The 72,089-nt window shown below is 41.4% G+C and overlaps 1 protein-coding gene and 3 long non-coding RNA genes across 10 annotated transcripts in view; 2 read left to right on the top strand and 2 right to left on the bottom strand.

The window, feature by feature from the left end:
- LOC137177173 (uncharacterized) overlaps positions 1-11,107 on the bottom strand; it is an 18,371-nt gene extending 7,264 nt beyond the window's left edge. The window contains exon 1 of one of the 3 annotated variants that reach the window (XR_010925997.1): positions 7,621-11,107. This is a non-coding gene — a long non-coding RNA (uncharacterized lncRNA). The other 2 variants (XR_010925996.1, XR_010925995.1) reach the window with 2 other exon arrangements.
- A 5,608-nt stretch (positions 11,108-16,715) lies between these two features.
- LOC137177150 (fidgetin-like) lies at positions 16,716-53,210 on the top strand. 2 transcript variants are annotated; one of them, XM_067583278.1, is made up of 3 exons: positions 17,196-17,332; positions 18,280-18,310; positions 48,089-53,210. In XM_067583278.1, exons 2-3 carry the CDS (start codon positions 18,286-18,288, stop codon positions 50,368-50,370), a joined length of 2,307 nt encoding a protein of 768 aa, XP_067439379.1. In that variant the 5' UTR covers positions 17,196-17,332; positions 18,280-18,285; the 3' UTR covers positions 50,371-53,210. The 2 variants fall into 2 exon arrangements, with proteins under 2 accessions (XP_067439378.1, XP_067439379.1); XM_067583277.1 differs by lacking the exon at positions 18,280-18,310 and having other exon boundaries at positions 16,716-17,332.
- On the bottom strand, positions 25,643-33,626 carry LOC137177109 (uncharacterized). Its single transcript, XR_010925966.1, has 3 exons — positions 32,897-33,626; positions 26,552-26,653; positions 25,643-26,159 (listed from the first exon to the last, which is right to left on the bottom strand). It is a non-coding gene; the product is annotated as an uncharacterized lncRNA (long non-coding RNA).
- A 4,951-nt stretch (positions 53,211-58,161) lies between the features above and the next one.
- LOC137177240 (uncharacterized) lies at positions 58,162-69,102 on the top strand. 4 transcript variants are annotated; one of them, XR_010926023.1, is made up of 4 exons: positions 58,162-58,582; positions 66,219-66,317; positions 66,526-68,343; positions 68,540-68,623. It is a non-coding gene; the product is annotated as an uncharacterized lncRNA (long non-coding RNA). The 4 variants fall into 4 exon arrangements; XR_010926022.1 differs by lacking the exon at positions 58,162-58,582 and adding an exon at positions 61,717-65,533; XR_010926024.1 differs by lacking the exon at positions 58,162-58,582 and adding an exon at positions 68,817-69,102 and having other exon boundaries at positions 66,226-66,317; positions 68,540-68,682.
- Positions 69,103-72,089: the final 2,987 nt, after the last annotated feature.

Below are 72,089 nucleotides of genomic sequence, written 5' to 3'. Positions count from 1 at the left end.
TTAAATCAAGTTGTTTCCACTCCCAAGGTTACCCCTCTAAATAGATTTTGTATCTGCACACCCTCATAGAACACAATGGAGGCAAATAGAAGCGTTATTTTGCCATTCAGCACAATTTTCTGACCATTTCACCATCTTCCACTCTCTTGACAACGTGTCCTTCAGTGCAGTAACCATACTTCATAATCAGCATTCTTAAAAGAGTTTATTTTTTGCTTTTCAAATTGCACAAATGTGACAAGGTCTTAATCTGTGTGAAGCATCCGCTGAAAGCCTATAGCGACTGCTCAAATCTATCAGAGGGTGGCAAAAGTAGCTAAGGCTAAGAGTACCATTTGTCCTGAAAGCAATGGAGAAAGACAGGAGAAAGTAATACTGAAGAAGAGGTTCTTTCTCCTTGAGCAACCTACTCGTTGAATTTTGTCACATTTCAGTAAAACTTTCAAGGCTGCTGCCCCCTGCCCAGCAGCGACAAGTAGCCTTTTTCCACTGGCACTTTTGGCCATGCCAAGTCAAACCATGCCGTGTTGATTTGCCTTTCCATTACCAGCTTAAACGCACAGAGTCGCACCTGAGATGGACCATCTCTGAAGTCAGGTCAAAGCACACCCGACCCTCGTCCAAACGGGTTGCAGAAATGTCAGATGGCCTTTGTCATCATTCAAGGACGAGCCGCTAATTTCCGGTTCAACCCTCCGTTAACTTGAATGGCTAAAATGATTCAATGGTGCAGCTTTGCTAGACTAACTTGAGTAAATCGTGCTAAAGAGGGCGCTGCTTTTAAATGTCATCGACCCTTCAAGCGGGTTGTAACGGAGATGCAAATCCCTGCTGCACTGGGCTGACGCGACGAGTCAAACTGACTCAAGCCAAGCCAGCACATGTACATAAAACCCTCAAAGGAGTTCAGTGTAATATCTGCAAGGGAAATCCTTCAGCAGGCTGCAAAAAGTTGTTAGAGCGAGCGCATGATCTGGTTATTTTTTCTCTTTCTGTGAAATGTATGTTGAACACCTATATAATGCATAGTATCCACTAATGAGCCCTTCCATTGAATGTTGAGTACAACAGAGTCTAGCACATGATTACTGCAGCCTTTCCTCATGTACGAGGAAAATACCAGCCAACGGCTTCTAAGTGCTCATTTTCAATTACCTTCTATTAGGAATTCCAGCATCTACTGCCCCTCACAGAGAACCCACTCCTGCTGCCCACCCACTAACCTACACACACTCAATCCAGCACCCAAATGGGCCAAGAGCCCGCTAAACATGCCAGCCGGTGAAACAATGCATGATGTAAGTTTTGAGAGCGTAGAGAGGCACTTCACGCAGAGAATCAGCCCGCTCCGTCTCTCGAGGTGTAAGGGGTGGTGGGGGGGAAGACGTGGAAACAAAATGACTGTTTTTAGAAGATCCACTTCTTCCTGATGAAGCAAAATCATTATCCCCCTTGGTGAAAATGGCTCTTATGGATACAGAGGATAACTAACACTAGAAATGGGTAGTTATTGTTCAAGAGGACATTCTCTAACTTGCAAATAGCCCCTCAAATCTGTGTGGAGGGCTTCTCTTTAATATAAATGCTGGAGTGCTCCTTCAAAGTAAATGAAGTAAAGAAATTAGACACTATGTTAGACAATAGAAACATTTGCTGTGTGAGAAGTTAATCAAACAGTTGCAGGGAGCATCAACAAAGAGCTTATGATTCATTATGTTTTATGATAACTGAACAAGTCTATATTTTGTTGGCTATGGCTCAAACCAACACTGCAAACAAAGAATAGGAGGCAGATCAGGCAATGAACAGAAATGGATCCCCCCTGTAAGTGACTAATGTGTAACATCAGTCTTCACTAATGCCCGACTGACAGTCAGTCTATTTGGCGTGACAAGAGACAACCACCCTGTTGTTTCACTTCCCGGTTCCGGAGGAGTTGATGGAGGGCGTTGATTGTTGTGTTGTTCCCATGACAAACAGGAGGCAGGGGAACCAATTAGTTGCAATGGCTTTTAACATTCCTCTCAAACCAGGAGGAGACGCAGAGGTTTGCGCTAAGGTTTGCTCGAGTCTGCCAGTGGCTTAATTATAAAGAGGAGATGTTCTCCCAAGGCCAGCACACGCAGACATATTACTAATTCATTGAATACATTGAGTTTTGCATGCATTCTGTTTTGGGTACATACTATATAGCCACGGTTGTTTGTACTGGTGAACACGAATTTTGTGTATGAGGCATTCAGGTCAGGAAAAAGTTTAGTTTTAAGGTGATTACAGTAAGGCGACTACAGAGATCTGGTCATAAAAACTAATAATTGAAAAATATGTCTCGATTATGATAGACTCAACCTCATAAAAGCTTTAAATTGCAGTTCTCTTTCTCTTCATAATCCTCTCCAGCGTCATGAGAGGCTGAGGTCTACCCCAGCATACTGCAGAAGACTCCCTCAGGTTACTAGTCTGTCACAGGGTCAATGACAAGTCTATTAATTTCAGTGATCTATTTAAAATTACCTCAAAGATGTTGAAATGCACCTCACCAGCCCTGCTACTATTTAGAAGTTTGTATGTGATGTTACCATGAACTCGGTGTGCGTGTAATGTTTACACGAGGGAACTCAGAACTCTGCATAACCTCTTCTGATATAAGATATTGTCAGTCAGTGATGTGCATTTCAGAAATTAGTCATTAATTTATGTATTGCTTTTTAGAAAGCCACTCTTCTTTCATTTGGCTGTCTACTTGAACTGTGACTTTTAGCCTGATTCCTACATTTCCCAGAATGCTTTTCTAAAAACCCTATTGAACACATCTGACTGAAAATTAAAAAACTATTATAGTAAAGTATTATAATTTTTGTCAACTAATAAAAATAGTATAATAGTAATAGAATAATAAAAGAGTATATGCCACTTTAAAAAGAAGTTGATTAAGCTTTTTGACCTGTTGCACTAGTTAGCAGCATCTTGCATTTCAGTAAGGTCTCGGCCAGTAACTTTAGCTTATGTTACTGGTCCCAGGAAAGAAAGAATTTAAGAAATTTACGGTCTAAATTAATTCACTATCACCCACAGAAAATCAGACAAGAAGCAGCCACACACATACAGCTGGAACAAAGAGTCCATGCAGGTTAGCATGCCAAAATTAATGAAAAGGTAAGCTAACGCGACATGATCACAGGTTGTGAATTTTATGGTAATGTTACTTTCAGCTATCTTCTGTTTGTAGTTTTTGGGAAGAAATTAGTTCAGGAATAATGTAAGCTGTCAACCATCCAAATTTTTCTTTAAATTTTTACTTGATGAATATTACTGCATTTCTATTTTATCTGCTTATTTCAAGCTAAATCCAGACAGCAAATACTTGTGCCATTTAGTATTGTGTGGCTACACAATTTTAAATGCTCAATAAAGATGAGACTAAAATTTCCCTGAACAAGACTGAAATGTCTTACATTTTTGTTGACTAAAACTAATAATAATCAAAAGATGAAAATGTGAGTACAACTAATATGGATTTTTGTCAAAACTCTAAGACTGACTGACTGGTTTATTGTACATAGTGGGAGAAATTGATTTCTATGTGATTGCTGAATATTGTCGCAATAATAGAGCTTTTAAGAACCCACATGCTCTTTGATTCTGAGCAACTGACAGCTGAAAAATGTCTTTCAAACTCCACTACTGAAAACACATCAACATGACATACTGTAACCTTGTCCATGTTTGGCACCTTTTCCATATCTATAAAAATAAAGACACACCACCGGTTAAGAAAAATGGACCAGAAACATAAAGTCCATCACTATTAGCTATTTTTCAAACAGTGCTGAAGTTTTTCATGGTGGATTTTTGTCTCTAGCAAATGATCTGGCAGGCTTCTGCTGACTTGTTGGACTTCTCTGTGTAAATGGTTCACCACATATGGCAGCTGCAAGTTTTCGGGCCAACTTGTTGAATTTGATGGATAGTGAAAAGGCCTTCGGGCTGCATGTGTTGGCCCTCCCTACCCCATGCTTTATTTCCTTCTTTCTGTCTTTGTTTCTTCCTCTCTAACTTACTCTCTGTGCCTATTGATTATCAAAACTTCTTCTCAACACTCGAATATATATTACCTCCTCTCCTCAGTGTGTCTTCACTGCTCTGACTGTTGGAGGTTCTCCAGCACTCTCCAAACAGGTCTGATCCTTAACAAAGGTGAGGGGCTGCAGCTCATTGTGTTCCAGCACAGCAGAGGTGAACGGAGAGAGGTCTGTGTTCCTGGCACACGATTCCTTCAGCACGCTGTCACGTCTCTTCAACTCTTCCCTTCTCTGATGTTACCTGACAGGTGAGGGTGTGTGTGTAGGTGTGTGTGTGTGTATGTTGTTTCATGCATTCTGCAGTGGGAGGGGGTGAGGAGGAGGAGGAGAGCTGGGGGTGAGGAGGAGGTGAGGGAGGGAGGGAGGACAAACAACAGGATATGGATAGGGTCGAATCAGAGGGGGCGCCAGGGAAAGGATGCTAGGAAGGGAAGAGGTGGGAGGTAAGCAAGTAGGAGATGAGGGGTGTTGGGTGTATATGTGCATTGTGGATCTATGTGTGTCTGTAAGTATGTGGGCATATGTGTGTGTCTATCGATTTGTGTGTGTGTGCCATGGACAGGGAGGGTGTGTGATGGCAGTGCCTTCAGGCTCCTCCAGGCGTAAGAATCAGTGAGCAGGTGGAGCACACCGGCAGCGCTGTCTTCTGACGAGTCCCCGCCGTCTCCTGTTTTGTCAGGACCCCTGGAGCGAAGACCAGGGAGTGTGTGTGTTTATGTGTGTGTGTGTGTGTGTGTGTTTGTTGAGCGGTTGGGATGCACTGTGATCATTAGGATTCACAATGGCTTTGACAGCGGGGCTCTGGAGCAGTGGACACAGCATATGCCTAGGGAGATAACTGGTTGGCTGACTGGTTATCATACTGGCTGGCCAGTACGCTAACAGTGTCCGCTCCACTAATAAATCCAGATCCTTTAATTCAAACAGACGTCGCTCTGGATGTAAGGCCCACTCTTTGTAGCTGACTTGTCTGTATTGCATCAAGCAGGACCACAAGCCTGAATTATTTGTTTACTCTGAAGTTGTGATTAATTTTGCAGCAGTCTTGCCTCCACTCAAGTGAACTCTAAGTTGCAGAGAGGGAACATATTGTTGATTTTGGATATTTGGGACTGCTGCTACAGGATGAGGCTTGTCTGTGGTAATAATTCTGGAGGATAAATAACACGTCTGTTTCCCCACAAGCACCATTTGCTCTTACATGTAAGCTCTTTTGACCGCTGTGTAGTTGAGGAAGAGTTGAATGTAAAAGTGTGTGTGTGTGTGTGTGACTATCCTAAGTGTGTAAGTGGCTCAGGTGGTAAAGAAAGGACGTCCTAATAATAGCCCCCTGTCTCCACACTGGTCCACAGGCTGTAGCCGTATCGATTCTGCCTCTCCATCTTCGGCGTTGCCCGGCATAGACCAGATACCGAGGGTTTAGTTTGGAATCTTGTGCAGCGCAGAGCAGCGATTTCTCCGACCTGAGCTGGATAAAGCCGAACGCCCTGGGGGGAGGCAGCAGTGGTTTTTAATTGTTTGTAGTGTTAGTTGGCCACGCTGGAGGCGAGCTCTCCAGGGACAGGCCTCCAGCCAGGGTCTTGACCCCGCAACTTACACACTTCCCTGCCCTCGCACAAACACCAATGACAAAATGAATGGACTAATGCACACATCTCTGCACAGGTACACTGAAGCAACAGTGACTGAGTACACACAAACACAACTACATACACATACTGTACATGGATCCTGTTTATAATGAGAAACCCAATTAACATTTGTACGAAGAATTCAAATAGTAGAGTGAAAACATTCATATTTGCTATAACTTTCTGTTTGCTACTTTTGCACTCATTACACTAAATATATTAAAGGTTAATACTGTACAAGTCTTTATAATATAGTGCTTTATTTTGTGCCTCAAAACTGTATTTACATGCAACAAAAATCCTATATCCCATAAATTCCCCAGAAGTGTGAAAATAGTTTTTAATAACGCTACAGTAACTGTGTGTGTGTGTGCAAAATACACAGTATTTTTTTTTTGTTTGGGAACTGTATGAGGTAAGATAGAAAATAAATGAGCTTTGATTTTTGCTTAAGTGCCTTTTAATCATTCGTGAGACTATAATCATTCGTAACAGTGAGAACCCAAATGGACTTCTCATAAAGAAAATCTAAAATCTTCCCTGCACTTCAGTTTTTTTCCCCCCTCTATCTGCAGAAGTGGTTGTTTTATCCTTTGATCTGCAGTACATTAAAGTAATACTGTGGGTTTGAAAAACCATTAGGTGGCCTTTTGCAGGGCAGCAGGTCTCTTTTAAAAGCACAATGAACCTCTGTACAGATCAGGTTAGAAACTTAGTTAAAGGCACAATAACACATAGTCTCAAATTAGTCTTAAATGGTGTTAGCCCTCAAATAAGACCATTGACTCCTGACCTGTGCTGCTGCAGTCCAATTACACCTACGGCTTATTCCTGTTTTCACATGTTTTGAGCGAGGCGGTTTGTTCTCGGATTTTGTCGAGAGCTTAAATATTCACATGCTGTGTGTGTCTTTTGTCGTTCTTGCCCGCTCGTCTTTCTGTCCGTCATGCTCTCTGTCCGTCTGTCTGTCAGGGTGGCAGGTCTTGTTGAATAGAGAGTGGGTCATCTCCCTGACAGAGCTCAACTGGTAGTTATGGCAGCCTCGCCACGGCTGGCTGGCTCCACACAGTCACCAGGAGACAGGGGATCATCAAGTCTGTCCTCCTGCTCCACCACACACACATACACATCTGTGTCACACACGATCACGCCCTCGCTCTCATCGTCACAAAACATGCACCTATAATAATAATAGCTGGATAAAGTTGTAAGATCATTAGGACAGATTACTTTTTTTTTTTTTTTTTTTTTTTTTTTACATTTTCTAACATTATTTGCAGCTTATTTCTATACTGTGGAACTGAAATTAAAGTTCATTTTTGCTAAGAAATCAATATATATATTCTTGATGTTTGTTTTGACTTGTACACTTTAGTACACAAATTGTAAAGTAAATAGTAAAAGTACAATATGTGAAATTGTAATTAAAAAGAAGACATGTTTTATGTATTTTTCTGCATTGACAACCCCCCCTACGTCAGTGTTCTCTATGTGGGTGGGATTTTTTGTTATTGGTGCTGTAATTTAATTGGTGCAATAAAATAGTTTGTGCTTCAATTCTAACGGACACACATGCAATTAAAGTTAGCCGCCACCTAGTCGCATCTGTGATTTTAGCACTCCTATCTTACTCCATGGCTGTGGCATGTACATTACTCTGTGTTGTTGTGACTGAAATCACAGGGCGACATACGGAGTGCTGAGGTTACAGAACTACCCTTTGCTGTGAGTTCTGGTCATTTGCCATCACCAGAAATGGACCCATTACAGAGAGGCAGGCAGCTAATGCTAGCAAGCTAAGGCTAGCCCTCTAGCTTCAACTTCCTGAGTGGAATTGAAACTTCACAGATGGACGTTTGATAGCTAAAACTGTGGACTTGTTGAAAAGTAAGAAAAAACTGTCTCACTGTTTGTAGGATGAACAACATCGGCCCTCAGATGTCAGTCAACTGCTACAACGGGAAACACCTACGCAGAGGCTTGACACCTAGATGCCGTTTCCATAAAGATGTCCACAAATAGGTTCATCCTTTTTGAAAAGTGAACACAAATATGCATAATAGCTTCAGTATAATTATAGTTTACATTACCTTACACAAAAAATGATGATAATTCACATTTCAGTTTGACTTTAAGATATGTGGAGTGCTCAGAACACACAGTTATCATTAAAAGAAAAAAAAAAGAAAAAGAGGCATTATACCCCACCAGTGAACGTCCCAGTTATTCCACAAAGCCAACAGTGTTTTAATCTTCTTTGCCACTTAATGTCCCATTTAAATGTTCTGCAGCCTTCAAATATGAATCATGAATATCTGCACCCGGGGGTTGGCCAGCACAGTCTATTAGAATACATCACTATCCTACCAGGGGACCACTTTGTGCATCCCTCTAAAATGTATCATATCTCCACTGTAGAGAGGGAGACATGACTTCATGTGTCTTGTGATGTAAGTATTATTACAATTCATGAAATTCAAACACTTATGGCAGGGCCATTAATTTGAACCATAAGCCGTTGGGGAGAGATTTACAGTGGAGTTAAGGGCGATCACACCATTAAAGGACCTGGGAGGAAGACAGAGAGAGACTGTGAGAGATAACTGGTTAGAGCTGGAGCTCTGCAATAGCAGCTGTTTGAATTTCTTCACGTATAAACGCAGCAATTAATATTTCTGTTTCAGGCTCTCAGGTCAAATCTGCAAACATTTCTGTCAGAATTAGAGCGGGAATAGTCAAGTACTGAAGGTTCACCAGTTAAAACATAACCCCTGCCTTCTGCCTTGGCTGCATCTAAGTCTACATACAAAGTGCTGAATTTTGCATGAGCGCCTGAGCGTATAGCAACTGGAACCCTATAGCGTTGTTTACTGATACTTCCTTGGGGCGTCTCACTCCGCACAGCCCATTCTGATAAGAGTGCGAGCAGCTGAGACCTGTCTCCCGTCGGTGCTGTGTGATGGTCTTGTTATACAGCAGAGCATGAAGAAACAACGGGCAGAGGTCAGGACATGCAGACGTACTTCTCTGCTTCAAAATGACCAATCAGGAAGTCTGCTCCCAGCCAATGTTCATTTCTCAGATAGAACTGCTACAAATTGACGTGACTCACAGCAGAAATAGTCTGGGTGGTTCTTCATGCTGTTAAGTGCAACAAAATGTATTTCCCTACGCCGAGGAAATCGATATTATGATATCAGTGTGATACGGTGTGATAGAGAGAAACTTTTAAAATCATATTTAGTGAGAGCTTACGTCCCCTGATCAAGAATAAAAACCACCCACATGACTTGCCAATTACTCATATGATGAATCTCTTAAAGGAATGGTTTGACGTTACGGATAGTTTGACTCCGTCCATTAAAATGAGGCTACAGCCAGCAGACCGTTAGCTTAGCTTAGCTAAAAGACTGGAAGCAGGGGGAAACACCTGCTTGTCTCTTACCAAAGGAAAAAAAATACAACTTGTCAACTTTACATGTCTTAAACAGATATAATTAGTGAGCTTCAGAGGTGCTGGTAGGTGTTTTTTTTTTAAGCTTCATATTTAACGGACAGATATGAGAGTGATATCAATCTTCTCATGTAACTCTCAGCAAGACAGCTATTTCCCCAAATGTCGAACTATTCCTCTGACAGGTTGTTGCAGAAATACAAATATGTTCTTGTCTTCTTGACTATAATAATGACTCCACAAATATAACATGAACATTGAAAGCTCCCGGAAAAAAAAAAAAAGCACCATTCTTTTTTTTTTTTTTTTTAGTTTTAGTTTCAACTCAGCTGACTATAATAATCTTCTCGGAGTGGCTCAGGCGCCGTGTTTGCTATCATTTGTCACATGGCCATAGTGTTATGGGTTCAAACTGAAATTTGCAATGGCTCAGTGCACTCCAACAGCACAATTTTCCATCTCTGCTCTCCCCTGGCCCAGTTTCATTATCCTCAAGGTATTCGAGGAGTAATGGCTTCTAAGGCCAGAAACCTATTGGCCATTTCAAGTTCTTTGGCCAGCCCTGCGTAGGTATTGTTCAGGAACTGCACCTAAGTGTTTTGGAAAGACGAGACAGAATCCTGAAAAGATTTGTCCACCTATCTGCAGCTGTGTCTGCTGAAATCCCTCCAGTCCTTTTAAGCTGTACATCTGTTCTAAATCTGATTTTAGGATAAGTAAATGATGTGATCTCTGAGCTGTGCCTTTGATGATTTAAATACACATTTGAATCTTCTGCTTTAAAATTGGTTTGACAGTAGAAAAATAAAAAAAATAAGGCAAAGAGGATTTATTTTAATTGTAGCATTGACTCTAACAAACCATCAGAAAACTACACAAGTAGAAAACTGCATATTCCCAAGTATGTTGTTTGTCCCCAAACATAAAGTACGTTTCCATGCCAGTGACGACAATTAAGCAATTTAGCAGTGCTGCTCCATGTCAACACGTCAAAATGATGTTTACGTACTTAAAATTCAGGTTTTCCGTGGTTTCCACCGTGGTAAGTAGTGTCTTTACATGTAAACATCGTCTGAGAACCAGGCCGTCTTTTCTCTGAGGAGCTGCTGCAGTGTAACTTCAGCTCCATTGAACATCACCCTTCACTGGGTTTGAGGTATCTGATTGAGTCCATCCATGTGGAGCGCTATTGAATCAAAAGAGTAAACCTCAAGGACATGGTCCACCACACACACATCTACTGTGCGGAAGCTACAAAAAAAAAAAAAAAAAAAAAAAAAAGAGAGAAAGAAAGCTCACATACAAACGTGAGCACACACTAAAACTGTGTTTCCTGCATGAAATACAAAAGAAATAATGATTTTAGTAATAAAAGGTGCAGATGTGGCTTTAAAATATCCTTAGTCTGTTAAATTATTTGAATCCAGAAATGTATATGTGTAAATCTGTAGAATATAAAGTTAAATAAACATTATATTGTCACAAATTGATTGCATTTGACTCAGAAGCTGTAATGGACTAGAGCAGCCAGTGATTTATCATTTAATCCCAGCATGTGTAATCTGTTCCTCCACAACCCTGGTGAGATGTTTTTCTCATAATTATATTGTTCCTGATTGTCAGGCGTTGATTCACATTAGTGGTAGAAAGGCAAATTCTTGCTCGGAGGGAGACTTGTCTCATTTCAAAGAGCCAACAGAGAGAGCTGCTGAGAGATGGACTGGTCAGCAACAATAACCCCGCACTCACCACTGCAGGAGACAACGCTTGGACTGTAGGCTCGGCTACACCTCTCAAGTGGTTAATTAAATGAGTCCAAGCACAGAGCTACCACACGACGCTTGGTTTATCATAAACAATGTGATTAAAGCAGCCATGGGCCAGCCAGAATGCAGAGTTGAAAAAAAAATAATTCAGATCACCATGGAGATGCGAGAGAAAAAGAGGTATGAATGCAGATAGGGATGTCATTATTACTTTTTATTCATTATTTTCATAATGACTGTCATTATGCGCAGGCTCTGATTGAATTCCATTTTGTTAGTCAGGTTTATGGCGAGCAGAATAATTATCACTTAAGTGATATTAAGATTAATGCTGAACATTTTCATGGTCAGAGTTTCTACATGTTGGGGGGGAAAAAGGACGTGTTCATCTTTGATTATAAAAGAAAAGATGACAAAGAGAGAGGATGTTTTTTAGCTGTAGAAATGAGTTCTGTCTGGCTGATTAGAAAAGAGACAGTAATATTGCAGACCATTTTAAATACTGTTAAGCAGCCATTATTTCCATTTGCATGGCCAATCTCAGCAACTCGGAGTGTGAATGTTACACATAAATATCCACATTTAAATGCGTGATTGTTTTGTCACGATCACTTTTTTTAAAACATCGGATTTATGAACATAAGCTTCATTAAATTTAGTCTACATGCAAAATTCAAAAGCAGTCATCAACTCGTATATAAAATTGATGAAAACAGATGATGACATCATGGGAAGTGTAATCATCAGTGGACTAATACATTTACAGCATGTGAAATATAAGAATTGATTAAGTCTATGTGGCCATTAAAAAGGCTTTTTTTTTTTTTTTTTTTTTTTTTTGGAAGAAGGATGATATGAGTTTCTAGCTGCGAAGGCTCATCCCTTCTATTTCCTCTCTCTCTCTATATATCTATTCTGGATCAAGTAGAAGAAGACTGCAGGCTCTGACAAAGCTCCAATGGGAATCAGATGAAATTTAGAGACTGTTATTTGGTATCACACACAAGGGCCATGCACATTACAATCACATCAGTCCTCACAAATTTAACAAGCTGATAGCACTGATTTTCATAATAACACATGATGTTACAATACACTGCTCTACCGTTCCTCAGGAAATGCTGTTGAGGTACTATGAGCAAGGTATTTGTGTATTTATGTATCCCTTTTAAACCTGCAAAACTTCAATCTGGTATTGTCAGAAATGAACATCCAGTTAACTTCCAGTGGAAAGTCACTATACTGAAGTACAATTTGAACGTACTTATACTGTACTTGAGTATATAAATAACATGTTATGTATTGCTTTGAATAAATCTACCCAACAGTATATAAAGTAGTTAAAATGATCTCCACCTCCACCAGCTACAACATTAAAAGAGTGCTTAAATATTAATGCATCAGTATTAATAACCCGATGATATAATATATGAAAATATGACAATGACAGGGACTGTTCATCCTCCATAATGACTACTTTTTATTATTATTATTTACTACTGCTGTTTTTTTTCTATTTTGACTTTTTGCACAAACTGCTCTTTGGGCTCCTGGAGACCCTCTTTAACAGCCCAATAAACATACTTAACATTATTTTATCAGCTTACTTCTTCACGGCTTTAACATATTTTATGAGAATTGCATATAAACACAACACTACCCTTCTAAAATCTCACATAAGTCTGTTTGGAAGAATGTTATTGAAGTTTTATAGCAGTTAGTTTATAGGGAGTTTGACCTGTCTGGAGTCTAATTGAAGTGACATCACTATGTAGGATAACATACTGTGCATTTCTTTGTCTGTGAATGTCTTTTTGGCAAAGATAAAGGAATATTTAGTTTTTTTACAAATGTTTCCTTATTTGGTGTCATAAAAACATTTTCCATATTATGTCATATTCAGCGAATGTGCCAACCCAGCTTGTGACACCACTTCAACACTTTTCTACATAATGTAATAAGCGCAGAAGAAAATAAATATATGTTTAATTAGTATTATTATTAATTTGACACATATAGCAATGAGGACTCCAAACAATGAGGAAGCCAGTATCAACAAAACACAAGGGTTAAAATATGAGTAATTGGATTTTATTCGGGGATTGATCCAGTATGAATGACTTATTGGATTCTGATCTGTACAGTTGAACTTTGCCACGTGAATGACTTGATACAGATACATGCACACGCTCACACACACAGAACTCTGCTCCAGTGATTGTCTCCCTGTCTTTTCCTCTCCGTGTGTGTGTCTCTCTCTCTGCCTCTCGCAGTAGCAGGCGGGCCTGCAGCCTACCAATGCATTCAGTGAGGGGATTTGGCCGGGGTCTTATCAATCACTGACAGATTACCTCCAAAGCCACTTCCACAGCCATTAAAGCAGGACAAATGCAGAATTGCAACTGAACAAGTTGGAGTTTTTAAGCCAACACCAGGACTTCCTGGTTATTTGTCAAAGTCACCGCCGCTGAGCCGCATGAGTGGCTGCACGAGTGTGTGTGTGTGTGTGTGTGTGTGTGTGTGTGTGGGGCTCAGAGGCAAGCCGGCCAGGCGTGCTCAATGTGTGTGTGTGTGTGTGTGTGTCTCAGGGAGAATGAGGGAGAGAGCAAGAGACGGTAACAGAGTGAGTGAGTTATTGTTAGTGTACGTTCCTCTGTGTGTGTGTGTCTGCAGCTGTGCGTTTTTATGCTCTCAGGTGTGTGTGTGCGCACATGTACACACGCCATCGGCTGCGTCGCTCTCGGCCCAGTGGAGCTTACAGTAAATCACATTCCCTTTATTGCCAAATTTAGCAGCTTATGCTCAATAGGCTCTGCTCAAATCTACGCCGTGTCCCATCAGGGCGTTAGTCTGGGCTCATAAAAGAGGATTGGCCACACACTAGCCTCTGAGACACAGTAAAGACGACTCATCCCCTCTTCTATTTTCCTACATTATTTCCCCCCTCTTCTTTATCTGCGCAACACTGTCTGGGCTTTTCTAATCTCTTCTTTTTTCTCCCACTGGATTCCCTGCTTTGAGATCTCCCCACCATTGTCCCCCATTCACAGGGGCTTTGTTTATATCAGGCCGTACTTGATAGAAGACACTAAGAAATTGGATATCATCATTTTCATAGCCAGTATCACCAAGGGAATGCGCTTTATGAAAAAAAAAAATGTATTGTACAGTTTAAAGAATGGACATTTTTATCCTATAAGCTTACCTCTGTGCTCAAATTGATTTTGACATTTTTACGTCTTTTCAGACGTTGCGGGTTAAGTGCTGATAATTATTTGAAGGAGATGAATAAAAATATGAAATGCGCCTAGAAGATGTGACATCAAAGCAGCGGGTTTGTTGCATGTTTTTTCTCTCTTATACTGTGCATATGGAACACACTCATTTGCAGTGGTTTGATTAGTCCCTTTTTTTCTTTTTCTTTGTGCAGATGACTTTGATTAGATTCATATTGTGGAAAAAAAACGGCTTTTGTCTTTTCCTCATATTAAAGACTTTTATCATTTACACAGCAGCGATTTAATCATTTGTTTTTGGAGTGTATATTGGGGCCGACAATGAAGTCCGCAGGCACGGGAGTTGAAATTTAGCTGGTCATGTGACTGTGACTCCCCCCCATCATGACCCCAGAGAGAGAGAGAAGGGAGGGAAAAAAAAAACACCCAACACAGGAGGCGGGATTGTATTTGTAGGTGTGTGTGTGTGTGGACGTGAGTGTGTCCTAATGTGTACATCCTTTTGTGTAAGGGTTGTGTGGGTGTTCAAGCAATATGTGTGTGTGAGTGTGAGTGTGTGTGTGTGTGTGTGTGTGTGTGTGTGTGTGTGTGTGTGTTCCTCCTCCCCCCTCCTATTCAATTAAGAGCTTAAGCTCATTAGTGGCAGACTTACATCATTACCTCTCCAATGGCTAATGAGTTAAAATCTATTTAGATTTATGTTGCCGTTAAATCTCTTCTACCACACACACACACACACACACACACACACAGAGTTTGTGATGGTCACAAATCACAAGAAACATGTCATAAAATGAAATCTGAACACGGAGGCATCAGTGAAGTGTCCTGCGACTCCACATAAGATTTTCTTTTCCCCATATCAACGTGGGAGCCTTTTATAGCAACACTGCATATTCAACACACTTGAATTATACCTTTGCCTTCAGTATGTAAATCAGAGAGGAGAATGCTTGGTTATGCAGGCTATATCTACACACTATAACCCACATCCTTACTGAACATTAAAGAAACTCATTTAAGGCCTTTTATAATTACTAACTAATAATTAGCGCCGCATAACAAAAAGAACAACACGTCTTTACAAAGCGATTACACAGCGATTAGTTGAGTTTTCAATCAATTTTAATTACGCTAACAAAAATCCTTGATTGGGTTGCACGTTGCAGGCTTGACAAATTTAATGAATTGATGGAACTGGAAAAAAAAAAAAAAGAAGACAATTAACCATAGACAACTGAGAGTGAAAGGTGGAGTAGAAGCTCTCCAGGCCTGCTGCAGAGTGTTGCAGCAGTGTCTAATCTGCTGCAGCCGCTGCTCCAATAAACAAAGACAGAGAATATAACAGCAGGTGGGGGAAGGAAGCTTCCACTTTTCTACATATGCTCCTTACTGGTGACTCAAGGACATCATGTTTAACTGAATGGATGCCCCCCCCCCTTCCACCACCACCACCACCACCACCTCCTCACCCCCAACCACCCTCCCTCCCCTACCTGCAGCCCTGCAACCGGACCTCATGAAACCACACTCATCACAGCATGCAGTCATCTCTCTTAGTGTGTGTGTGTAAGCAACTTCTTTTTTTTTTTTTTTTTAAATTTTTGCTCTTTTTTAAATCAACCTCACCTTTAATTTTATTCACCATAATAAGTAGTATTCTCAGTGAGTCACATAAATAACCTGGCGCGTGCACCGCCAACACGTGGGGGTGATTAGGAACAATGAACTGACAGTTATTCCATCTTTGATGTCTTGTTTAAATATGGTCTCCCCGCTGATGCTTTGATAACGCGCTAACTGGGACATTTTTATTCTAATTAGGGCTTCAATTGCTAATTCCATATTGCTGCTATAATTATCACTGGGAGATACGCGGACACTGCCGGCGTGTTTTGGAGTGAGATTCCGGGCAGACAGGGGAAGCAGGGCCGGCCCTAGCACATTTGGTGCCCCAGGCAAGCTTCACCCCAGACCCCCATACACCCCTAACCCCCCAAAACCCCCAAACCCCAAAATAATTAAACAGATAAATAGATGAATACATGTGCAGCAATTGTTCTTAAGACACAAACATGCATTTTGTTTTTGCAATACTTACCTTAACAAATTCTAATTACAATCATCATAAATAGACAATATAGAAATGAACTATAAATGTAATTTCAATAGAACTTTAAATATAAAAATAAAAATATGTACATGCAAACGATTCATGAATAATATCTAACATAGATACAGATACAGCATTAGAATGTGTAGATTCTTTTGAAACAAATATACAACTAATTAAAAACTTTCACATGACATAATTTAAAACCAAAACATATCAAAGCTCTGGGCAGGCACCATGAAGCCAATGCATCCGATAGGACGTTAACCGCAGCTCGTTTCCAGCGCATCGTGAAATTGACTTATTATAACTGCCCCCCCCCCCCCCCCCCCCCCATTAGATGGCACCCTAGATGGTTGCCTAGGTCACCTATAGCTAGGACCAGGCCTATGGGAGAGACAGGTGTGCAGGTTTGACCCCAATGTTCTGTGGGGTTCCCAAACTGCGGCCAGGTGGGGGGCTGCCAGGGGACCTGCAGTGCTCTACAGTCTGTCAGAGTTTCTGCTTCATATATCATCTGCAAGCAAAATTTCCAAATATCAAACAACTTTTTGGGAGATAAAACATCTCTATAACTCCTTAATAATTATTTTCAATTACATCCATACGTTATATGCATTTTAACAAGACAACAACAACAATTCTCTATTTATCTCCAAGATTAAAAACTCTCTTTATATATTTGTATATATTGTCAGAAATGCTCTTAAAGTAAACCTTGCCAACCTTGCCACACAAACCAGAAGCCCATAATAACCTTGTGGGCAATAATTGGAATTGAGGATTTTTTTTTTTTTTCCTCCTTTTACCCTTTAGACGCATGCGCAGTGGGGAGCGTACTGGTCAGTCTGAGAAGCAGCTGTTCAGGGCTGGTGAAATTCCAACATGGCAGTGGCTGTGGTCAGTGTTTCCTGCGTTAACTTGGGATGGTTTCAGCTCGCACGCAACCCGGCTTAACCTCGGCACCCCGTTCATCAGCAGAACCCCTCCCCGGGATCGATGAGACCCTAACCCCCCACTTGAAAGGTCGACCTGTCGCTAAAAAAACAGGTAAGGAAGGATAGTCCGGGGATCCGCTGCGTCTGCAATTAGACAGAGTGGTCAGAGCAGACAGCCTCTCTAAGGCAGGCAGGCAGGCAAGGCAGGCAGCGCGTCTGTAGAGCAGAGCAGCTCAGCAGCCTGTGCACGCCGCTTATATCGGAATAATGCATGTGCACTTTGTGATTTAGCAAGTTTCCCCCAATTGCAAAACGATACCTGAGCGTGAATTGCTGTGTGCGTTATTTATTTATTTTTTTTAAATGTGATTTTTCGAGGAGCGCACCTGCGCCACGGTTAAATCGCAGAGGCATGGACACGTAGGCTGCACTATAGGTTTCCCTGTTTCTATGTGTCGGCTGTGCGGCACTCACTAAATAGCAAAATTACACAACTTGCATGCACACACACAAGGCTTTTTCCAGCCTCCATCCGGCTGCTGCGGCGATACGGTTACAACAAGTTGCCCTATGCATGCGTGCAGAGAGCGGATACAGTGTCACCGCAGCGTGTGTGTGTGTGTGTGTGTTTTTTTTAAAAGCTGAGGCGTTTTAGGGCGTTATCAGCTGATTTAACTTCACGCGACTCTCCGGGTATCATCTTCACACCAATCGGCCACAAATCAGCTGAGACACACCAGTTGATTTCTCTCCGTGTGTGTCAGCCCGGGCTCCACTTTCTAATGAGATGCATGTAGGTTAGATGCTTCTCCTATTGAGTTGCTCGCTCCGAGACTTGAAGGGCCCACCTTTCACACGGCTTGAAATCCGAGCAGTGCTGGACCAAAAAAGAAAAGGAAAAAAAAAAAAAAAGAAAAGTGTTCCTGTGTGTAATTTAAAGCTTTTTTTTTTTTTTCTTCTTTTTGTTGAGGGGGAATCCTTCCGCTTTTTCTCTCCACAAATTAATTCCAATGCTCTCATCTCCTCTTCCTCTCCCTGTTCCTCTTCCTCTTCTCCCAGCACGACATGATCAGCAGCAGCAGCGTCTATGGTAGGTGATTTTCCATCAACTTCTGCACTTTTTTTTCCCCTCTCTCCCCCCACACTTGTTATTAATGCATTAGAGGGTGTAATAATGCACAGATGAGTTTCAGTGAGTGGTGGAGGTGATGGGAGATTTGTCAGCATGCCGCACACTGGTTGTGTTTATGTGTAAAAAAAAAAAAAACAAGGGAACTATTTAGTGGAAGTGACAGACAACCTGTGTGCATGTTCACACCTTCAGCTTGAATTTAAATTGTGTGTTAAATAGTTTTTTTTAAAATATAAATTAAATCTGCAGAATTGCAGGAGTCACGTTTAGGTTTTTCATCTTTATATTTTCTTTATATTACAGAAATGCTGCACTCTTTACACATTTTGCACACGATTAGAACTACCTGGTAATTAACACGTGCAGACTAAAAAGTGCTGCATTTAAATTGCACACTCCTTCATTTGCAGCCATTATTATTTTCTATTATTATTTAGATATTCAGTTATAAATCTGTTCTGTTAATATTGTTGCTAAACTTTTACAATAATCAAACCTGCAGATTAATAAGATAGAAATGAGTCAGAAGTTGTTGTTTTTTTTTTTGCTCACTTGTGTTTAAACACACACACTCTCACACACACACACACACACGAGGCGGTGCAGTTTTCTGTCGATTCAGACATGAAAACACACCGTCAAATTGACTAATCATTTAATGAAGGAAGTGGCATGTGGATGTAATTGCATGTGGATGTAATGTGATGGAGTCATAGTGAACCAGGCCTGGATCACATGTGAAGTGAAAATGCATATTTATTTCTTAGTTGCACTTTCATATTTCATACTTTGTTACATTAAAGCTGAATTCTCTTATAATTACTGTGAGGGAATTGTGGGTAAATAACATAAATATGCCGCGTTAAGGACTCGCTGTGAGCACAACTTGCACAAATATTCGATGTATTTAATACTCTTTAAAAAAAAAAAAAAGGATGGATGAAAAATGATTTGTTTAGAACGCTGCAGAGTGTCGTCGCAGGAAAAAGTGTTTTTATTTTTTTTGTTTTTTCTCCTCTAACTCGGCCCTCACTATTTGTACAGAACAATGGTGGATTGTTGAAACTGATAATAGCCATCCCACCCTGTTGCAAGTGAGAACCTCAGCGGATAGCTTTCTAATGAATAATCACATCCTGAACCACAATGTACTTCTTTCTGTACACACACACACACACACACACACACACACACACAGGGGCTGAAGTTCCACGATTGCACATTCTTGGTTTTTGTAGCAGTTATTAGTGAGGACTCAACCTTTCACCTTTGATCTTTCTCTCTCTGCTCTCTCTCACATTCAAGTCTCTCTCTCTCTCTCTCACACACACACACACACAGTTACTTGCTTCACATCATGTGCTGTTTCCTCATTTCTCCTGCTGATCCACATGTGTGTGTGTGCGTTTAATACCTTGTGAATGCTTGCATGCTCATATCTATCCTTATAGTGTATATAAGTGTGTGTGTGTGTGTGTGTCAAACTTTTAACTGCACTGCAAATCCTGAATGCAGGATGACAACGCTTCTTTTTTGAGCCTCAGGTGTTGTTTTATCATTTAAAATGATACAGATATGCAGGTGTGCATTCATTTGAAATAGCACATAACTGTCAGGTTAAAAAAATCCACCGTTTCTGCAGCTTTTTCATGTTAATTTAACATCTGACTCGCTTTTGATTGCACTTCTGTTTCTGATATGTTTTTAAGTCAAGTCTCATGCAATCGTCAAGAGAATTAACTTCTTATGTGGGCATATGGGGACTGATGGGGTTGCATGAAATTTAAGTTTGTGTGTATATGTGTGTGTAAGTGACACAGGAACACATGCGCAGCCACCCGTGTATCTGTGCGTGTGTGTGTGTAATGTAAATAATGTAGCTACTCAGCGGTTTGTTTATTCCTCTAAGTCTATTTGTTTGCTATAGTCCTCGGCTTAAGATCCGTCCTCTGCATCCGCTGTCTGTGCGTGTTGCAGTGACAGTAGCAATAATCCCCCTCATTATACACATAACGTATCGCCTCACATCTCCGGCAGCCCCCCGATACAGCTAATAGGGACAGAGAAAAGGAGAGATAATAGGAAGAGAAGAAAAACTGCTTTACAAACAGGGACCCCTTTACTCTGCCTCTCCTCCACTTTATTTATCTAAATACGGACTTTCCCTCAAATGAATAGAGAGACGGTGTGCCGCGAGGGTGGCTAAGCTACTCCCAGTGGGGCCGTATAAATAAATTATCCTGACACTTTCTATCAGTCTGTAATGTTTACCATTAAAAGCTGTTTTACCATCCCGGAGCCAACGGCGTGCGATCCAGCCCGTCCCTCCACCCCCCTCCTCCCCCCCTGTGGGACTTCTGCCAGATGTAAGGCGATGTGGGGGAAATATTGTGCTTTTTTAGACACACAGAGAGAGACATTTGTTAGTCTCCGCCGCGTCCATATCAGTGGATTTCTCCTGTCTGCACGTCCTGACAAAGGGCCCCTTCAAACGAGATCCAGGCAGGGTTGTCATCTTTTAGCAAATATGTTAAGTGTTATCTTTTGTGCTCTCGGCTCGCCGAGCGGAGCTGGACCCCATGGGAGCCCGGCGCATGCAAATAGAACAAATCCCTCTCGGACCTGTCTGTCTGTTTCACTCTCTCCATCTCTCTCCATCTCTCTCTTTCTCTCTGTTTTCTCATCTTTCTCCCCTCCCTCCCTCTTTCTTTTCTTTCTCCACGTTTGCCCGACAGTGCGTCAGCCCGTCTTGTCTCCTTGCTCTCTCATCTATTTCACTCTTTGTCCACTTATTCTCCCCTCCCTCCCCTCCCTCCCCACCTCTCCTCTTCCCTCCCTCCCTCCCTCCTCCTCCTCTCTCTTTCTCTCTCGTCCCAGAAGACAGTGCTCGGGCTGTGTGTCAGCTAACTGTAGCGAAGCTGTGTAGTCTTTGTGTGTTTCTCTGCGTGCTCGCTGACAGCCCCTCCTCGCTGATCTAAGTTCCTCTCCCAGAGACGGCAGGCAGCTGTCGGTAGCGCCCGCTGCCCGAGACGCGTTTCGCCGTAGATGAGCGGACGCCAATTCCTTAAAATCCTTGACACCCTGATCCACTCAATCCTCCCCTCCTCCCCCCTCCTCCTCCTCCTCCTCCTCCTCCTCTTCCCCTCTTTCAAAATTGGTGGAAGCTCACTGGCTGCATTTTTTTTTTCCTTTCAAATGTAGGTTTTGGGATTTTTTTTTTTTTTTTTTTGGGGAGGGGGCAGTGTTGCTGTGACTGACAGTTGCCGGTTGATGGATTTTTTTCTTCCATGTTGCAATTGAAGTCGACCTTTCTCTCAAAAACACACACACACACACACACACACACATACACACACACAACTCAGCTTTATATTCATTCTCATCTGCCCTCACGTCTTTCTCCCAGTGCTGACTGGTTATTATCCAGTCAAAATCTGATGGGTGTACTTAAAGCGAAGGGTATCCACATAAGACTGACTCATGGGTGGAGTAACACTTACAGCTTACTGTTGTAACCCTGTGATGCCTAATACCAACATAATGCTTGTGTGTGTACATCACAGTGATACATACTGTATCAGTCAGATCAGGTGTGTTTGATCAGGTTCATTTCCCCAAAATCTGACCAGTACTCAGGATGGTACTGAACTGGTGTGTTAAGGTATCATAGAATATCTAAAAAGTGTAATCCTGGACTAGAATTCTAATAGCTGGGTTACATTATAAAGTTAAAAATGCTAAATAAATGATATTATATTGCAGTTGAAATAGAAGATGTGTGTCATCAGTGGTTTTGTGGCAGTTCCAGGGTCAGCTCAGGTCCCAAACTGATCTAAGATCGGCGTCACCAAATTTCCACCTCTTATTTCCCCATCCTTGAGCAGACGTTTCACCAAATTCATTTCCATGTTAATTCCAGCATTAAAAGCATTATCTCACTTTCTTTGAACTCTGAATCCCCCAAAATGTTTGAAGTTTCTTCTTTTTATGTAATGCATCATTTTCATAGGTTTAATCAAATCAAAGCTGTAGTTTTTTTTTTTTTTCTCTCTCTCTCTCCCTCCCCTCCTACCTTCTTTTGCAATCCGCTGCCCCCTTTTCTGAATTTTAAACAGACCCCCGCTCACCTCCCTTTACTCTTCACCAGCAATCTCCACCACCCATGGCCCGGATTCTCTGGCAGATATTAAAACATTCATCGCGCGGAAGCGTTAAATATGCTAAGGACTTATTAAAAAAAAAAAAAAAAAAAAAAATCTAACTTCCACTTTGGAATATTCCGCACCATTAGACCTCAATAGACATGGCGGCATACAGCTTATCCTTTACATTGTGCCTTCAAATGAGAAGGCGCCGTTTCTAATTAGGTTATTGCCATGGAAGTCTTAAGTTAAATTGTGCATTGATATGCGGAGCTGCTCGCCACTCATTTGGCCCGCCGATGGAGGAGAACCGCGCCGACATGAGCCTTTTTTTTTTTTTTTTTTTTTTTTTTTTTTTTCCACAGGGCCAGAGAAAATGACAGCTAGGAGAGAGGAAGGATCTGACTGTAATCTCTCGCCGCTGCTGCTCTTCTCTTTCTGGCTCTGGCTGGATGATCTGATTTTGTTAACAGCGAGCCTTGGCTAGATAGTGGCCGTCTGCCGCCGCTCCCCCCCCCCTCCACCTCACCCCTCCCTCTCTCCCCTCCATCCCTCCCTCCTCCCCTCCACCCCCACCTCCCCTCTGCAGCTCAGTTTGAACGTCTTGATTAGCGAGGCATCTTTGCGCGGCGCGACGGCAAGTAAGTCGGGCACTTTTGTCTGCGAGGCGGCAAAGGTGTGCGTGCGTGCTAATGAACAATGGCTCATTGGGTGTGAGGGAGAATATGTGTGTGTGTGTGTGTGTGTGTGTGTTTGAGCTTGGCAGGCTGCCAGGGGATGGACACAAAGGATGTTGAGTGGCTGGGCGTGTGGCACAGCATCACTGAGCTGCCTGTGGCCCCTGGGAGACGGGCACAAACTAGAAGCGAGAGCAAAAACAACTGCTAACGCTAAATAGCTTTAAAATTTTGCAGCGTCCATTGTTTAACTCACATCTGTGCTTAAGTGAAAAAAGTGATGCGTGCACATGGTTTTTCCTTGAACACAGCCAATAACTAGCGATTAATTTCATTATCGTCATTGTCGATGAACCTGCAGAGAACCGATAACTGTCCATCCCAGTTTCCCCAGAGTCCAAGGTGACGTCTTCAAATGTCTTGTTTTGTCCGACCAACACTCCAAAACACAAAGATGTACGGTTTAAAATGATATAAAACAGAGAAAAGCGGCAAATCCTCACATTGGAGAAGCTTTACCTAGAAAATATAAAGTATTTTGCTTAAAAAAATCTGAATAATTGCTGATTATTACTGTTGATCCACAAATCGTTTCACCTTGAATCAACATCATCTGTTCATGTACCCTGGCCTGCTGGGGGAGGAAGTGCTTGTATGCTTACTTGTGATTGTGTTTGTGCGTGCTCGTATTGCGTGTGTGTGTGTGTGTGTGTGTGTGTGTGTGTGCGTGCGGGACAGGTTTCCCTACTGGAAGCAGGCGAGAGCATTAGGATGTTGCTTGTACGACTCAGTTGGCAGGATGGACACATGTGGTAGATTGCTAATGATAGCATGCAGCGTATAATGAGATCCTGCTCTCCGTCTGTCTCCTCTACCTGGCATCATGCATTAACCATACAAGAGGAAGAGGAGGCACGCATGGTATTGACTTTTGAGTGGGTGTCTGCTTGTCCGTTGTAGGTTTTGTTTAGCGCTCAGAGGTCAGCATGGCTGCAAGCGCTGCACATTTATAACAAGTATTTTTTCAAAAAAAAAAAAAAAAAACAAGAGAAAAAATTATGACAGAAGCTCATTTTTTGTACGGGGTGGGTGGGGGGGGGGATCTCTCTTCATCTGTACCTCTTGAGCTCTGCTAAATGGTTGTAAATTGATTTTGGACGTGCTGCAATGTATACGCTTAACAAGCCAAATAGGTTCAGTTTGTGGGTTAGTTTGTGTTATATGCACTCTGAAGATTATTCTATTAATGTATTCCACATCCCCATAATCCACAGTATGTTGTGTGAAGGAGGGAGACATTGGCAGCGGTCCATCTTCTTGCCCAGTAACATATATTTATCCTCTTCACTACACAATCCTCTAGGCTGCTCAAATCCCCCAGGGGGTCCCAATGACATGCTTGCTAATGTGTGCTTTGGAAACGGAGTGCTATTGTATCCCCTAAATCTCACAAAGCACTGTATGATTTGCCCATTGTCGCTAAATCGCTTTGCTTGTGCCAAGTACTTGCATCTCACAGAGGCTTAATGCTTTGAGGGTTTCAGGGACAGCTTCGAGTTCCCCTTTTGTTGATTTCGGGGAAAAGTGCCAAGACTGCTGCGCTGAATATTGTTTTGAGTACGGAGGAGGGAGGGGAAGAAGGGCCATTGCCAAGCGACTCCATTGAGCCCCGTGAATGGGCCATTCATATTTAGGAGAATCACCCAGATGCCATATTGTTGGCTCAACAACGCTAAATATTCTCCAACAAGGATGGGATTGTAACAGGTTTTTGAATTGTGTAAGTGTGGAAAAAGGACGTTGGGAAATGCGGAAGAAAAAAAAAAAAAAGTGTCCAGCCTTCACTCTTCTTGTGTGGTGAATAGTACAACAAAGACGAGAACTGTGACATGATAGTGTTCTCATTTCGCTGAAAATGTTTTATTTATATTTTTAGTCATGCAAGAATTGAAGTATTGTAAGTCCAAATAGTCCTCACGGTGGACCATGATTTGTGTGCACTTCGCTCTGCATTGTTCTGTTGGAAATTAAATATCAGTCAGTTATGTTTTAAAAGTGAAATGAAGTTTGCAAACTTTTAAACTAAATCAATTTGATATTTTATGCCTTTTTTAACAGGTTCAAATATCTGCTTTAAATAATTTTCTTGATATATATCCAATGTTTGGTAACACTATATACTTATATCTGACTACAACTACATTACAGTGTGTTATAAACCCTTTGTTAATTTATATAATGCTTATAAATGCTAAATAGGGGAGGTTAAAGGTCAGTGTTTAATGTATTTCTTCATATTGTGGGTAAAGAAATACAATTACTAATTTTCAATACTAATGATTTTCAAATCTGATATAAAATGACATCAAGTATTGTATTTAGTCTTGATGCCATATTTTAGTATCAGCAGATTTTAGTTGAACAAAATCTGGAAGTAGTAACTGTGCTGTCAGCCTTCAGAAGGTTACAGTCTGAAGTGCAAATATAAAAAGCATTAAAATATCACTAAGCTCATCATTTAGAGGCCGATAGATGCCTTTGATGGAAAAGCAGGGCGTGCCGCTTGGTGTGGCTGCCTCAGGACAGCAGGTACTAGTGGGATTCGATCCCAGGCCAGCAGGAGCGGACGGTATGTTGCTGCTGAGCCCCGCAAAATCCCCCTCTGTGCACACGGAGCTCTCCGAAGATCCGGCCGCACTAAACAACCTTGAAACTGCCGCTGTAAGCAGCCGAACTCTTGTCCCCGCACCGTCAAAAGGGTCTAAGACACGACTTAGCAAAATGTCATTGTGGTCTTTTATGTCATGCATGCACTGAGTATTAATCACGACTGGATCTGCGCCTGAGAGGCTGATCAAATTTATTGTTTGGCTGCACGGGACAGTAATGGGTGTTTAATTACTCAATAAAAGCCCTTTTATAGATTCCCAGGCCTCCTGTGTGTTGAGCAAATGGTATTGATCTGTCTCCGGGCTGCAACATGATAGCCTGTGAAGGAGAATTAGAGCCGTTAGCCTGCTAGCGCTTTCTCATTCATTAGCTGCATTAGCCAGAGGGTGGTTAAGACGTAGCATCATTGTTAATACCAAAGTCTCAAAGGTTTTTGTGTCTGCCTGGTGTTGTAAAGCTCCGCACACCTCATTTACACAAATATGGATTAGATGAGCAATGAATAACATTGACCAGTGTGAAAAGTGTTTCCATAAGAATCTCCAAGAGAGTCGTTTTTCTTTTAAAACATTTCCCTCAGTGCGGTTTGTCAATGGACTAACCACAGTATAATCCACAGGACTAAATTTGACAACGCCCTCAGCCAAGCCGTGAGCTGTATTAGTCGGGCTACCATCTCGATGGCATGTGTAATCCCACCACTTCCCCACCTTCTAATCTGTAATCTGACGGCTCCTCCTCCTCTTCCTCCTCAGAGGCCTAATTCTGGATCTCTGTCCTCTCCTGCTCACAGCACAGTCTGGAAAACAAGTCTGAAAAGAAGGAAAAGGCTGAATGATAATGACAGTTTGCCTCAGCCTGTCCCTGACATGGTTATCTGTCCATGCGTTCATGTAAGCATACATGTTGGGTGTTTATATGCAGGCCTGCGCAGTGACCACTCTCTCTTTTTTTTTTCCGCCTAACTGCATCTGCCTTGCAACCATTGTTCTTTTATGTTCAGAGAATATTGCTGCTTCTGTGAACCAGCTCCACTTCTCTTGATGCACGGCGAAACCACTGCAATATCTCCCTTGATGTGTCTATATCAAATGAATGTGGCCTATTACAGACGTGGTGGAGTCAGTTGGGTGGCTTTGTGGACAAAAAAGGGTCTGCAAGAGACCATGAAAGAGACATTGTCCACTATGGACCATACAGTTCTTTTGTAGATAAATGGATTTTCATGCTTATCAACTCGGACACTGACATGAGTGAAAACTGTGGAGAATGTGGAATTATTCTCACTCTTCGGCCGTACACATGGACAACTGTAGTTTCAAGTGTGTGTGGTCTCTTATTGTTCAACAGCAAGGTTTTTTTGGCGGTGTAACATTCAAATTGAAAAATATGTACTGCTGATGCCACAAATCTGCATTGTGCAGGGAGCCAATTGTAGGCAAAATATTATTCACATCCACATTTTAACATACAAACATTTACCGTATGTGCATATTGTTATTGACCTTGTATCTCCCAAATACCAGCCAAAGAAAACAAATTTAAGATTTTAGTTTGTTCATCATACTTTTTTTAGAAGGATCCCTTAGACCTGGGCCATATGGATGAAATTGATATAATGATATAAATTGAAATATGACTGCAATAGGATATATCACAATATCAAATTCAGCCAGTTTTTAATTACAACTCGTTTGGAATCTAGGGCTGAATGATTAATTGCTTTTATATTGAAACCACAATTTTTAAGGAGGGCAGAATACAAATTGCAACATCCCCAATTTTAATCGTAATGTACATAATTAACAGTGTCTTAACAAGCTGTAGCAGAAGAAAGTTGAAGCCAGTTGCTTTCACCGGCTAAAATGACTAGAACAAACTGACTCAGCTGTAGCTAATTAACGTTAGCTCTGGTAAAACAACAAAAAGAGAAACTCTTGGCTTTTGTCTGGTTAATCAAGTAGTCTGCACACTTGTGTCTACTTGGCCAGATGTTTTTATGGAAGAAGAAAGACTACTCTTTATCATTTTTGATGTTTGAAAAAATAAGGAGTGGACTTTGTCCTTTTGCTGTTCATAAAAGACTTCTACATGAAGTGATTGCTTCACGTCAATTTAAAAAGTTTGCTAGCAGCTATCTTGGTAGTTGTTGAGTGTAAATGAAAGACAGATGGTGAAAAGAGTTGTTGGACTCTCTAGTTAAACTCCTAAGTACTTCATATCTTTGTTTTAATCTTATCACATTAAAGTTTCAGACTGGTGAGTGACTCCCAGGATTCAGAGCTGTGATGTTGTCGTGTCAGTAACGTTTACGTTAGCTTAAGCAGCTACAGTGCTGTCAACTCATTAGGTGTCATCTGTGCGACATCAAAACATTGTCAGACATAACATACCAGCAGTTTGTCATTATTGCCATAACCTGACAACTATGTAGCTATTAATAAACATAGTACAATTTTTGAATGTCATAAATTCAAATACTTTTGAGTAATGTCAAATATACAACTGATAGCTTATGCAAATAGCAACAACGTTATTTTATCTGATTCAATTAATGTTGAACCACATAGGTTTGTCTCTATGCTTGGTGCATTCATTTGGTTAATAATAGTTAGACCATAAATACAGGCCTGGAGTTTAATCTTGGAAAATAAGCACAATTTAAATTGCAGTATTAGTGATAGAAAAATCACTATTACATGTTTTCCTCAAAAAGTTCAGCATTATGTTTTTCTTCATGCATGAACATGATATGATCTTATGGTAACATTACAACCCCACCCAAAACTGACAGAGCATGTCATCATTCATATAATATAATATAAATAAAAAATGGCAGTAGAACGTTGTCACCTGACAGCAAACAATATGCAAGTAGAGAATTAACTCAAACAGACATACACCAGCTCCCTTGTTTCATGTTCTAATCCCCGGCTCAAGTGTACATATATACAAGCATACTCGTACACACACACACACACACACACAGACACACATTAAACCCTGTTCACATTCCACTGCCTGTGGGGCGCGAATGAGAAGCGATGTCTACTCGATGCGGAGCCAGTGATCTAGGTAATCTGCCTGTGCTGTGGGACAGGTCTATTGGTCCACAAATCAATTGGCTTCATGTCCGTGCCATTAGGCTAACATGGCGTTGCTGAGGCGCTGAGAGCGGTAAACAGACTGTTTAATTCCCCTGGACACCGGCCAGGTGGACACTCCTCCTCCTCCTGTTTCCTCCTGATCCCTCTGTTTTATTTCCCCTCCTCTTCCCTCATTCTATCGTCCTCTTACATTCCTTCCTCCTCTCCACTTCAGTCAATGCAGTTATTCTCAGTGGACGAGTGCTTACAGGAATATTGCTTGAAGGGATTGTGTATGTGTGTGCGTGCATGTGTGTGTGTAAAGAGGAGAGATTTTGGCCAATGAACCCTTGTTGTGCTCTGTCCTCCAGTACTGTGTCTATACTGAGTAAGTGATCCCTTGGGATGCAGTACACACATCCCGCATCCCTCCCTATCTCTCTCTATCTACTTCTCTTTCTGTGTCTCTCTTTCTCTTTCCCTCTCTATGTTTGTCTCAGTCTTTGTTTCTCTCTCTGTATATCTATTTCCCATTCTGTTTATGTCTCTATCTGTCTTTCTCTTCATGTATCCCCCCCCCCCTCCCGCCTCTTTTTCTCTCTTTCTCCAGACAGAGGCAGCAAACAAGTACAGTAATATGAGGAGGCTGCATCAAAAACAAACACACACACACGATTAGAAAAATGGACATTTATGTCCGGGCTGCATGAAGTTTACCACTTCCTCTTTTGCACAGCTACACTAAATAAAACAACACCTCCGTCCTCCTCGCTTTTGGTCTCCCTATATGGACGCGACTAATGACTTAGCTTGTATAACGTCAGCAATTCAATTTATCCACTTCACCGCCGCACCGTGCATCCTGTTTTGTGCGAGTCTTTGTGCTACAGTATGGTAATTGAGCCGGTGTGTCTTGACAGATGAGTGTTGTTGGCAGTATCACTGTTGTGTGTCTCATTTCCTGCACGCTGTTGCCGATTGACTGATAAGATAAGAGGCCCGTAGCCACGTCTGAGAGCTTCAGCACAACTAACAACCTGATGAACGGCAGCGCTAAAGCCGTGATTAAGCCGCGGGGAAGCTGTGTTGGCTCAGGCACTCACAGTAGAACTTTGAGGCCAACTAAATGTCACATGTGCAGAATGAGAACAGAATCTCCTCATGGTTTTAAGAAAGTGATTCAACTTAAATTCACATTACTGTTGTCCAGAAAACCTTTACAAATGACACACTAAGAAATCTGTGCTAGGGTTGCAGATTTGCCCATAGCACCAGAATGCTTTACTGTTGCTAGGAGACGTTGAAACCCTCTGACACATCTGGTCAGCTGTTAGTACAAGTTGTTGACAAGGGCTGGAGCATCCACAACAGCATGATAATGTTTACGGAATGAAACCATCTACAGGCTTAATGTCAATCAGTTTTTCAGTTGCTGAAGGCATGCAGGCACTCACTGTAAGGCTGCTTACTGAGTAGCAGAGAAATGTGTTTTCATAAGGAGGCATTGGAAGTTTGAGGGGGAAGTGTTTAAAAAAATACCGAATAAGTACTATATTCAGTTAATAGCAACAGGCCTAAAATAGGCATTACCACAGGAAATTGATATGTCATGACGAATACCACAACTTGAAAAAAATGAAAATATAATGGCCTGAATTTCAGGCTGTTCCGTTGGCCCTTCGTTCCTCGGCCTTGACTCATCTCCCTCCTGGGACCTCAGTGGTGGAATGACATTCCCCTTCCAACAGAGTCACTCCTTATCTTGTGTCACAACTCATCTCTTCAATAAATACTTCATGCCCTTTTCTCCCCGAAGAATCACATCCTTTTCATTGTTCTTCTACCTCTCTCTACCTGATCATATTCCCATCGTCTTTACGGACCTGAAGATATTAATCTCCCTGGTTCTCATACTTTTTCCTGGACCAATCACAACCATGCTCGTTTTGAATCATGTGATGAAAAAGCAGACACAGAGGCAACAGAGAAATATCGGTACCACAACAGAGTGGTGCCTGTCTGAACAGGAAATGGGTTAGTTCTTAAAACTGGATCATCATTTGTCTTTTGGAGAAACAGTATCTTGGTTTTTGTCCAGATGACAAATAAGTACAGATCTTGTGTTTGCCTCAGGCTTGGAGCTGCGCCCTACAGTAATAAAGCTGTAATTATTTATTTAGTAAGAGTGAAAACAAGACTTTCTATCTGCTGCTGCTGCTGCTGCTGTGAGAAATATTGCACGGAAAATATGTGAAAGTATATTAAGTTGCCAACACATAGACACAAACATACACATCCACACTGTTATCAAGGTCCTGGTCTCTCTCACTCCAGATCAGGCAGAACTGGAGGGTAAATGTCTAATTTTCTGTTTGCTTCACAGCTTTAGTAGCTTTGAGTAGGAATACGGTGGTTATTGCTGATAGTGTCTTTAATGGATTCTGTAGCACTAGAACTCTAACTGAACAACGTACAAATATATTGTCAATTGATGTGCTTAGTGGTGAATATTTCTCCTGGCAGATGTAAGGTTGTCAAAGCAAAATGTTATTTCTCGCTAAGAAATTTCGTTGACCCTCCAGGACGACCAAAAAAATGTACCAAATTTACTGATGACAGCTACTGTACAAATACTGGAATTTTAATCAAATAGTGACAAACTACTGGTGGGTCACATCTCAAGTTCAAGACTGACTGGAATGTCCAGATCTGTATCAAACATTTGACATTTTCATCAGCAGTATTGCTTTGTAAGTAGTTGAATGAACCAAATTGTTATTCGGGCCAAGACAAAAAATGACAACTTAGTGAAATGACATCTGCAGGCTGCCTGGCCTTAGTCATCACATCTCAGAATGTTAAACCAATCAAAAGACAAAGTTTCAAATGGTACTCCTTCTCAGGTACTGTCTTAAGTGTAGCTATGCCCAAACACTATAGATTTAAATTGGCCAGCCACTTTCCTGATATACATACTCTAATAGAAATTGTATTACAGAAATAACTGTTTAACAATAACGTTCTCAACTACAGTACAGCAAATTGCCTGGTTTGAATTGTTCATAAATGCAAATATTGTTATAGCTAATAATTAACATTATTAGCCACTTCATTAGCTACCTATTCTATAGTAGAGCTTTCACTTTTTCCAAAAAATAAAGTTTGAACAAATAGAAATGTGTGTGTTATTGTTTGAATACAGTCAAAAGCAACCCACGTAGCCCACTCCTAAACTAAGCTATAGAATTGTTCTGCCTCGCTAGAGTGACAAGCTAACGTTACTTCAGGACAGTCAAGTTTAACAAAGTCATAAACACACCAGTCATCTATGGTTTCGAAGGCAAAATGCTTCCTCACATTACTTCTCAGATGATTTGCTTTCATGATTATGTGTTTAGCTAAAAATGGCACAACTTGATAGTTTTCCCTGTTTTGCGTTAGCTAAGAGAACAACAGTAACCTAGTAACAGGCTAACAGCGTGTGCAATTTATTAGATGTATATGCTGAATTTTAGGAATGGTACGGCTTGTGTTTATGAACTGTGTATTTTGAATTTGAACAGATCATTATAGATCAGACGTATTATTTTTTCCCCACATTTGAATGACAGTTTGATTTCTGAATTTTGGATAAGTGAAAGCCCTACTTTATAGTTAACTGTACTTAATTAGTATTAATTAATTAGTAGTATATTTAACAGAAAAGTCAGGGGTTTCATTTTATTTATTACACAACCTGTAACCTATAAAAGAATATATATATACGGTATATTTACATTATTATCTTTTTTACATATACTTGTACACCAACCCTTCAAAAATAATCAGAAAGTTGTTTGCCTTTTTAAGGTGTAGCCACAGTGACACCCTGAGCCCAGACGGTTGCTGAGCCTAAGTGGCTTCGACAACAGCAGGCAGAGTACAGAGCTTTATTTACTTTACAAGTAAATACTGTATGTCTTTTATTACCTTGCATGTACAGATGATAGCGTCTGCCAGTGCGCTTGTCATTTCAGCCCGTGAAATCAGTAGTCGCAGGATAAACTGAGAAGCCTGTGTTCACAGTACACAACCTACTACCATGTTCATCGCCTGTGAATGTGATTACAGCTATTGATCGATAGACAATGACACGATGCTGGTGGATGTCACCTGAGGAGAGAGAGTGTGTGTGTGTCTGTGTGTGTGTGAGAAAACAGGCACACAGAAAAGAAAGGGAGCGTATGTGTCCATATGCTAGTGTTCATGCACGCACTATGCCTGCCTGTGTGTGTACATGCGTGTGCGTGTGTGCATGTGTGTGCATGTTAAACCCAGATCCAGTGTGGTAATGTGAGATCACACGTAGCCTGTTAGCCAGAGCCTTACATCTGCTGTCAGCCACTCGCTCTAACTCTGTTAAGGACGTTATTGATTGCTCATTATTACCCCGTTCCCTGAAAGATGAGCGTCCCCTATGATCACATTAAATCTCTCCTCTGTCCAATTCTCCTGAGATGCCTTCTGCTCATTGGTGCCCATCAAATTTCTCCTCCGAGATCTGATATCAAGCAGCCTGACGTTTTTTATTGCCTCTGGTTCTCTTTGCGTCTTGTTTGATTTACTCCAAATAACTGTCTTTTTTCTTTCTTGTTTTTTTTCCTTCTCTTTTTTATTTGAACGGACGCAGTTTAGCTAATTGATGTCTTTAGTCTGTGTAATGGAAATCAGCAACCACGGATGAGCAACATTTGAAATTATGATTTGTTTTCTTTTTATTAGCGCAAAGAGACGCTTCAGGTTTTCATGTTAACTTTGTGATCCGTGTTTATTGACTTGATAGCAAACAAGAGGAGCTGACAAGAGAGTCATAATATGTACTTTATTTGTCAGAGTGGGGCTATTTTAGCTCTGTTGCATTTTATTTAAAAGGCAGCAACACTCAGTTGTGAAAGAGAAAGATCTTCACAAACGTACAGCCTCATTCAAAAGCGACAAATTCGCTTCACTGCTTAAAAATTCAAATTCCTCCCTGAGCCTACCCCTTTAAAGTTGCATGCCCTTTCTTGTGCCTCACGTTGTCATTTTCGCTGACGATAAACAGTTGTTGAAGGTGTCACGCGTCTGCCAGCCCCTGTAAAGTTTGGGACTGTTGAAATCCAGCCCTCAGTGAGAGGCCATCTCATCGGCCTCCGCCGTCCCCATGAATAATGCAGCGCTATCGACTGTGTCAGTTCAGCGCGAGGAGACGCAACAGCAGCCAGCTTGATATTCAGCTGCTGAAGCTGACTGGATGCCCTCACTTTGAGACAAACTGCTGGCAGACTGCTCTGACTTGAACAGACAGGACATGAATCTGTTCGTATGAGATGACTGTGTCAGTGAAGGTAGTTTGTGTCCCAAGGAAGCCCGAGTTTCTGTTCGAGTGGGTAGGGAGGCTGATCTGAGCAGAGAAGAGCATGTACAATAGCACAAATGTGTGTTCATAAATCTGTATACATGAGCTCACAAATATTTGTGGTCTATAGCACACCATATATATATATATATATATGATATATATATATATGTGTGTGTGTGTGTGTGTGTGCTTGCACCACACTCTCCAAACGTGTGTGTGCCTGCGTCCTCCAGCCGGCAGCTTGCAGAGAGCTCTAGTGAGAATCTCCTGCCCCCTCGACACGACCAGTTCAGTCTCAATGCCACCGATCGATGGGCGTATTGATCCGCTGTTTGACTGTTTAGACAACCTGTGTGAATTCCAGCATAATGCGAGCCACAGTGGATTTAAAGACGCACGCGCGCAGGCTTCGCCGACTCGTGTCCGTATACCTGCTTTAAACGTGAACATGTCATACCTGAGCGCCCGCAGCTCCAGATATACAGTGTATATGTGAGTTCAGATGGAGGAGAAACAGCTGTAGAATGAGCTTCACAGCCTGTCGAGGCATCGTGATGACTCACTGTGGGCCGGAACTCGCAGCAGCTAGCCGTAGAGCTTGAATCCAACTCTGTGACCTTAAGCGACATGTCCTCCCCCTTACCCTGTCACCACTATATCCTGTTGTATCTGCTGTCACAAATTAAAGGCGTGACATCAAGATAAATGACTCCAAAGTTTATTCCTAACTCATTGTTACTAGAGAAGTGGATGAATAATTATGTAATTAAGGGGCTTTTTAAAGTAAATCTAAATTCAAGCCATGACCTTTAACCTGCCCTCCCTCATGATTTTATTCTAAGTGTAAAGGCAAAATTATACTTTTGAAAAACTGAGAGACTAATTCTTCCTCATATTTTTTCCCATTTATTGGGACACAGTGAGAGAAGGCGTGAGTTGGCAGATCTCGCCAGAATCTATATGAAGTGTGCAGGATTTGACACTTCAAACATACACCGTGAAGGATCCTATGAGTTCACAGGCTGGGGGTAGAGGTTATCCCAGCCAGGGCCTCTTCAGTAATCCACACACACACACCCTCGCACGTGTGCCACTCATGGCGGGCGTTAATCTCCACCAACTGCTGTTGAACTCTAATCTCACCTGCTTGCCAAGTGTTTCATACACTGCAAAAATCCATCTTAACTAGCCGTTTGACACAGTGAATACTTTAAAATCTTTAATTAAAGTTTTAGTTTGTTAGCACTAGTGAGGGATTTTTGTCTTTGTTTCAACATAGACTTTTTTTTATTATGCAAAATGTAAATTTGCATTTGATTTGTAAATTTCTCAGCTCTTGAGCAGAATGTTTTACGTATTTTGAGAGGGAAAAAAAAGAATTTTAAGGGAATTGTTTTGAACCTGGAAAGGTTGTTGTCTTATTAAAACAGACAGTTTTTGCAGTGTAGTTAGTATTTGGCACAGAGTTGGCTGGCTGTTGTTAAGAGTAGCAAACTATGAAGCTGTGGTCCAGTCTACCCGTCTGACTGAGTGCATCCCCCTCCCCAACTCCCCTCCCTTTCCAAACCACCCACACACACACACACACATAAACACACACACACTGAGACACACGCATACAGCCCAGTGCAGACAGACATAAATGCATCCACAGATGGTGACACTCCGGCAGTCACTCCTGGGCTGTCTGTCTACGTGCCAGCGATGATAAGACACATACACACACACACACACACACGCACACACACAGACATATGCACACACATACACACAGCCTGGCGGCAACAAACACGGTGATGCATCATTGAGCATCGGCTGGTTTTTTTTTTTTTTTTTTCTAACTGCTGAGGGGAAATCAGTGTGGTGTTAAGTAACCATTCATGTGGAGCTGAGACCACACACAAACAAACATCGCACCTACACTTCTAAAAATACATTTGCCTCGGCAGAAGAATATAATATGATTGAATAATATGAAAGTTCTCTCACAGACATGGACATTTATCTAGATATCATTTGCTTTTCCACGAGTGGGATCATTGATATGTTAATACAGCTCCAGTATCACTATTTAATTCCCATGACAGATATCTCTTGTGCGCTTTCAAACTCTTACTTGGATTGTGATATATTCATTTGTTGATGCATTGTTAATGTTTCCACTCTGGACCGGAGTATGCTGTGTAGGTAATCGCCCACTCTGGGCTGCGGCGCCGCTGTTTGTGATGTGGATCTTCCTGAGGATTGTATTTGCATAATGAGGGAGGCTGGAGCGTTCTCTTGTGCAGAGTGTCTCCGCGCTGCTGCAGTAAATGACCTCTGAATAGTTGTTTTGGATTAGCCATCAAAGTCTTCTCTCGAAGTGGCCAATAGATAGGTACTTCCAGAAATGAGTCACTTGAAAATGATCATCGCCGCCATTGCCGTATAAGATAATGGATAACCATTACACTCCATTTTCCCCAGCTCCTCACCCACACAATGCCTGCTCTTGAAATATGATGCATCCACTGTGCTTAGTGAGCACTTAATGTCCAAAAGCACCGTGTTTGTTGAGATTTACAACTGCGCCGGCAGGAGGGGGGTAGAAGAAAGAGTGCGTCGTCGGCGTATAATGTTGTTCACTCAATAATTATCTCATTTTATTTACGAAGACAGACAGCTTTAGACGAGGTTAGAGGCTTCCTCTCTATTATCTCCACCTGACACCCCTCTACCGCTCCCCGCCTCCCCTCCACACCCGGCCCTAAATGACGTCCTTCATGTCGAGGACTTTTCAAAGTTTCCATCGAGGAGGAAAGACGAGGGCGCAGGGGGAGGGCGGGAGGGGGGGGGGTACATCCTCAACACCTCAGCAGCTTGTATGGAAAGAGTGTTGGGGAGGAAAAAAAAAAACCCCAACAAAATCACACCACAGCTTTTGCATTGGTAGCCGGATCAATGTCATTTCTAAAAGGATTAGGCCTCCTCTCAGAAATCTATTTTAATTACTGAACACACAGGTAAACAAAGTGGTGGTGGTTCACAGGTATGGATCCGGGCGTCAGAGGAGTATCGATAGTATGTGGCCCCATGTTAACCTCGGGGGCCGGTGTGAAAGATGCTGTTGACTGCACCTCAGGTAGAAGCACATCGGCAGCAGCTGTTTGTAGGGACAAACCGATGTAGATCCTCGACTGCTCCCGCTGTCACCTGACACAGATGCAGACAGGGACAGTAGAGGTTTAACTGACATCAGTGTAGGAGGATGTTAGGTCACTTACCTTAAAGAGGGAACAAACTGCATTGCAGGTAGTGCAAGTATTAGCAACGCCAGGTCTACTCACATACTATTAAGAGTTTATAAGTTGTTACTAAAGGCTTAATTAACTTAATAAATTGTTATTAGTGGCTTTAAGTTAGTTAATTGTTTTATTAAGTTAATACAATTGTTTAGTAATGTTTATAATAGATAAAGTCATTAGAATAAAACCCTTAGTAAAATATGCCCTAATTAAGGATTTTAAGTTGCTATTAATGAATTTATTAAGTCAATAAATTGTTTCTATTAATGTTCATAGATCAGTAATATGAATCAGTGAATGATTTCATGACTTAATAAAGTCATTAGAAATAACCCATAATTAAGTTTGCCTTATGTAAGGTTTATATATTGCTACTAATGGATGTTTTAAGTCAATAGATTGTAAATTTATGCCTTATAGATCAGTAATAAGCCATTAATTAACAACGTTTGGGTTGCAAGGTTGTGAAAAATCCATATATATTCATCCATCCATATCTATAATACATGAATACATTTACATTAAGCACATTTCTGCATGAGAATTTTGGTTCTATCTCCATTTTCAATCTGACACGGCGAAGGACAAAATAGTGGCCGCGACGACGTCTTTATTATATGAAGTCAGTAATCACACTTCACCTGCCACAAAACCAATGTGCCATTCAGCTGAAGTCACATGTTTCTTTTTGATGATCTGATGATCTGTACATGAATTTTTTTCTCTCCCCGGCTTCTGAAAGGTTTTCTTTTCTAAGTGATGAAAGAGGAGATGTAGAGATGCTGTTAGGGTCGCGACACTGTTAGAGCACAGTGGTAGTGAGAGTCTTTACAGATGTTTTGTTCACTAGATAAGAATAATCTGTTTGCCTCAGCGGGCCTGATGTTCCTACGCGCGTTTGTGTGTGTCCTGCACGTGTCTGTCTTCATTCTTGCCTGTATGGTTATGTGTGTATGTGTGTTAGTCTGAGTGTGTGTGTGCAGGGCTGTCTTTGAGGAAAGGAACCCCGCGTCGAGCCGGGTGATTAGGCACGCTGCGCTAGTCACAGGAAATGGAGTAGCTGACGGACAGGCCGAGTGCATTATAGATGAATGCCATGCGTTAGCGGCTCCAAGCCCCCGCCGAATATCTCTCAATTTCCTCTCTGAATGACAAAAGAAGCCACGCACAATTTCCTTGATCCGGAGCATTTGTTTAACTGCGCCCTACCCATTTAACCCACCCATTCAATAGTCTGTCTAGTAAAAGGAAATTTAGACAGTGTCAATTTATACAGCTCTAAGGAAGATCTGATACTGCCAGGCAGGGGCGACGATGATATGCCTCTGGAATTTTAGTTAGAGATTTATAGCGGTTAAGTCTGATTTTCTTCTGCAAGCTAAATTTAGTGTCATCATTAAATATACTCTTGTGATCCCGCCCTAATATTTTCGAAGCCTCAACGTTTTTTTTCCCTCTATACCACAATGAAACCCATTTCTCAAAGCGGAATTTCTGTTTTTACAGTAAATCCGCTCCTCAGCTAATATTTGAGAAGACACGTTGATTTCAAAGTTTGATGGTCAAAAGCTGCGAAAACTTTGTAGTATCAGGAGGTCAAAGAGCACTGATTACAATGAATATTTGATTTTTTTTTCTTTATAAAAAAGATGCTGTCATTTGTCAAATATCCTTATATTGCAGCTCCGAGCTTGTCATCTTTACAGCGATCTCTCTACCCCCCTCCACCCCCCCCTCCTTCACTGTCTTTGAGTTAGTGACAGCTCATCTCTCCCGGTCACTGCTCGCCGTCTAGACTTTGAACTCGCTCTGTTTACTCCCTTATCTGTTTTTGTTGTTGTTGTTATTGTCGTTTGCTTTCCGATAGACTAGTCGTTGTAATGGTAAGCTGTGGCTGAGCTTGAATTGCAGGCTTCAAAGACCTGGATTTTTGGGGCTTCTTGCTTCTTTTCAGAGAAAAAGTCTGCGGTCTACAGGGGGATGGAAAGAAAAATTTAGTTGATCTTTTAACACAGTTTTCTCATTAATTTCTTTAATTCATTCCATGTAGTTTTGACTGAAAAGAATAAAGGTTGTTAACAATTTGATGTGTTTAATATTGAGAGAGAGTTTTGATTGCGGTGTGTGTCTGCGTGTGTGTGTGTGTGACACCAGCTCATGACTAATTTCATAATTAATTGCCTTTTGGAGGACCTAATCACATTATTTGACTCGCTACTGCAGGTTGTGTGCCAATACAGCGTAGCCCGTGGCTTAGTCACAGTGTGCGGGACTCATTAACAAGGTGGTCCGGAGGTTGTCAGACACACACACACACACACACACACACACAAGGCCTGTGCGCCTGAGAAAACACACACATAAGTAAAACAATAGCTACATAAGACTGCATATTTAGTCTTTTTCATACACACACACACACACACGTTCAGTGATTTAGAGGTTAAAAGATGCCCGCTGGTGTATTTGATAAGGATTTGAACAACTGGTTGGTTAGATTTCCCCCGTGGTGTGTGAAAACAGGTCTCTCTTGATGAAGTTATCACTTGTAATGCGTCTCTTTCTCCTCCTCCGGTCTTGCATACACTCAAAAACAGAGATACAGAAAGAGATTTTTTTTTAAAAAAAGAACACGATAGTTTGTTTTTGAAGGTCTTTCTGTGTCTGTTTATGTTAGAAAGACGAAGAAGGGCGCACGCGTCTCGTCTCAGATTGTGCGTGTGCGTGTGTGTGTGTGTGCAGGCATGTCGGTACAGACATGTGTGCCGGCATCTCTTCCTCGCACACACACACACAAACACACACACACACACACACACACACAAACACGCGGCTTAATTATGACGTTACCAAAATGGGCAGTTTGCTCTGACACCCCGCTTGCAGAATCACACAGCGGACAGACTTAAAAGAGCTCATTAGCTCTCTCTAAAGAGCTGTTTACTGCACATACACACACGCACAGTAATAGGCAGCTCTGTTGATGCAGATGGATGCCGAGTGTAATGAGAATGATTAGGCTTCTCTATGTGTAGGCTGGAGAAGAGGGAAAAAAAAAAAAAAGCACCAGCAGACTTGGCGCTTTCAGAAGGTGGAGAAGATTTCTGTTGGATGTTGTTACAGCTGAGTGCACGATCTTTCTCCCTCTCTCTCTCTCTCTCTCTTTCTCTTTCTCTCCACAACACAAACACACACACGACACAAATCTCTCGCTTTCTCTCGCTCGCACACTTTACCGCATGTTGCCCGCGTCCGTCCGAACGCTTTGCAAATTTCCCTCAGGCCTTAAAACCTTTGAAAGATTGTAGACATAGAAAAATATAAGAGAGATGTAGGGAAATGCGCCGCAACCTTGTAGCTCCATCGAGGTGCTATAATAATAATAATAATAATTAACAAAAAAAAGAAATGAATGAATGGAAAGAATTCAGCAACTCTTGAGGAAAATTTGGACACAGCTTTTAACTGCATGGTGTATGCATGTTATCCTGTAACCTTGACGAAGGCTATTGCAGCCAAAACACACTCATTTCAAACATTAAAGCTCAGGCAAATTGGGCTCCACAAGTAGCAGAATTCTTTTCATATTTTAAATAAGAAAAAGGCCTTGAAAGTTTTTGGAAATGAATGGCTGGCATTCATACAAAGTAGTTCCTTTTATTAACATCCGGAGAAAAACACTACAATGGATATTTGTGCCGATATCGCTCCGTGTCCAGTGTGTTGGTTCTGAGTCCTTGTTTTTACACTTTGACAATGATTTCAAGGACTTTTCAATGACTTTCAAGGTCTTTCAAAGTGAGAAAAAGGAGCGCCGTAAGCCGAGCTACCTCGGAACAGTTTGCCTTTCCTTGCCATAGTCGACCCCTCCCATCCTGCACCACCACATAAAGTGACTTTGCTTTGCTCATTGCCCTTGGTTTACATCACATTGAATTAGAGGATACACCCTGAATGATACCAAAGTCAATCCTCCATCTCTTCCATATGTTTTGGAAAAGGAGCAGCGAGTTCAAAGCGTTCAGTTCAAAGCATCTGTCCTCATTTGAATAACGTAGAGTAATCGCTATTACCTTATTTAAATAGTGCAAGTTATCATTTGGCCTTCATTTGCATTGCTGGGGTAATCACTGCGTCTCTGCATTAACCTCATTATAGAAGAGATGAAAGCCCTGATGGAGCCTGACACACTCTTTTATATATGTTATCTTTATTAATGATGGAATTAGAAAGATTCATGTTTCTTTAAATGGAGGACATATCGGAGTTTGATGGAGTGTCAAACTATGTGGAGGGAAGAGTGCGTGTAATTCACAAGGCTTGTATTCTCTTATTTTTATGCTCCCTTTCCTCCTTTCTGAAAGCCCCCCCTCCTCCCCCCCCACCACCTCATCTTCCTCCAGAGCCTGCTGTCTCTCTTTCTATTCATCCTTCTCGAAATCCCACATTCTCCACTGCCCCTCACTTTTTTCTTTTTTATTTCTTTCCCCATCCATTTCTCTGTACGCTTCTCCGCGCTGGAAAGTTGAAGCAGAGCCTGGCTCTTAACATGAAGCCTAAACAGGCCAATTCATCATGACAGTGCAAAGAAGCATCCAGAGCCGCACCGATACTAGATTTTTGGAGCCGATGCCGATACTGATGTTAGGGAGTAAAAAAGAAATATTTAGATATATCAAAAATAATAGTGAAGTCACTGGTAAAACATCTGATGACTTCTAGTCTCTACCAGTGGTGGAATAAGTATTCAGATCTTTTGTTTAAGTAACAGTAGCAATACCACAATGACAAAATGTTCAATTACAAGTAAAAGTCCTGCATTCAGCAATAGGGGTGGAAACTATTACTGAAGTCGAGTGGAAACTATTACTGAAACAGTTTAGTTGTGCTGCAGTGGAAAAAGAAAGCCACCTTTCTGTTTCTTGCAAGGAGTCAGGACACAAACTAGCTCCACCTCCAGCAGCCACAACAGGAACATACTCCCCTCACACTCATGCGTCAGTATTTATAATCTAATGATGTCATGTATAATAATATATACGGAAAAATTTAAAGTCATGTTAAAAGTCCATGTAACTGAGAATTGCAACTGCCTTACTTGAGCTGTATTTATTCTCTTCCTTGTGTGTTTGATGTATGTATTTCCCTATCTGTGGTGTTTTATTTCTACTTTTTTATCGTTGTTCTGAACAGTTTCACTCAAAGGTGACCGTCACAGTGAGAGGAGGGGGACGGGGAAACGTGGTATCGTTTCACTACTGAGATAATGAAGTATATTTTAATAATAGTGTTGCTCTCAGTCAATGTTAGGGGTCTCTAGTTTGTTATTCTGACAGCAGTGACGCTACAGGGTAACCAGGGTAACCAGACTACCTTGGCTAAGTCGGCTAGCATACATCCATTGAACAGCTAAGTGGTGAATTATTGTTCCACACATTGGAGTAAGTGGATTATGAAACTACTTTGACAGTAACTGTTTGGGTCACAGAGTGTATTCTTTGTACAAACCAACCATAATGTCTGTACTGTGACGGTTTGGGACGAATACACACATTGTTAACCCCTAGTCAGCAAAATGTACTAAAGTATCAAAAATTAAAGTACTCATTATGCAAAATGGCCCAATTTAGAGTGTTTATTTATATATTTATCATATATAAATTATTGTAATTGTAATGGTAGTTGTGATCTGAAAAGTAACTAGCAACTATAGCTGTGAATTAAATGCAGTGGAGTAAAAAGTGCAACATTTCACTCTGAAATGTAGTGGAGTGGAGGTGTGAATTAGCTGTGCAAATATTCAAGTAAAATACAAATACTTCTAAATTGTAGTAAAGTACAGTACTTGAGTAAATGTACTTGGTTATTATTCCACCTGTGCTCTCTACTAAACCATGTATTCTCTACTCAATCAAGCTAGCTAGAGCTTCATGCTACAGCTTTGTTGTGATTCTGAACCATTAATTCAATGGATTGAACTCCAATCAGAGATCAAAATACGTCATCTTTAGCAACTTTGCTGTTAATGTATAGCGGTCACAAACAGTAACTCACGGTTCAGTGCTGATGAGTTCAGAGATGAACAGCGGCGGCACCTCTGCTATACACGTTCAGGGGAAACTTTCAACATATCTGGTTCAAAACCAGACTTTTAGATTTTAACTTTTGTAAATGCAACTGGAATTGTTCATTTGGAAAGTGCACCAAACTGCAAGTCCTGAACAAAACAGTTTTCATGTGAATACATGTAACGTTACCATTAGTTACAGCCCTATGTTATAACAAAGCGTTATAGGCAGAATTGGCTAAGATACTTACACATTAGTTCATAGTTCATAATTAAATGTGATTAAATGTATCTCTATGTTGATATAGTATATCATTAATATTTATGTTGAAATTAATCTTCAGTTTCATACATTTGAACACATTAATGATTTACAGGTAGCCAAGTTAAATTACTATCTTGCTATGCTAGGCTAGTTACTTTTCACCAGGACTAGTTTAGCTGTTGTTTTTCTCCATAATGATTAGTTTTACTGCCTCATTTATATTACCAAAATGTTGGTTCATCAGAATTTTTATTTTTAATTACAGATAAAAGATTTGCAAATGTATCTTAAGCTAAGGCAAGCTGTGGATATACCTCACTAGCTAGCTTTAACTTGGACTAGTGTAGCCTTAGTTGTTTGTTTTCCTTCACCATGACTGGTTTTAGCTACTGTACTGCCTTAGCTAAACATACATTTGTCTAGTTGACTGTTTCACTATGGCTGAGACTGCATTAATGTGAAATGGCAGTCCAGACATCACCAAGCCAGGTTGTAACTGTGCAGCTAAAGTGAAGTTACTGTAGTTTGGTTTTTAGCTCTGTTTTGTAGTTAAAGCAAATTTAACATTTCGTTTTTTTTTTATATGGTTAATCAGATATCACAAAGTCGGATTCTGCTCTTAACTCAATTTTGACCTGATATGTAGCTCTCCCTGTGCCTGCATGGGTTCTCTCCAGGTGCTCCACCTTCCTTCAGCCGACCAAAAACATGCAGGTTAGCTTAATTGGTGACTCTAAATTGAGTGTGAATGGTTGTCTGTCTCTATATGTCAGCCTTGGTGCTGACATATAGAGTCAGGGTCCCGCTCACCCAATGTCAGCTGGGATTGGCTTCAGTTCCCCTGTGACCCTCTATAGCATAAGCGGTAAAGAAAAATGGATGGATGTATAGATGTAGTCACTGTGTTTTGGCTTTGTAGGGCAGAATAATAGACCTACATCTAACTTTGAACATTGCAAGGTGCTGTTCAGCGATGAAAGACAAGAAAGAACGGTGTCAAGAGGTATTCTATTCTCAGGTCATACCGCAAAGATTTCTAATTATTACATTATTTTGTGTTCTGAGAAATTCACTCAATATTCACAACCTTAGCCCATATATCAGTAGGGTCTTTACTATAAAAATGTGACTTATAATTATGTCATTTACAAGCTGAGGTCAAGTACTTGACAACCACGTTGTAATTTCTTGATCGCACGTTGAGGTCAATAATTAGATTACGGAATGGAAGATTACTGAATGCCCCTTTAAATGACTTGTGAAGGTGGATATTTCTGCAACAGAATCAAAAGACACACTGTGGATTGACCCTGCATCAATGAGGCCGTTCCATAGCGGGTCCGTGCGGTTTCAGAGCTGCAAGAGCAGACATTGTGAAAAGACGTCCTGCAGTGATTGTAGCTCCTGAATAGGATGGGAGGAGGGGAGGGTGGGTGGACTGTGGATTAGCAAGAGAAGTCATATACTGATGGCTGAAGACATGGCTGAATCGGGCTTAGAGTCTTCGCCACGTGTCTTCCGCTTTGTGTCCTCTTTTTTCCTCGGCGAGATACTATCTAGTAACGCTGAAGATGTAATGTAGAAATAATAGAGATTTCATGTGTAATGCTGAACCAACATTTTGCTCCTGGCTACAGATCAGACATGTAGCTTGAGAATACAATTCCAAGAACAACTAAAGCGTGAAAACCCTTAAAATGGATTGATTTACAATGCTTCCACAAGACAACAGTTCAATAATGTATTTATTTATTTCTGATTATTCTTGTTCACACTATGTTATGATACTATGGTATTAAAGACAAAAGAATACAAAATCATTCTGCCATTTATTAAGCAGTATTGCCTTATTGACAGTACGGCTAACTACATCCTTACAAAATAATCATTTGAATTTTTGTTATGAGCTAAAGGGTAACACAAGCCTCTTTCTCCATGAGCTCTGAGGTCTTCTATTGTTATTGAGTAGTCATCACTGAGGACTAGAATGACTATGGAGTATTTTAATGGAAGGTACTCATGTTAAGCACACATTTTCCTGAGTGTTTGGTAAATATGTAGTTAATTTTTATTGGCAGGAGAAACATTTTAACATTGATTTTTATATCAAAAAAAGGGCACACAGCAATATAATGGTACATTCAAACAATGCTGCTTTTGGCAGGTAGAAGGACTGTTGTGAAATCTGTAGATGGCCTTACGGCTAATTTTTTTTCCTCATTTTGTCCAGTTGTCCTGACTTGTATTTCTCCCCTTGAAATACTGCCCCTTTATAGTGCTGCTTGCACTTAATATATTCTCAGTATTAAAGGAGCCTCCCAGCTAATACAAAACTTTCCTCGGCTCAGCTCTTTGTCTGAGGCGTTCCCTGCTCGGTGCACTGGGAGGGTGACAGGCTTGCCAGCCCCTGCTAGACTCCCCTCGGCTAAAATGTTGTAAATTAACACAATTAGCAGATCGCCATTCTGCTAATTAGCCACTGGCGTCTGCCGAGAGATGGCTAGAGAGGAGAATCAGAGAGGAAATAGGAGTCTGGGGATTCCCCCCTCCCTCTCTGTGTTGTTACCAAACAAACACAGGGCCACAGGAAAAGAGAGCAAGAGAGTGTGAATCGTGCGTGTGTGTTTCTGCCTGCATGCTTTTTTTTTTTTTTTGTGTACATCAGTGTTTGCAGTAGCATAAATGGATGGGAGGAAGGGAAGATTTGCTCCTCCATGAATGGATTTTATTGTGCACGCCTGCTTTACTCACACAAGCACAAAAACACACACATAAACCAATTCTGAAGCAGGCATTGCTCACCAGACCCCCAACTGTGGATCTCTACATGCAACCGCTGCCAGTCAATAAGTCGGAGGAAGCAGCCTAAATGACACCGATATTATCCTTTATTTGTGTGCACTAAGTCAAATCAAACGGGGTTCAATCTGCCGTGCGGCTGCTGTGATTACGCCCCGTCCAGCCTTTGATAGCGCCACGGCTTTGATAGTGAGACAACGATGGAGTCGCTGTGTGACTGTCAGTGTTTGCAGATGGCATTGGCTGGGATTAAAGGAAACAGTGGCTCTCCAGCCTCCTGAGGCAATAAAGGGGAGAGCCAGGTGAGTGTGTCTGAGATGAGATGGAGCAAGGAAGGAGGGAGGGGAGGAGGCGAGGCAGGCACAGAGGGAGTAAATAAGAGGAGGGGTGGCCGCGAAGAAAGAGCAGAGAGGGAATGAAAAGAGGAGATATATATCAAAATAGATGGAGTCAGAATAAAAGGAGGTGAAGAGAAATAAAGAAGGATCTAGAAAGAGGGGGCGGGGGGGTGGGGTGGACGACAAAAAAAGCAAAGAGGAGAGACTAAGAGGGAAGACAAGGCGGCAGGGAGGCATGAAGAAGAGAGGCAGACAGAGGGGTAAAGAGAACGGTAGCGAGAGAGGAGGTCAAGGTGGAGCTGTGCAGACAGGAACTAAGCTTGAGACACAATGTGTTGTAATTCATAGCTCGCTACAGCTCCTGTGTGCGTGCCTGTGTTTGTCCGTCTGGGTCAGTGGATGTGAGCTTGTGTGTGTGTGAGCGCGTGCATGTCAGCACGCCTGAGTGCAGGCATAGATAGTTTTTTTTTTTTTTTTTTTAACGCCTGTGTGTCTGAGCACTGGTTTGTGTGTGTGTGTGTGTGTGTGTGTGTTCAATGAAAGCACTATGAGCGGAGGGGGGTGGATGTGTATGTGTGTGTGTGTGTGTGTGTGTGTGTGTTGCTTTGTGGCACTCGGCGAGGCGCATTTTCAAACCCATCTCCAGCCACCTCAGATGAGTCGGGGATTATAGAGTGACCCTCCATGCCTCTGTCTTATTGGTCTGGCCGGGGTGCATTAGGCTGCCGTAACCAGCCATCCCTCTGTACTGCACTATACCTGCCGACAGACACTGTAGTATCTGTATGATGTGTTGAAATTTTTAAAATATGTTCAGTTGGACACAAAACCCTCTCGTGATACGTATGAGGAAGAAAAATAAATAAAAACACCGCACAAAACAAGCCTCCAGATGAATGTCACCTTTTTAATTGACCACCCTCTGTACCAGGCAATTTGAAGGTGTTGTCACTTTAATTATTGCTAAAATGATTTTAGCATGCCCATGTGTTCATGTGTGGTTGTCTGTCTCTCTATTGTTCTCCCAGGCTTAAAGATGCAGTGGACCCCCGAGCACAGCCAGTGGGCCGAACAGCATTTCGACATCTCCTCCACCACGCGCTCACCAGCCCACAAGGCTGAGGCCTACAGGGCGGTACCTGGCCACCTGCAGCGCTCCGCCACCTACCAGTATGCCTGGGCCAATGATGACATCTCAGCCCTCACCGCCTCCAACCTGCTTAAGAAGTATGCCGAAAAGTATTCCGGCATTCTGGAGATGCCGGGCTCCTATTCTGAGGGCCCTGGGGTCCCAGGAGTAATGAACGGACGGAAAGGTGAATCGGAGCCCTGGCAGGATGGCGTCTATCCCATGAGCTGCATCCCCGAGGGGGTATCAGTCAGAAAGGGAGGGGTGGCGGCGGCTTCAGAGGTGGTGTCTGGCATGTGCAGCTCCCCGGGACTCGCCTCCAGCACCTTGAGCGAGCCCAGCTACTCCAGCAGCAGCTGTGGGAGCCACACTGCCACCGCCCTCCACTCCTCCTCCATGCCCTCTCAGGAATACGGCCCGGCATACAGCGGCTCCTACCTGCACAGTAGTTACAGCTCCCAGTCTGCCCCCACCCCTGCACTTCCCTCCCCACTGCACAGCTCTGGGCTCCTGCAGCCACCCCCTCCACCGCCCTCCCACCCCACTTTAGTCCCAGCTTACAATGGAGGCTCCCCCAACTTGTCTAGTTATAATTACCCCCCAGCAGGCTACCCAGCTCAGAGCTCAGTCGGGCCAGGATACAGCCCTGGGGGAGCACCCCCTCCCTCTTCATACCTGCCCTCAGGCATCGCTGCACCTACACCCCTTCCCCCCTCTTCCACTTTACCTGGATACCCATACCAGAGCCACAACCTGACCCCAATCGCCCCTACACCTCTCAACAGTAGCTCCTCCAACTCACTGAAGAGGAAAGCCTTCTACATGACAGGCCAAGGAGACATAGACCCCTCTTATGGTAACTTTGGCTACAGCCAGGCTCGGAGCTCAGCTGAGAGCCCCATGTACAGGGTAGCAGACAGCAGCAGCGCAAATGGAGGCTCCAACAGTGTCAGCGGCGGTGGATTTGACAGGAGTGCTGAAAAGTCGTCTTTACCTTTTAATCCTCAGAAGCAGTCCACAATGCCGTCAGAGCAGCAGCAGAGGAAGTACAGCAGCCAGGCAACAGGTGGGCCACTGACTCCACCAGCCTACGTCTCCTCCACCCTAGGGGGTTCCCGCTCAGCAGACTCACTTGCCAGCTTCACCTCCCCCTCCCTCAGTGAGCAAGGTGCTGATGATCACCGTCTCCACCTCTCCCACTCAGCGCCAGGGCCTACCTCCTCTTCATCCTCTTCCTCCTCCCGGCCTGCTGAAGAGCAGCTAAAAACCAGTGACCCTCACCTCTTAGACATGGTTACCTCTGAAATCGTTCAGCAGGGCCCCCCAGTGGATTGGAGTGACATTGCAGGCCTAGAACTGGCCAAAGCAACCCTGAAGGAGGAGGTCCTGTGGCCCATCCTGCGCCTGGACATGTTCAGCAGTTTAGGACCCGCCCCACGCTGTGTGTTGCTGTTTGGCCCCAGGGGCAGTGGCAGGACGTTGCTTGGTCGTTGCCTGGCCAGCCAGCTGGGGGCACCATTCCTCCAGCTCAGCGGCTCCACTTTGGCCACCAAGTGGCTGGCAGACGGAGAAAAAATTATCAGAGCATCTTTCCTGGTGGCTCGCTGCCGTCAGCCATCAGTACTCTTCATTAGTGAGGTGGACATGCTGCTGTCAGCTCACCTCAGTGAAGAGAGTCCCATCAACCGGCTCAAGGGGGAGCTACTCGCCCAGTTGGACTCGCTTCTAATGGGCTCGGGCGAGGACGGAGGCAACCAAGTGTTGGTGGTTTGCTCCACAAGCAGACCCCAGGACATGGACGAAGGGCTGCGCAGGTACTTTGCTCGGAGGGTCCTGGTGCCCCTGCCGGACAGTTCAGCCCGACACCAGATCGTGAACCAGCTCCTGGCCCAATCTCAGCACAAATACTGCTTGAGCGAGGAGGAGCTGGCGCTGCTGGTCCAGCGTACCGAGGGTTTCTCCGGACTGGACCTGGCCAGACTCTGCCAGGAGGCCCTTGTAGGTCTGTTACATGTCTCTGCACAGGGCATGGACATGACGGGTATGATGCCCAGGGGACAGATCAGGCCCCTCACTTACCAGGACTTTGAGAGTGTCTTTTGTAAATTCCAGGCCAGTATATCGCAGAAGGAGATTGACACGTACACTGAGTGGAACAAAATGTTCGGCTGCAGCCAGTGAACAGATAGATTCCGCCCTTGAGAAAAAGAGGCATCCACAATTCCTCCCCTCAGGGCAGAAGCATTGTGCTGGAGGGAAAGGCACACAGAAGGCCAATACAAGCCCACTGAGTTCTCACAAGCAGGGTTTAGATGCACTGAGAGACCTGGTTTGATGAGACAACTGGCAGTTTTGCAGTTAATGAGCAAGAGTTTTAATTTGAATGCTTGACACTCCAGAAACCCAGGCGTTGTTTACACATTGCAAGCAAGTTGGCTTCAGAAGAGACGCCCCAGTGTCTGTGTATATATCGTTACATTCTTGTTCTTGAGATTTAGTTGGCTATCCAAGTGCCTGAAGTGGTGCTTTCTGATTTTCTTCTTCTTTATTTGCCTCACAATCTACATTCATGGCATGAGCTGATGATTATTAAGAGCTTTAAAACTTCAGCGGTGAGTCTGAAAAACAAAGATTGACAGTTGCCATCGGTGGTGGTCAGTCATTCTTTATTGTCTTGTTAAGAGCAGTAATCCATCAGGGTGGCAGTAGTCTGGGCCCTGACTCACTCTCATCTCTTCTGATCCTGTGTCTGCAAAACAAACAAACAAACAAACGTAACAAACAAAACTCAGGAAAGCGTTTGTGAATTGTACAGTACCTCAAGATATCTTGACGAAAAGCACTAAGATCTGAGAGGAGAACCCGAGGCTGTTTGGCAGTTTATGTCTAGCGAAGCAGTGTTAGGTGTACCTCAACTGGCTAGGATAAATAGCAAAGAGGTGACAATGAATGTACTAGATATGTTCTGGAACGATGGAACATAATCATTAGTGAGAGTAAGAAAAACATTATTTCTCTTCATCTTTTTTTCCCCTACAGCAGGTGCTTTAGATACCTGTTTCTACTTGACCAATCCTGAAGCTTATTTCCTTCGCTCTTTAAAAATGTCAAACCGTGTTACCCAGCTTTGTCGTTTGGGGGGTTTTAAGAGATGGGCAGGTGTTGGGGTGGTGGGAGTTGTATATTTATTAAAACAACCATAATTAACATTGTTTATATTACGCAATCTAAGCTATATGGTTAAACTGCATGGAGACCTCCATCAGTTTGTCAGCTAACTTCTGCGCAAAATATTAGCTCATTTATCATAATGTTTAGCAAGGGAAGGTGTAATGACGTATGATGTGGATGAACTTGATGCTAAAAACATATCCAAATAAATTAAAGGAATAGTTTGACAATTTGGGAAGTATTCTTATTCACTTTCTTTTCAAGAGTGAGATGAGAAGATTGATAGCTCTCATATCTACATGCTAAATATGAAGATAGTGCAGCTAAGCTACGCTAACCCCAGCCAGTTAGTGTAGCTTAGCATAAAGACTGGAAACAAGGGGAAGCAGCTTAGCAAGGCTTTGTTTGAGGCTTATAATCTTTAATATCTCTTGTTTAACCTGTAGAAAACTGAAGTGTAAAGAGGACAATTTGTGGGTTTTACTTGGGGGTTATAAGCTATTAGCTATAAGCTAACTGGCTACTCCCTTTATCCTTTGAATTGAAGGGACATACAGTATATGAGAGTGGTATCAACCTTCTCATCTGACTGAAAGCAAATAAGTGTGTTTCCCAAATTGTCAAACTAATACTTTAAGTCCTAGCAACATCAAAGACATACCCAACACATGTTTGGGTCAAAGTTAAATTGACTAAATCTAATTTAGTCAAGTTCACTCCACTTGGTTTCAGTCAGAAATGCTGTCTTGGATAAAACAATTTTGAAAAATATTCATGTGAGTCAGCCGCTTTTCTGTTGTGTTCAAGCAAAACAAAGAAAGTTACATTATACTAGTTACAGTCAACTGTTTTTAAGTTGAATTTTGGTAGGTATCACAACCTGGATATGGAAATATGAATTTAGCAGTTGCCTTGTCACTCACACACTTCGGATTGGATTAAGTGTAGAACGGGACACCACTCCTGTAATTTAAATTAGACAAGGTCATTCATCCAGCACAGATCTCACACGTCTGTAATTTTTACAAGTGTGTGTGAGTTCAGAGGTCATTTGATAATAGCAATTACGATTGACTGACATCTCTGTAAGTATTATTACTGTAGTGGCCATGATATTTCCCAACCAGCAAGCATATTACATAGTTTAGCAAAACTGTACAATCAGAGAACTGATTTTAATCAAAAATCCTTTATCCAAAAAAAAAAATCCAAAATGAATGAATAAATATGAAATTACAAGACCGCCACAAAAAAAAAGAATCCACTTTAAGCCTGTCAGTCATTTTTTGTCTGTAACTGTATTGTCAGTTTTGTTTCTCCACTATATTTACAAGTCAGAAAGATGGCAAGAAGCACATGATGTAAGTGCATTTGGATACATACTGAAAAGCTTTGTAACATGAGTGAGGAATTTGGACACTAATCTTAAAGTCCTTCATCCCTGAAGGTTCTCTTGCCCATTGTATTGCATTGGAATGTATTTTTGTCTCTTCTTCCTTGTCACTGTGTAAGAGGCTGTCCTTTAGCTCTACTGTTGTGGCATGGAAGTACTTACGATAGTTTAATGTACATGCACTAAAGCATTTTTGTGTGTAATGTTGTTTTGTTGAAATGTCTCAAACCATTGGCAGCACTTGCTTTGTTTTGATATGTCTGGTATTTATCCTGGAGGGGGATTCCATATATTCAAACCGATGTTCACTTTTATATTTACACTTTCTCATCCTGCTTTTGTATTTGTTTTTTTGAATAATATCAGTGTGGAAGTTGGAAGCTGTATACGTGCAGGCCCACTCTGTGTTGCTATCTGTTTCTACTGTTAAAGGCAGCATCAGTGCAGCACCTGATGTCGGGAGGGAGGGAGGGAGGGGGGAGGTGGGGGGGTAGAAGTTCTGCTGAGCGTCAGCAAAATTGACGGAAAGGAAAGACAGCCAGGCAGTGTGGCGGCAGCACAAGGGGAAAGCAGAGTGGTCCGTCAGAAAACCACCCTCAAAACAATCTGTACCAGAATTCCTTCTGTCAGCAAATCCTCTGGAGAGAGAGTCCCTTTAGACAGAAAAACCTACTAATGCACTTCAGAGCACACAACAACAGCACAGGCATTCTCTCCCCCGTTCTCCACAGCCGATGAACAAACGACTTGAAACACACCGGTCAACGCTACGCTTGTTTGTTACGTGTTTTGTGGTCCTTCTTTTGTGTCTTGATCTTTTTCTACATGGTGTTTAAATGTTCTTTTTTTGTTGTTTTTTTTTCTTTAAATGGACGCTAGAGTTCTTCTTTAAAGCATTTCTACCTCATGGCTACAAAAACACACGTGGTATTTGATTTATGTCTTTCCAAATGTCCGACATTTGTGAAAAAAACGCATTGGGAAAAAAAAAAAAAAAAAAAAAAAAAAAGAAGTGGAGAGAATAACACCATGAAGTTTTGCGCAGTCTACCTCAGATGACTGTACTTAAAACATTTAGCTGATGGTGCAACCGCAGGCTGCAGCATCGCCTAGTGTGTGTGTGTGAGTGTGTGTGTGTGTGTGTGTGTCTCTGTCACTGTGTGTCAGAACGGAGCTTATAGGCAAAACCACACACACGCACCTGATAACACTGACCGAGCGACGTGGAAAAACACACACTCACAAGCGATTTGTGAGGAAGGAACAGTTGGGGTCAACCTTATAGGTGACCTGGAAATGTATAATCCAATACATTTGCTTTAATCTTTTGTGAACTACTGTGGTTGTGCGCGTGTGAATGTGTATATACGTGGGCACACTCTTCTTTTTTTTATTTAGTGTGTTGAATTTTATAAATTGTTAGTATATATAACACACTTGCACAACTTTAAACCAGAGTGTAACGTGTTTCTGTTGTACATACCTATACATACAATACAAATGCACCACTTGTTTATATGTGTGAATATGTTGCCATACTTGCAGTCAACTTAAATGTATTTTCATGTAATCTGAGGTACAAGCAGCAACAAACGATTCATTAAAGACATTTTCTTGGGAGATTATATCTTGTACGCTGTTTTTTTTTGTTGTTTTTTTTTATTTTAATGTCGCCAGTCACATTAAGGCTCTAAGGGAAGAATAAAAAAAGATTAATAACAGAATTTATTTATCAGTAGAACGGAAAAATAAATGTATTGTCCTGCCAAAAAATAGCCCAGCTGAAAAATCGCCTTAATGAGCCTTGAGTTAGTCACCCTTGTGTGCAATTATAAAATCATCTGTGTTGCACAGGAAGCCAGCGCTGTCGCTTCTCTCATTAAAATGTAACAATTCATTTCTCTTGCTGTGGTAAGAGTGGCAAGACCAAAACATTAAAGCATTAATTATCTTTCTCCATCACAAAGAATTTGGATTATGTGAGTACTCTTAATGAAAATGATGTACATTTGCCCACTACATTTTCCAAGGTATCATTATATAGCTGGTGGTGAGGTGTGGGAAGGTGCTGTATAGCCTCTATAATTATCTGTGAAAACTCAAACGTTTCACAAGAGGTTAGAGTGCATCCGAGGCTGCTGTTTTCTTTATTTTTCCACTTTGAAACATGCTATAGCCATGATCAGAAATAATTTATAACACAAGCTTTTTTTTTTTATCCTTGAAAATATATAGCTGTTTAAGCTTCTATATAGTTTTTTTCCACACAGATTTTAAGTCTAGCAGTAAGAAGAGATTTGATCATTTTGCTCACCTTTTTTGCTCTAAGCTTCATAAATACTGTAGCAGCCAGCTGGTCTGTAAATAACCTGAATTCACAAAGCTGCAGTTGGTCTCGGCTCCGCTCAGCAGGGGGAGTGATACAGGAAATATTATCGACAAACTGACCTGCGAGTTTTTATCCAAATTGGGGTTCTAGCAGCCAGACTTTCATGGGAAGACGTTTTTAGTTTCAGGTTGTTAGATATTTTTATCAGAGCTTTATTTGTCATTCCGCTTCCTAACTGTGTAAAGAACTGATTGCATGTGTAAGTTAGTACGAGTGGATGCGTGTGTGTGAACCCCGAGGTTATCTGCCACAACACTGCTGTGTCCTCGTCACATTAAAGGGTCTTCATTCCATAAGCTTTGCCTCACACCTCTGTTCCACTCTTTGCACGACAATTAAAATATGCTAAGTGATCATTTTCCTTAAGTAGTCTTAAATGTGCAATCTATTCAAATATGAGAGGAAATTGCCCACAGCTCGCAAAAAAAACCAGAGGTGGTTGAACAGGGGGGTAAAGCCGGAATAAATTATGCAAATAACACAAAGGACTTTACCACTTGAAAGCCTAATTTTCCTATAATCAGCACACTGTCGCCTAATATTTTTTTCCCACCTCTTATTAAAAGTGACTGTTCTTTTGCCGATCATCAGATGGCTCTATCTGTCACTGGTCTGTGAAATGACTGCAGCCTGCCAGACTAAATGCTAAAGCATTTTGCTGGAGCTTTTAGATGATGGTTACATTCCCACACAAGTAATTATGCGTCAGAGAGTCCAGAAATAAGGTTTAATTATACAGTAATCGTCTGTGATGGACACTAGGAAGTGGTGAGTACCGCCAGACTGCAATCCATCAATGACAAACCTCTGGCCAGTTTTAATTCCTCCTCATTTGCATCCTAACCTCCACACCAAGTTGCGCAAACGCTGTTAAATGTTAATAGGACCTGTCTCGCCACTCAAAATGAATGCTTAAGCCATTTTTTAGTCACTTTTCTCCCCCCTCCTCCCTCTGTACCACCACTCACTCTCCCCTTTTCTGTTTCATATCTTGTCCTCTCTTTATCTACCTACCTCTCTAACCCTCTCCCTTCTTTTATTCCTTTATAAAGCCATCGTCTCCATGCCATTCTCTCCTTTCCTGTCATCCTTCCTCCAATCTTTCACTCAGCGCGGCCCCTCCTCCCTCCCTCCCAATCCCTCCCTCCTAGCAGGCCTCGCCGTGGAGGAGGCACAGAGCGGTCACTGATGCACTAATTGGGAGCAACACTTACAGTTTTATCTCCCCCCACCACTAATAGCGGTCTGCACTGAAGCAACTCACCTTAGGATGAGGAATGGATGGATGAGTTGGAGGTAGGAGGTGGCTGGGGGGGGAGCCGGGGAGGAAGGCTGGCCGAGGCCTTGAATGAGAAATTCCTCCATGCAGACCGCAGCGCAGACTCAGTGTGAGATTGGGCCCTCAAGCCATCATGGTTAATCCATATCCCGCAGGACCTCGGACTCAATTCCCTGCTTCATTAATTGAAAACGATGGCCTTTTTTTTTTAGGTGTGAGTGAATAAAACAAGGAGCCATTTATGAAAAAAAGCATTTTGTCTGGTTTTGTTCCTGAAGTAGCTGCAATCTCATTATGTCTCTGTGCTGCATTTCAAAATGTGCTATCATCTTTGTCTTGATTGTCTCCAAGCGTCGGGAGAGATAAATACACACGCAGCTTTGCTGTGCTGATGCCAGGACTGTTTTTCAGTGAATCATTTGAAGTCTTATCAGCCTTTATGGAAATAAAGCCTTTGCTTAATAAACTGTTCCACAGGCTTTGGGAGAGTAGCACATAAACACCTTTTTTCTCCCGACAATGCCATCATTAGCGCATCTTGTTCAATGCTTTACACATAATTGGAATCAACATCTATTGTTCGTGTTCTTGACCTTCCACTTGTTTTCCAGCAGACACTCAGAAACATTGTATTACTGCTGAGAGGGAATCTTAACTAGGAGAACACATGCTAAGTGCCTATGCTTTGTTTTATCAGGGGCACATTGCTTCACTTTGAATATAACTTGAAAACCCATACCTTTCTGATTTAATGATGAAAAAAATACCAATCTGATAACATGTATTCTAACATACAATTTAAATTAATATTGTCCACTTTCTACCACATCTGTCCATGCAGGACTACAGGATGGGAAATAGACCACAGTGCAGTTGAATAGTCCATTACCGATATTCATAACTCCTAAACTGCAACCATACATATCAAGCAAAGTGAAATGATAATGATTGACTATTCAGCAGTGATGGAAGAAGTCCTCAGATCCTTTACTACAAGGTAGAATGCTCTGTTGCTGCAGGTAAAAGTAAGTAAGTGTTAGCATCAGAATGTGCTTAAGGCTGCTGCTGTAATCAATATTTTTATATTAATAATGGATCAAATGACTATGTGTGCTCTACGAAGTATTTTAGCATCTCTCAGCTCATTGTTTCATCAACTTTACCATTTTGCTTCAGTATCACTGCTGTCATAGCGTTGTTTAAGTAGCAGGTGACTGTATGCTACCTAACTATACCACCAAATAAATGACAGATAGCAACTAGCTGGTGAACACAGCAGCATTTAGCTGCTAAAGAGCTAAATATTTCCGTCAGTAGTTGGGGACCAAAACAAAGCTACGAAGACTCACATTCATCAGATGGTCAGAAACACGACTCCAAATGAATACAAATGTCGTTCGTATCAGCTGTATAAATAGGAAACTGTTTGCAACACATTTGCTAAATCAACTTAAAGTGATAATATGTCATTATGTTTACAGCTTGTTTCCCCCGAAATTATATAAAAATCTTAATTTAAGTTTAATGTTTAAAGCAACTACATTTTACTGTACAATGTTGCCATAAGAGACAATTACGGGCTAATATTTCATGCTATAAATGCTAAAGAATATCTAGCTTAAGTAAGCAACATTAGCCACCATAAGCTACTGGTCACTAAAATGTCCTGGTTTTCAAAATTCATTTTCAGCACTTACATAGATATTAATCAGGTTCTGTCCCACTCATTATTAGTTTACCCAATATAAAACATAAACAATGCACCAGGCGTCTGAATTCAACACTGATTTGTCTGTATGTATGTCAATCAATCAATGTGTCATTGTCAAGGCTGTTGCTAGCCTGTGAAGCTTGTGGCTCCTTCTGAGAGAACCTGTCAGTATGCTAACGGTTAGCTATCATACCAAAGACAAAGTCTTTCCTAAAGAGCTCCAGGAGGCTTAGTTCTTTCGTAAAGTACCCGGCAAAGAATATGCTGTGTTCTGCGCACACTAGAGGAATACATTTTCATTTGTGCATGGTTGAAATGCCGATATAACAGATCATATTAAGACGGCCAAACATAAGAGGTGGTTTACCTGAGACCTGAGAGCTCCAGAAAATAAACTCTAACTAAGAAGAAAGACTGGAAAGTGTAAAGTACCTGGCAATCGTCTTAAAGGTAACTTTCTTTAAAGACTCTTTCTTGGTTTTTGTTATTAACAAAGTGCAATTGTGATTTAATGTTTTGACGTTCTAATCTTTGTAAACTCGTGACCAGCTTGTGGCATAGCCTTGTGAAGATGTAAGTTAAAGTTATTTTTATGTTATAGCCTATAGTTATTCATAGGCCAAAAGGAGATTTGTACCTTGTTTAAAAAAAAGCCATTTAGCCAGCAGCCTGTGCTTGTGCACACTGACAAATTTGGTGGATTTTTGGGGACAAAACTTAATGTTTCGTCTGCTGAGGTGCTGTCCATGGTGTTGAAAGTTGCGCTCAGTAGGTGTGTTAAGCAGTGAAATAATTGTCCCCTATCTTGATGAAAACACCTATGGTGTGTGCATAAACACATACATTGAACTGAGCAGGGGTGCTTTTTATTTCTCATGAATCAACATTTTACTTGCGAGATGAAGAATGTGTTATTTCATCTTTCAAAGGTTAGTGTTGCTTTGAAATATAAAAGGTAAAAGTAGTCAATACTGTGTGTAGGCAGAATTGCCCCCATCACTGGTATATTTTTATTACTGATGCATAATGTTTTATTAGTATCTTAATGGTGTAGTTGGTTGAGGTAGAGTGGTTTAGCAACTACTTTGTTGGGTATACTGTTGGGTAGTTTAATCAATAATGACGTAATCATATGTTTTGTATGTAAAATGTGAATCTGATAGGTAAGTACCAACTACAGCCATTAGATACATCTTATGTCTGAAAATAAGAAGTACAATATTTCCTTGTGAACTAGTACAAGGAAATATAGTACACGTACCTCAAAATTGTATAAAACTGTAGTATATTATTTGAGTAAATGTACTGTTGAATCCTCCCCTTTCATCCTTGTCAACCTTCACGCAATAACTTCCAATGCAATAACTTCTTCTTTGAAAGAGAAATGCGCTCAACAATGGCGATTTCATTTCATTACCACAGAACATCTCTTTAGAGCAGTCATGTCCACCTGCCAAAGTACAACCGCTCTGGACACAGAGTCAGCGCTGGATCCATTGAATCAGAATAATGAACGCCGTCGATGTGACTGGAACTAATGTGAGATCCCACAAAGCTCTGACCTGGCTGAAGATGAAGACGTGGAAGAAAATGAATTGGTTTCACTTTCTGCTGATGCGTGGAGATCCTGTGTGGTTTACAAGAACATCTCTCATGCAAATGGTCTTGATTATGCTAATATATTATTATGTTAATATTGTACATCTTTAATAATGCATGATGTTGGCATATTGATAATGCATTGCATTTATTGTCATGCAAATTCTATGTCAAGTTTATTAATTGATACTTATCAGGGATTCTAAATCTCAACAGGAATAATTTTCTAATTACACTGTGAATTCAGAAAGCGTCACACACTTCCGCATGATTTTCATTCATTTAGGTCTGATTGTCTTATCTACAAGGTATCCGTCACTATTCCACATCAGAGATGTTCTTTAGGTTTAAACAGCTGGCTGTTATCAATCCAGCTCGTCTCTTACGAGGCTCCTGAGCCGCCATCATCGAGATTCAAAGGCGCCAAAAAATCAGATCCATTTGATCGCACAGCCCCCTCGCTAACAGGGAGTCAGACGTGAGTCATCCTCACTCCGATGCCCACCTCCCTCGGCAGAAAAAAAAAAAAAAAAAAAAAAAAACTTAAAACGAGCCTCGTCACAGGAGGGTACCTTCAGAAACACTCTCTTGCTTTTCGTGTGTGTGTGTTGTCAGAATAGCGGCGCTTGTGGAGTGTTCACAGGCACTCGGGGACGGGCTGTCGCGTTAGCGGTGAGTGGCAGACCGACCGACTGACAGCCAGCGAAGTTGTCTCTGGAGGATTCCTACTGAGAAGGTGTCGCTGAGTGAACTATCAGGGACTGTGATGTGCATTAGGCTGTGCAAGAGACCTCCACAAAGACAGTTTTTTTTTTTTCCAGAGTGGGTGGGGGTATTTTTTTTTTTTTTTTCTGTGGGTGACATTATGAGAGATTCATTAGCTGTCTACCTTTTCTCAGATCATTACTCATCAAAGCCTTTCATCTTCCCAGACAGTGATGGACAGATTGAAACAACTCGATTTCTGCTTCTCTGATTTATTTTATCATAGCACATACTGTACCACCACCATCATCTGATATTTCCCTTTACTACAAGGAGAATCCCTCACTGCTGCCCTTGTTCTGTTTTCTCCACAGTGAATTGAGTTGGAGGTGTAGTTTCCTATGTGATTTTCTCTTGGCCATAATGCCACAGCGTGTATAACTGCCGATGGAGACATCCAATTAGTAGCCAGTCAGGCTGTGTTAGCTTAGTTAAGAACACACACCTACACACACACATACACACACATCACACGTGTCGCAGATGTACAAACACACACACACGCAGGGAGGGAATGGATGCCCACAGAAAATGCACACAACCACTTGCTGTTTCCACATGAGTAGACTCAGTGGAGATGGGGGATGGGAGACCTGAGATGTGTGAGGGGAGAGCGGGGATCGTGGCAGCAGCGGCGGCGGCGGCGGTGGTGGTGGTGTGGTGTGGTGGCAATCTCACCCAATCATGTGTGCTGGGAATGACTTCATTAGGAGAGCCTGTAGAAGTCCGGTCCCGGGGAATTGCGTTTGCGCCGGGGATTGGAGGGAGGAATGGAACGGAGGGAGAAGCAGGAATGAGTCCTGAATCCCTCTTTTATCTGGCGTGTGATGGAGAGATCCAAATCAACAGCTGTCAGTCAGGTGGGCCCCAGGGCGAAGGCCTCCGGCGGTGGGGGGCAGGTGTGTGGTAGAAAGGGGAGATCTGGTGGAAGTCTTTGGGGGAGGGGTTTGTTGAGGACAGGGCCTGACTGATGAGGTGAGTGTCAACCCTCCACAGGTTTATCACATTATCTCTTGGATCACACAGGTTGGTGATGCTTATTTGCATCGTCAGCAATCAGAAGTATGTATTTACAGTATATGCATATAAGCTTATATGTATTTTTACTTACTTTTATACATATATACTTAAGTATATGTATACAAGTATAATCCCACAATTATCTAGCATTTAAAGTTTAAAGTTTAAAGTTTAAAGTTCAAAATCTCCTACCTAGAGTTAGTTTTGTAGCTTCCCAACCTGACTTTGAGCAAACTACTGCAGGACAGAGTGTGACGTCTCTCTCTTAGGACACTTTCAGCCACGTAGTAGAAATTTTGATGACAGTTTCTGACAGTTGTTTGAAATATTAGAATACAATAATAGAAAATTAGAATAAAATTGCTTTTATACATGTAGGCTTCATGTTTACAGTATAGGTAAATAATATAATGTAATGTAATTGTTCTCTAGGTTATATATGAAAAAATATGCAAGGAAAAATTAATACCCTAGATACTATTAGCAATAATATTGACTAGTAATCCATTCACATTAGGCTTTAAAAATGTAGATTTGATTAAAAACTGTGAGTTATCCTCATATCATTTTATAATACCTATAATATTGATACATCTTGAATGTATTGTGTAATATCGCAAACGATGATGTCACAAACTCTGCGGGTTGTTGGGAACCTTACCATGGAGAACATGGACTCTTCCACTTCCTGTTAACTGACGTGTCCTTACAGGTGGGAGGAAAATGTGTTGTTTCTGTAACATCACCCAGTCACTGGAAATAGACTGACTCTCAAATATTATAATAATAATAATTAATGATAAAGTTGATCTCCTCATGCAGATCATTCCAGAGTTTAAGTGACAGCATAGGCTTGATTCCCTCTAGTCTTAAATTCAGACGCAGGAAGAGCCAGCAGCTTCTTGTCTGAGGAGCAACTTTGAAATATAATCTGAAGCCTAGTTGTGAAGATCCTGATCAATCAAATTTTAAAATCAATCCCACAACAAATGGGTAGCCAGAGTAATGATGCTAAAAGTGGAGAAAGATGATCATTCAAACTTATGAAACCTGGATATATTTTTTAAAATGATAAAAACAAGAGCCCTGCTGTTTTTTTTTTTAAAACAAGTAAATAAATACTAATTTGCAGGAATGCTTGTTAAAATAACATGACATGCTGTAATTGTTGTTTATGACAAGCCCAAATCATCATCATGCTGCAAACATGCCCTGTCGCTGTGAGGTCGCGGGGACATTGATTTTTTTTTTGTGTGTGGAGAGAGCATGTGTTCTCATTTGCATCTCGCACAAGGTCAGTCACAAAAATCACTTCATTTCTGACTAAACAGTAACTTTTAATACGTGCGTTGACATCTGTCTCTGCCTGAACACCGTCTCCTGCAGCAGGTTAGAACACCACTCACACAGGAGTCGTTTTCTAAGTGAAGAAAGTTGACTTGCTGCTTTTACTAGTAGTAAAAATAGGACAGCATTTTCACTTTGAACATTTTCATCCAGTTTGAACTGATTTGCTACTCTGAGATGTTTTATAAATGCAGTTTTTTTTTACTTTACAGGATTTCACAGGCCATCTAACAGTTTATATTCCTCATTACTGTATAAAATCTGACTATTATGTAAATGGTATATTCCTCGTAGTCAAATCCCTGTAATAAACCCAAACATCCCCTGCTAGTGGCAACTTCCGCACAGAGATGAGGGGGAGTAGAGTAGATGCAGAGAGAGAGGTGTGTTTCAGCACCACGAAGGTCACTCCAGATTGAGAAGTTTGTCAAAATGTGATGACATCAGCAGTCTGTAAACTGTTATTGGCCCTAGCTGAGCGTCGGCCACATCCAAACCATCAGAAATTACAAAACACACACACACACACCCAAACTGACTGCCACCGCTCTGCCAGAAATGATTGCCTCCGAGGTTTCTTTTTCTTTTTTTTTCTCCCATCTCCCCTTGTTCACCCATGCCTTTCCTCCTCCTCCTCCTCCTCCTTCCCTCCTCCCCACCAACACAACTCATATCCCCATCCCCCACTGTCTTTCTACCTAAGCACACACACACGCTTGTACTGTAGAGCTGCCAGATATGTGTAAGCTTCTAGGAAAGAAGGAAAGGAAGAGGCAGAGGAGGAGGAGGGGGGGAGAAGCTAGATAGAATTTAATGACATTAAACATGTTTTTTATGCTCAATAAGAGGCCTATATTATGATTGATCCAAGACCGTCAACACTTTATTCAGACACAAATGGAATCGTCTGTCACTGAGTCTATTGAGTCATCAATATCCGCTGTAGTTATTTCTCTTTTTTCCCCCTCCCGGATCGTTTAAAGTGAGTAATCATCTGTCTGGTCGCTTGCGTCTCAGGGGTTTGATCGGATAGCGCTTTTGAACACCGGCGGAAACCTGCCTGACAATCCAACAAGCCACTCACTGAAGATTGAGAGGGCCCCATTATGTCGGCTGCCTGTGGCCATATCAGAAGGCTTTTCTTCTCCTCCTCTCGCCTCTACATAACACACAGCGGTAAATAAATCACAGCTCCGACTCTGTTTATCGATCGGCCCCGCTCCGAGCTCCCTTTTTTTTTTTTTTTTTTCTCCCCCCGCGTCTGCTCGTTCTTCTCTGCAGGATGAATTGTTGCTTTGTGTATTGAGGAGGGCGAGATTGTCAAAACAGAGAGGTGCTGGGTCAAAACAAAAAGGAGTCTGAGTGAAACAGGAATAAACTCCGACTGCTTGACCCACTGTGATGCTGTATAGTTAGCCTCGATTAGGCTCCATATTAATTGAAATCATTTCAATTAGTAGCAGCATTTGCTTTTGCTTTCCTGGAGGGGCGGCCTGTGTCCTGCTGGGACTACTCTATTGGTGCCATTGTTTCAGGCAAGATCAATTAGTTACAGAAAAGTAATTGAACCCATTCGGAATACTTATTTAATCAAGACATGCATACAGCTCAATTAAGTAAAGCCAGGAAATTCAAAATGATTTGCTGGTTCAAAGAATATTCATCTCAAAAATTAACAAAAATATCAGTTGTTAAAGATTAGAACTAGTTGTGGTGCTTTTAAAACTAAGTCATTTAGATTTATGGAGACTGAATCCTTCTGCTTGATTAGTTGATAATATAAAATCATATATATATAATCATATAATTCATATAATCTTTTATTCTTAGTCATGCTTAGGGTTGCATTACGATGGTCGGATCCGTTTCCAGTTTTATGAAACACATGAATACATTAAGCACTGAGGCTAATGAAGCTCTTATTGAATATTTTATCTGTCTTCACTCTTTTTTTATAAATCAAGAGGAAAGTAGAAAACATTTAGATAGAAAGTTTCTTACAGTCTCTAACAGTTGACTGTTGCTTTCAAACTTCGCCAGCAGCAGACTCATATCAGCTGTTAATGCTAATGAATGCTAATTCCTTAAACCTGCACTCACATATTTTTTGGCCACTTAAGGGCACTACCAAAAAGTTGACACAATATCACCAAATTCACCATATAAAGTTGATATGGTTAACTAATAATGGCTTATTTAGAGTTTGTGTTCACCTGATGAATGAAAGTCCAATATTCATTCTCCTTTTAGCTCTGTTTTACTCTCCACCAACTATCAAACTAAGCAACTAAATATCTAAATAATTGTTTCTCCAGCTGCTAAATGCTCCACTTTATTCCCCAGTTAGTTTATCTCCCTGTCATTTGGTGCTGGTCAGGTAGTGTGTGAGTATATCTAACATTTTTTCTTTAATCTAATTTACTACTTTAAAATAGCTATCTGCTGTGTCTGGTAACACAGATGAGAGCGGTGAGACTCAACCAAAACAGCAAAGTTGTGGGCCATAAAACCACCACAATGCGCTGAAAGAAAGCGTTAAGTTCTGTATCTTTCCTAAACGCCAAAATCTAACAAAGATTGGAAAAAAGCGAAGTAGCACCACTCTTGAACACCACTCTATGACAGCAAGCGGATGGTTTATTTTTGCAGTCCAACAAGACCCACAGAGAGGTGAGTTTTCTCAAGTCAAATTATCCCAATTTCACTAGTCAGAGTCTCCCACTTATATTTATATATAATATAATGAACATAATATCTCCAAATTGAGATTTCCAGTTATTAGAACAAGTATTTTATAAAAGTTAAGATGTGCAAAAGTTGTCAGATACATACTGTATTTAATTATCCTGTAATATGTTATGCAGGTCATCTCATTTTCAGGTCATACCTACGGTTGGGAACATTAATTAGCCGGCCAACTAAAGCAGCTTGAATGTTTTTTTTTTTTTTTTACTTTAGTTACTTAGAAATGTTCCAATGAAAGATTTTCAATAGATGTGGATTTGATAGGCAGATTTATAGTCGTATCAGATTCAATAAAATGCTTTCAAACCCCAACCCTAGTCACGCTACAGTCCCTGTGCATCTGTGAAAGGGTCACGTAAGGTGAGTTCCCAAGGCAGAAAACGTCCTATGACTAGCAATCAGCACTAATAAGATCCATCTTCTCTTAAAAGACTTGGTGAAAAGCCCTAAATCCATTCCGAACACATTCAAAGGGGAGATAGGAGAGGGAGCCATGTGCTGTGATGTTTTCATGTCCTTCACTCTCTCTCTCTCTCTCTCTCTCTCTCTCTCTCTCTCTCTGCCTCATTCTACCTCTTTCTTTCCTCCTCCACTTCATTATCATTCCCAGGTTATCCCAGCAGCCAAGTGAATCTGCACAAATGAATTAAGGGAGAATTAAGGAGACTGTGCAAAGTGAAGCCTTTCCAAATCTCAGCACAGATGAAAGGTGGGCCTGCTCATACATGTGCACACACACTCAAACACGTGCTCACATGCGTCCACACAACACTTATCCCCACTACCCACCCACAAACACACACCCACACTACTGATATGCACTGTGTAGCAGATATGCGTCTGTAGATTTGTGGATGTCAGTGAGTGTTTGTCCTCACCTTGTTTCTGGGCCTCGTGCCAATCACAACTTCCTGCAGTCCTCGGCCAAGGCAACACAATGGCGCTTAACGCAGCGCACCACCCTCCCAGCATATTATATCAACTGGGGAAAAAAGTTGTTCCAAGGGAGGACAAAGAAGTGCATATTACATTTTACAGAAACATGTACAGGTACAGTATAGACACAAGTGAATATGCACACACACACACACACACACCAGGCTGGTGTAACATTTTGTGAATTAAGCACAATGTGTTCAAATGCAAATGATGTACTCTGTGAGAAAGTGGAAGATATAGCGTATATTTCCCCTCTACAGTATATATATATGACGTAGAGGACACAGCAGAGAAGTTTGACATTGAAATGGTTCAGTGGAATGTAAAACTGTGACTTTCCCTCTGACAACCTCAGTTTCATTCCCAGCTGATGCAACTCATGTGAAGTTTCCTACCATGAGCAAAGGTGTTGTAACCTTATCTTTGAATTGCCTGAACCGCACATGTTTAAACCAACTAGTTCATATATTTTTACATGTTTAAATGGGGGCTGTAGCTATCTTTAAAGACATGTCTGCAGTATTCAGTATTGGGTTTTTTTTTTAATAACCTGAGGCAGAGTTTACATTCTACAATACAAGTCACACATGATGAGTGCTTTTAAGGCTGATTGTGATATTTGAGAGATATTGAAAGTCAGTTTTTTTTTTTTTTTTTTTAACAATTTGACTATTTTTAAGTGAATAAAATCAAATAAAGGTATTTTGTATTTCTCCACCAGAATTGTGTTACTTCCATTGAAGAGAAAGCTTTGAGACACAATTTACAAAGAATTCCATTTCAATAGTTAAAGCTTCTACCATTAATCTTTTTATATCAGCAATGGATTAAATGACTACGTTTATGTGAAAGGTGTCACTTGTAATGACGAAACTACAGACTATTAGTTTTGCTTTCCCACCAATTTACTGTTTTTCCAGCAGCAGCAGGCAGCTGCTTTCAGAGAAAAATAATCTAAAAACCCCCTGTACACAGCCTGCTCTGCACCAAAATATCAGACAGACACAGTTAGCAACTAGCTAGTGAACATAGTCGAGCAATTAGCAGCTAACGAGCCATGTATTTCCATCAGGAGCTGGTGGAGAGCAAAACTGAGCTAAAAGGAGAGAGAATATTGGACTAATATTCATCAGTGGCCAAAAACATGATTCAAAATGATTGAATTACTTCTTTTGTGACTAGTCAAACATTTCTTGGGGGGGATGGGGTTGGGCTGGTGAAATTTGACTGCAGTAATTCAATAATCCATGGTTAGCCCAGCAAAAGTAGAAATTCAATTTATTTGGCATTATTTACAACTATCTTCTTGCCAAGAGTTTGATAAGATCGATAATCTTTTCATCTCACTCTTGGCAAGAAAGCACATAAGTGTATTGGCCAAAATGTTGAACTACAAGAGGTTACTGTTGGGAAACTTAAAAATACATATTTACCTATTCAACACCTGCATTAATCACGACAAACACTGTTTCATAACTGACCCAAAAAACAGACATAATGTTTACTGTCATTACTGTCAAATATTTTTTTTTATAGTGGAAAAATACAATCCTGTCCGCTCCCTGCATCAGAGCTTTTGCATGTCACACACACCACCTCCCTTGCTGTATAATAGTTACAACACTGGAATACATGTGACGCCCAGTTGTCAAGAGACCCAGCCTAAGCAGCCACCTCTCTCACATCTTTACCCTGCTCAGTAGGAATCAAAGGCAGCGAGAACAGAGACAGGGATGAGGGAGGAAAAGGCCTCCGCTGTGGCTTTTAAAGCTCTACTATTTGGAATTTGAAGAACTGTATGTGAGAAGTACCTTTTTCTCTTGCTTTTCTTTTGCGCTCTTGCCTGTCTTGAGATGCTGTAGTTTCTTTCTTATTATACAAAACACAGGTTACACGCTCCTTTGTTTTGATTTAGTATAATTTGTACTGATCCTGTGATATTTCTCTAGTCATTATCATCTCATCTCCTAATCATACAATTGTCTCTGGAAGGTCTGGAAAAGCTGTTTCATTGATTCCGCTGGAATGTGGATTGATCCGCTTGAATTTGCATGGGAATCCATTCTGTTCGAGCCGAGAGATCATAATCGATCAGATGGGATAAAGCCTGTATCTGGCCTGCTTGCCTTTCAAAGGTTAAGGTGAAAATTAATTTGCTTGTTCGTTAGTTACATTTCAATCCTGTAATTAAGTCTTGCAAATGATTAAAATGTAAAACAATGGAGCAATGAATGTGACTTTGATTGCCTGTTTTTTCTTTATTCGATAGCATGATCTGTTGGCCTGATGACTGTGCTTACAGAATCCTAATGAAGGGCAGAGAGCTGTTGATGGCTTACAGAAAGCTATCCTGCCTTGAATTGATGTCTTATGTTGTTGTTTTGTTACTTTTTCTCGAAGATAACAATGTTTTAATTTCACCTTGACAATGATTGCTGCACCAAAGCTCCATATTTTATGTTAGAGAAGAAAAATGTTCTTTCTGACGCAGACATTTTGAATGTAGATGTATTTCAGTGGAAAAATTCCCCAAATAAATCAAGGCTTAAAGGTGATTTGCAGGACTTTTTTAACACCAAAAAGTGATAAAATAATTGATTGCATAAAATGAAAACTAATTTTTGTACCTTGACTAAGTCAATTAGATTCAAGGAGAATGATAACACACAAGTGGATTTAAGATTGCATCCATATGATATTTTACTCTTTGTCATGCTTAATGCTAGGTTCTTACAGGTTTGTACATCTGGTTCCATCTGGTTCCAAGTTTATACAACTTTAATTTGTTAAAGCAATAGTCTGACATTTTGGGAAATACTCTTATTCACTTTTTTGCCAAGAGCCAGATGAGAAGATAGATTCCACTCTCATGTCTGTATGCTAAACATGAACCTAGAGCCAGCAGGTAATTAGCTTAGCTTAGCATAAAGACTGTAAGGAAGGGGAAACGAGTAGTCTGGCCCTGTCCAACGTTTAAAAAATACACCTACTAACACCTCAGACCTCCTGGTATGTTAAATCTCATTTGTTTCATCTGTACACAAACAGAAATGTATGTAGTATGGAGGTATATATTTTTTTTAAAACTTAGGACAGAGCCAGGCTAGCTGTTTCACCCGTTTCCAGTTTTTAAGCTAAGCTAATCTGCTAGCTCTAGATTCATGTTTAGCATACAGACATGAGAGTGCTATAAATCTTTACAGGAGGATAACAAATCTCTTATTCAATCTCTTTATATTTCCTCTTTTTTTTAACAGTGGCACTGAAGTGCAAAACACAACAACATTTCATGTTTTGTGAAATGTAGTTGTGTTTCCTGAAATGTTGTTGTGTTTGGTGAAATGTTGTGTTTTGCACCTCAAGGCTACCGTACTTTTTGAAAGACAAACTTCTATTACAACTTTCAGCTAGCAGGGTTTTAACATACCCAGCACTGACTGACACTTTTCCTGCTTAAAACAACAAACTTTGCTGGTGGCAGATTACATCAGCTGTAGCTATTTAACATTAACTCCATTGAGTAACTTGACTCGAAAATTCCAGGTTCCAGAGCACAAGAAAAAAAAACAACATTTTTCTAAGCTAGCAGGAATATTTCGTCAGCTCATTCTCAAACATGAGGGCAAGAGCGAGAGGCCGGGGAGGTGTTTGTGGTATCGACTCCTGGACAAACGCCACACGTACGCGAGGAAGTTCTCCTGTTCTGTGTGGACGTGCATCTGTGCATATCCGTGCATGTGTGTGTTTGTGCGCGGGCTCGAAGCCTTCTGGACAGGGCCGAGGGTGAAGGGGAGTGCTAACACACTCTCCTTGTCAGCGGCAAGGGTAATTACTCCTGGCTGAAATTACTCAACATTTGTTTATAAGCTCCCCTGAGCACACTGTAAATAGATTGTCTGCTCAAGTCCAATGCCATTGAAGCCCTGCTGTCCCCAGCAAACACACACACTCACACACAGGCTTTATGTTCGCTTCAATGCCATCTTTACCTCATCTCACACATTGACCTCTCTCAAAGAGACCCCTAGAACCTACCCCACAATGAACTGTTACTTGAAATGCTTAACTTGGTTTTAACAAAGAATTATTTCAGATTCAAGGAGCTTCCTCCTACAGACTAGGGGGGGGGGCTGCTGTGTGGCTGCTCCAGCATATGCATCCCTGGTGGTGGCACACTGAGAGGAGGAGGTTATCTTTAACACAGACACAAATCCATTCAGAACAAAGGTAAAACTGTGGAAAAGGTTTTTTAGATGATGTCTCACTCAAATGTTTCATTCATATGCGATTTAACCTCAATCTACAGGAAGCCCATGGAATAAAAAATACCCTCCTCCACCATAACATCAACCACCCAAAACCACTTGAAACAAAACATACCTAAGGGACACCTCTTACGACTGAGGAGAAATTGCTCACGACTGGATCAATTTAAATGCAAGGTAGATGAGATGAAATCAAGATTCAGATGAAATTACCGTCCATCTTTAATAGATAAAGCCTACAACCATGCTTCAACATCCTTAAAATCTTGCTTAATTCTAAAGTCATACCTGAAAAACTGAACAGAATAACCTTCACAACTGAATTCAATCAATGTCTCCAAAAAACTCAAAATCATCAAACACTGGCACATCCTAAGTGCAGAACCATCACTTTGTCCCCTTCTTCTCCCTGCTCATTCCAATGAGCACCAACAATCAGATACAACCTTGTGCATACTTTTCAACCCACCAAACCTAATCACACTTGGCTTCTCTTAAAAGGAAACTTCAGATGCGGAAACTTCAGTCATTGTAATAATTTCACCGATGTCAAGTTTTTCACCTGACCGCACACTGGTAAGAAGTTTCCTATTAAACAATTCATACATTGCAACATCAGTCATCTATATGCCTACATGCCCCTGTGCTGTGGACAAGCATATGTTGGACAAAGAGAGCACTCAAACACTGAATCTCAGAATATAAAACAGCCATTTGCACAGGGAACATAGTCTATGCCACAGCCAAACACTATCATGAAGCCAAACATAGCTCTCCAGCCACTCTGCACTTTATTGGACTTGAACATGTAACTCCTCCAGCCAGAAGGGGCAATCTGCCAAAACTACTCTCTCAAAGAGACATGTACTGGATCTCAACATTCAACACAATGACTCCTGCTGGACTAAATGATGATTTTAGTTTCAGATGCTTCCTCTGAGCAAGTTTCAAAATATAAAAACATAGAATATATATCACAGAACCTGTAACCTCAGTTAGAACTTTAAATTGCATGGTATCACCTGTTTTTAGTCATATTGTCAAAAAAAAAGATGTATACAGGACCTTAGGAAGTTAATTACCATGTTGCCCTTTTAAGCAAATCACCTGCCAACTCCTGTATAAAAATGACTTCCTTTTTCCTCCATGCTCAGATGAAGGCTGAAATGTTAGCATGTTTTTTGACACGGAGAAGAAGAATAAATCAATGATATTGAGATTAGTCAAGTTTGTCCTGAAGATCTGTGCATGTGCTACCTTGTTACCTTTGAGTATTC

Source organism: Thunnus thynnus, chromosome 24 (assembly GCF_963924715.1).
Source record: "Thunnus thynnus chromosome 24, fThuThy2.1, whole genome shotgun sequence".
NCBI lineage: Eukaryota > Metazoa > Chordata > Actinopteri > Scombriformes > Scombridae > Thunnus > Thunnus thynnus.
The sequence above is the reverse complement of the archived record's forward strand: the minus strand, read 5'-3'. Positions and strand labels throughout refer to the sequence as shown.

Bases quoted from the DNA above. Each gene is read 5' to 3' on its own strand.
- LOC137177150 (XM_067583277.1), top strand. From the start codon at position 17,209: ATGGTTTCAGCTCGCACGCAACCCGGCTTAACCTCGGCACCCCGTTCA. The intron at 17,333-48,088 runs GTAAGGAAGGAT...TTGTTCTCCCAG, and splicing joins ACCTGTCGCTAAAAAAACAG to GCTTAAAGATGCAGTGGACC.